General features: G+C 40.0%; 2 protein-coding genes across 2 annotated transcripts; one reads left to right on the top strand and one right to left on the bottom strand.

Moving 5' to 3' along the window:
* Positions 1-1,595: 1,595 nt before the first annotated feature.
* On the bottom strand, positions 1,596-2,670 carry LOC308499905 (S-formylglutathione hydrolase-like). Its single transcript, XM_081053818.1, has one exon. The coding sequence runs from the start codon at positions 2,568-2,570 to the stop codon at positions 1,722-1,724; it is 849 nt and encodes a 282-aa protein (XP_080909944.1). The 5' UTR covers positions 2,571-2,670; the 3' UTR covers positions 1,596-1,721.
* A 28,606-nt stretch (positions 2,671-31,276) lies between these two features.
* Positions 31,277-32,407, top strand: ACTBL2 (actin beta like 2; the record flags this gene model as incomplete). The annotated part of the gene is made up of 1 exon (XM_081053414.1): positions 31,277-32,407. One exon carries the CDS (start codon positions 31,277-31,279, stop codon positions 32,405-32,407), a length of 1,131 nt encoding a protein of 376 aa, XP_080909540.1.
* Between the last annotated feature and the right edge of the window lie 39,682 nt (positions 32,408-72,089).

Below are 72,089 nucleotides of genomic sequence, written 5' to 3' on the forward strand. Positions count from 1 at the left end.
ATATTGAGAAGCCATAGATTCTGATTCTGAGTTTTCCAGAATCAGTTAATTGTTTCAGCTCAGTTTTAAGACGCACCCACAGGACCCCCAGCGCAATACGTGATAGGTGCTATGCGCTGAGAGTAAACTGCTAATTCCTAATACCAGGAATCACCCAGGATCTGTGAAGGACCGTCCTGCTCCTCAAGCCCTGATGTTTTTCTCCTTAAGGAATCTAGGTTTAGCACCCTTGTGGTGAAATCTTTCCTCACACGTAGACCTTATAGTAGAATGCCAACCAATCTATAGAATCAGTATATACTAAAATCTTCTAGGATCCTCATTTTACAGATGTGGGAAGTGACATCCCCAAACATTTATACACTGCTCCCCAACACTCAATAATGTCTCTTAGAGGAGTGATACACTACTCATGCAAACAAGCGAAGTTCCCAACAGAAAGAAACAAAAGGAAAGAGCTTCATTACAAAATACATGCAAGTAATAAGCCATTCTATTGAAAGAAATAAGTCAATAAATTATTCTGCACCATAGAAGCCAAAAGAAAACAAAGTCATTTGGTTAAAATCTATCTACTTTCAATTGTTTTAATTTCACAGTTAAAACTTCATCTTCATCAAAAAGAACAGTCTTCAAACTCTTTTAAAAAAGAGAGGGCGGTGAGAGTATAATCATGATCAATAGGAAATTGGAGAGAAAACAGGTCTAAAAAATAGTTGTGTCAGAAAGCAGCGTCAGATGGAGTCAAATGACATCCTAGCATAACAACAGAGCTAAATTAACTGAGTGTCCACTACAAGGCAGGCACTGTTCTAGGTCCTTTACATGGGGTAGCTTATTTAATCTTTACAACAACTTATTTGATAGTTACTATTATATACCATATTTCACAGATAAAGAATCAGAGTTCAGAAAGGTAAATCAGTGGCTGGAAGTTTCATAGCTAGGATTCCTGCCCAGGCAAGTTAACTGCACTCTCTACCACTACATTATACTGAATTCCAAAGGAATCTGCAGGTATGACAATTAAGATACTGTTCTCAAGGATGGGATGGGGAGGTGAGGGGTAGAGTGCATGAGACCAAGATAAGAGTCAAAAGATTCGAAAAAGTCAAACGTTCTTATTTTCAAAACCAGACAAAAGATTATGCAAATGACATCCCTATGAGTCTGATATCAAACCCCAAGAAGTACATGCCTAAACAGAGAGTTCATGAACTTAGCAAAGAAAGCAGCGAGTACTGAGTACCAGTCCAATCTCATTGAGGACAAGTGACCCTTCTGATGGGGTCACTATCACAGCAGGCCAGGGGAATTCTGGAAACAATGGCCATCTGAGTTCAATAACACATTGGCAACGTCTGTTCAATATTCTTAAAATCATAACGAATACATGTGGTTAGTTGAAAAAATGTTCCCAAAGAGAACTGACTAATAAGTAGAGTTCTCTTAAATAAGAAGGAAGTCTTGAGTGATACAAAGCTCTCAGTTAGATCTGTTTTGTTTCTATCAATGGTTAGGATGAAATATACTTTTAAATACAAAAATATTGCATTTTTTTTCAGGTTTCATATATTTATTCAAAAGGTGATTTAACTACAGAGTGAAGCATTTTTAGCATTACAAAATACAGTAATGAAATCTTTTTTTGAAATCTTTTTTCCCTGCATTTCTGTTTATTACAATTTTTATAATCCTGAAGAGTCTCTTTTCTGAGGTTTTCATGCATTCAGGTATTTTGCATGATGTCTGATGTGATCAGTAATAAAGGTTGCAATGAAGTAGTAGCTATGATTATAACCCTCTTGTAATCTAAAAACAACAGGGGTTTTCTTTTCTGTACAGGCAGCTATGAAGTTATCGGATAGTAACTGTCCATCTGAAAGAAACTGGTCATCTTTTCCTTGATCACTTAGTATGTCCAGTTGAGAACCTGAATAGGACTTCACAAGATGAGTAGCATCATAAGCCTTCCATTTACTTTGATCTGTTCCCAAATATCCACTAAAGGCCTTTTTGCCCCAAGGACAGAGCACTGGATTGCAAACTGGAGCAAATGCTGAGACAGATTTGTATTTTCCAGGATTCTTTAAAGCACAAATCAGAGCTCCATGGCCTCCCATGGAGTGGCCAAAAATAGACATCCTTTGGGGGTCCACTGGAAAATTGGCATTTATGAGTTGGGGAAGCTCCTCTGTTACATAAGAGTACATTCTGTAGTTAGTTTTCCAAGATTCTTCAGTGGCATTCACACAAAACCCAGCACCAGTGCCAAAGTCCCAGCTCTCATCTTCTCCTTTAATGTTGCAGCCACGAGGACTGGTGTCTGGAGCAATAACAACAAGGCCGTGTTCTGAGGCAGCCTGATGATAACCAGATTTTGATATAAAATTCTGTTCTGTGCAAGTTAAACCAGACAGCCAATATAGTGCAGGGCATTTTCCAGTTTCTGCCTTTGGTGGTAAGTAGATAGCAAATTTCATTTTGCATTTCAGTTCAACACTGTCATGTTCAAAAACTTTCTGCAATCCCCCAAAGCACTTGTTGCTGGAAATCTGTTTCAACGCCATTTTTTTCCTATTAGTGAAGATGAATCTCTTTAATTTGTAGAGAATTAGTTCCTGTCCAATTGCTGCTTTTTTGTCTGTACCAAAGGGTAGATAATCCTGGTGTGGCTGCATATTTTGAAGGTATCACAACTAGAAAGACTAAGAGAATCAACATTTGAAAGTAATTTTTGATAAGCTGGAATAATGTTTCTAGGCTCACAAGATAAAATTTAATGGAACAAATGAAAAATATTGTACTACGTTAAAAACAAAAAATCAATCCGAGACTAAAGAATTGCTTTGAACACTTCATGTGAAAAAGACTTCACGGCTTGAGTGGATGACAAGCTCAAAAGAAGTCCACAGCATGAGCCTGCTGCCAAAAGAGCTAATGCAGTCTTAGGCTCCATTAAAAAAAAAAAAAAAAAGTATCCATAATTCTCCTGATCTCTGATCACATCCAAGACAAGGTTTCTTGTGATCCACAACACATTTGAAATGTGCGTTAGAGTGTATCCAAGAGGAAAACAACACGTATCATGAAAGGTCTAAAAACCACATCAGGAAGCATAGTTGATAGGACCTACGATTCCACATGTCCAAAATTTCACTTATGTCATCTGTTTCTCTTCCGTTACCATATTGGTTAATGACATGATCTACCCATCCTTTCTTCCAACCTAGAAACCTAAGTATCACCACCTAACCATCCATCCTACTACTGACAATTCATCCCTGAACCCTGCCAATTTCTGTAATAAATCCACTCTTTTCTCTTCATCCACGCTGATTTATTTGGCTTTCAACATCCATTGCTTGGACTATTGTAGAAGCCTCCCATCTGGTCTCCTTGTTTTACTCTTGTGTCATTTTAATCCATCTTCATCACTATAAGCAAAATAACCTTATAAGTCAAATATAAATTTTCTCCTCTGCTTTAAACCCCATTGTCTGTAAGTTACAGTCCACGCTCCTTAGCATGGCCTCCAAGTTTCTCCACTATCTGAAACTTTTTCTATGGACAACCCCAGTTCTTCTCACTCCTCTCTGTCTACTCTATACACCAAACATACCAAACTCTTTGTACTTCCCATTGATGTGATCGGAACTGTAAATCAATTTGGCCCTACACTCCACACTCAATCTATTAGAAGAGTGAGCCTGGAGTGTAGGGCCAAATGGGTAAGGCCTGAACCATGGCTCACAGGAATACCCTTCATGGTGGCTGTGAAAATGCGCCACTCAGATCTCCTTCTGCAGGGAGCATAATTGACTGACTGTCCTGCTGCTGCTCCTCCAAATTCACTATCTCATTTTTGAAGAGGACACAGTCCCTGAGAGCTGCTCCCAGTCTGAGCAGAACAAGGCCACCAAAGTGGACCCATCCCAAAGTGTCCTCTAACAGGCAACTTTGGCTTGAGGTCTCCCCATCAGCCTGGCCCAAACTTTCTTAGAATTGTGCTGTAGTAAGAGACTCTTCCCACCTAATTGTCCTACCTTCCGTCTCCCCTTCCCAGGTGGAAGAGCTGTGTCCTTGTCTGAATGATTCCCCTGCTTCCTTCTGCCTCTTCTCCCAAGAAATTTCTTGCATATCTAATCACATGTTGACATCTGCTTCTTTGACAGACAAAACAAACACTCCTTCTATACATGTTTCATAATTTTACTTCATCTTTGTGGTCTCTAATGTCATTTTATCAAAGTCTTGCTAATACATTACTATCATGTCAACATATTACCTTAAAAATTATTTAAAAGGTACCTCTTTTTAGACAATATACTCAGTAGGAAAAAATGGTCTCTTCCCTATGTATGGGTTTCGAGAGCATGCTGTGTTACATCTCCATGTACTTCTTTCTACCTAAAATGCCCGTACTGTATTTGTCCTCCTATAGACTCCTATTTATCCTTCAGCATCCAGCACCAGGCATCTCCTCTGTGAAAGTTTCCTTGATCCACCTTTATTGGAACAGTTTATCGTCCCTTTATTGGAACAGTTCCTATGATATCCTCTATTATTATATTGTCTTTCTTAATCAACATTAAGCCTGAATCTATTGCTTGATACACAGTAAAACTGTTAGCGGAGGGCAGCCAATTGGCTCAGTGGTTAGAGCACAGTGCCCATAACACCAATGTCACCGGTTCGATTCCCACATAGGCCAGTGAGCTGCGCCCTCTACAACAAGACTGAAAATGACTTGACTTGGAACTGAGCTGCACCCCTCACAACTAGATTGAAAAATAACGACTTGACATGGAGCTGATGGGTCATGGAAAAATACACTGTTCCCCAATATGCCCTAATTTAAAAAGAAAAAAAACCTGTTAGTTGAAATAAACAATAGTTATTTAATCTGCAAAAGGTAAGACTCAATGAGGGCATAACAATCTTCAAGTATTTGAAGCACTGTCACCAATCACACCAGGTGTTATCTAAGATACTCTCAATGGGCACTTTAGGATGGTATAAAGGAAAAAAATGAGAGAAAAGAACTTTCACACAAACACAAAAAAAGATCATATATAACTGATTACTCTCCTCCTCCAAGATGAAATTACTGTGGTCTGAAAGTGTTTTTCCATAGGTATAGAGCAACAGTATAGACCTGCTCTGCTCTAGCAATCAGGTTTTTTAAAATAGATAAATAATAAGGCCCTTTTTCACTCAATACCTGTAGCAATGGTGCATGAAGGTAGCAATTTCCTTTCTTGAAGCAATCTTAGAAACATGGTTTAAAAGTATCATTTCTTTCCTGATAGAATTAATCTTAAAGCACAAATTTCAATTTCAGCACTCTTTTCTCAAATGAACACCAATCCTTGGCCCAGCATGGATCATTCCTTCAACTTAAACATATAAACTTCATAACATATAAAGAAACTGATCTTAATTCTCTGCTCAAAGTTCCTAAAAAAATGGAATAACTTGATTCATCAAAATACTTTCTCAGGTGAAATATTTTCTTGTTTTGGGGAATGGTGTTCACCTCTTCTTTATTCCTGTTTAGATAGAGCTCTTACCAGAATTTTTTTACTCTAATAACAGCCTTTTTCCTACATATCTACATGAGTTTCCTACTCCTAGGCAAATTTAAGCTCAAATATGAACAATTTCTGCAGCATCTACATCATAATGTCTCCCCAATATTATAATATTCCTATTACATGCAAAACATCGTGTTGAAACTTAAATATAAAGTGCCTGCTCTATGCTCTACGGTTACCTACAGTCCTCCTCATAACTGTGTTTGTGTGGTGGTTTTATTTATGATTTCTCTCACATGGCCCATAAGGTTAGGTGGGCTTTCTGTCTGTTTTGCACAATTCCTAACACCATAATAGGCTCTCCATAAATATTTATACAGTGAATAACAGTCCTTGAGAAGAAAAATATTATAACTCTCCAAACTGAGATAGGAAATGAAACATGAGAGTCTGTGAAATCAGATGTGAACCATATCCCATTCTATTTCTTCTATAGCGATATCCACATCATCATTTGGAGCAGATGAGGAAGTAGAGCAAGGATAAAACTCACACAAAGTCAAACTATGTTGTAGGCTGCATAATGTGCCCCCAAAATATCCAGGTCCTAATCCATGGACCTATAATTGTTACTTCATATGGCAAAATGGACTTCACATATATGATTAAGCTAAGGGTCTTGAGATGGAGAACATTATCCTGGATCACCTAGGTAGGCTCCAAGTGTAATCACTTGAGCCCTCATACAGAGGAGGCAGAGAGAGATTTGACATGGAGACAGAAGACAGAAGGTGATGTGATGGCAAAGCAGAAACAGACTTGAAGAAGCTACAAGGGTGGTTTTGAAGATGGAAAAGAGGACCATTACATTAGCCAAATAATTTGAGGAATGGATCTCTAGAAGCTGGAAAAGGCAAGGAAACAGATTCTCCCCTAGAGTCGCTCAAGGGAAAGTGGCCCAGCCAATCCTTGATTTTTAGTCCAGTGAAACTGATTTTGGACTTCTGATCTCCGTAACTGTAAGAGAATAAATGTGTATTGTTTTAAGCCACCAAGTTTATAGTAAATTGTTATAGCAACCGTAATACAGACTATAAGTACCATCTCTTAACAGTGTCTACAGCATTGATAATAGTGAATGCTTCTCAAGGCTTACTATGTACCAGATTCTGTGATAAGTCCCTTATGTGTAACAGCTCTTTTGACCCTCATATGGTATCTACAAGGGAAATATTATTAAGATCCTCCGTTTATAGGTTATGAAAACTATATCACACAATTAGCAGATTACAAAGCTAAAATTTGAAGCAAAGAGGCCCATAATCCAGAGTTTGTTCAACTGACTTTATCCTTTAATGTCTACAATTCACATGTCTCTTTTGTATTTGGAGATGAGGAGCTGTGATGGGCCACCCAGAAACTACACCGTTACAATTCATTTCGTCTATTACCATTATATCATTCACTTCAAAGGACTGTTTCAAATATTTCCTGCTTAACCGTTGGAAAAACTGAGTCATAAAGGATTAAGAGTGTTCAACAAGCCTGTAACAGAACTGGGAACAGAGCCACTGCTAAATGTCTGGCTCTGTTTAAGCAATTACATCACATTTAACATGCTTTCATCTCTTCAAAGTACCTTCATACCTTTTATCTCTTCTGAGCTCCACAACTCTTCAGGGTGAGTAAAACAAGTATTATGACTTTCATTTTAAAGGTAAAGAAACTGAAATACAGAGGTAGAGCAAAGTTCATACATTCATTCTTCCAGTTTGTATGGCATCAAAAATAGGGCTCAGATCTCCTGTCTTCAGCCCTGAGTTCTGCCCGTTCATCCACATCTGGCCATCTCATAAATAGACCAGCACCATTTACTGGGCTATTCTATGAATGACTTCAGAACTAAGACTCACCACTGATATGGGACTTACCTAGACCTGTGATAACCAGTAGCCACTAGCTACCTGTGATTATTGAACATTTGAAATGTGGCTAGTCCAAATTGAGATGTGTTGTAAGTGTAAAATACACACTAGGTTTTGAAGACTTAGTATACAAAAAAGAATATAAAATACCAATAGTGTTTATTTTTATTATGTGTTGAAATAGTGTTTTGGATATATTGGGTTAAATAGAATATATATTTTAAATTAATTTCATCCATTTCTTTTAACTTCCCTAAATATGGTTGGATTACATTGGATGAAGGTGTAAAATTAAATATATATATATGGCTCCATATTTCACTGCTCTAAATTTTGTCCCAACCAGTGCAGTAAAGAGTCCCTTTCCAGAACCCATGAGACAATCTCAATTTGAACATTCTCAGGGACAGAAAGGTTTTCAAGATGCAGCCAATTCCTTTTTTGAACAGCTCTAACAAAGTTATTTTCCATTACATTACAAAGTATATATTCTCAAGAGAAGGCCTTGAGCGTGATGAAATCTAGCCTTGGTCAAACGTTATTTTGGGTGTATCTGTGAGGGTGTTTTGGATGAGAGTAACATTTGAGTTAGTAGACTGAGTAAAGCATATTGCTCTCCCTAATCTGGGTGGGCTTTATCCAATCAGTTGAAGGTCTGAACAGAACAATGAGGCTAATCCTCCTGCAAATAAGGGAAACTCCTACCTGATTGTTGAGATGGGACATTGGTCTCTTCCAGCCTCTAGAATCAGACTGAAACATCAGCTTTATTGGGTCTTGCTGACTACAGATTTTGGGATTTATGAGCCCTGTAACCATGTGAGACAATTCCTTATACTAAATCACTATAATTACTTATAATATAGTCTATTATTCTGTTTCTCTGGAGAACCTGACTAATACATAGGTCTATAAGAATTACCATACAAGATGTTTTCTTAAATTAAAAACAATTTAAAGTAAAGAAGACTTATCTGTGTTTAAAAAAATAAAGAAAAGAAAGAAAATGAAAACAAGAATAAAAACAAGATCTTTATCCATATAGTACTGTTTAAATGCAGAATACCTCTAGAAAATAAAACAAGAAATAGATAACAGTGATGACCTCAGGAGTGGGAAATTTGGGGTCTGAGTAATGGGTGGCTGGAAGACATGGTTTTCACATTATGTCTTTTGTTAGCCTTTAGTTATTTTTCTTTGAATATATGTTTTCCATTCAAATAAATACGTTTGGAATAAAAATGACAATGTGTTGTCTAAAAATCCCTGTCAAACCTTAAGCAGACATTTTAAGGAAGATTCTTCAGCTTGTGAGCTAGGACAGGGAGTAGCTGGCCAGAGTTTTACAACATGAAGTGATATTTTGGTGCCTTATACAATGGGCTTAAGATTCACTCCATGTGTGAAAGGTCATCAACAAGAACTGACCCTGAGGACTGAAGGAAGAACATCATGCCCACACCTTCTTCCCAGAATCACACTCTAACCGGGTTCAACCCTGCCCTTCTCTATAAGAAGGTGGAGGAGGGAAAGGGGACAAACGCCAGAGCTAAGCTGCAGATGGTCCAGGAGTCCTGCCACTCTCCCCTCGGGCAAATGTGACATGAGTTCCCAGACCCTCTCTTTCCCCACACATACACCAGTGACAGGTAGAGAAGTACTTCCCTGACAGCTGACACAGGATTCACTTAAGAATCCTCTAAGGCCGGTGCCCACTTGGGAGCCCAAACTACTGAAGGGAGAGGGTCCAAGCAGGGCAGCCTGTTTTCACCATCTGAATCGGGCACTAACTACAGTACCAAAAACCTTTCATGTTTATACAAAGTTCTCCAAATGAACTGGTCCTTGGAAAAATCTAGCTCAGGGACAGTTTTACAAACTGTACCCTCACAAACAAGTTTACCTCCTGATGAAATCTCTTTTCTCTATTCCATAGACAGGGAAAGGCAGTGTTGACATCTATGCCCTTCATTGGTGAACATACATTCTAAGTTGTTCGGAGTGATTCACTTCTACCCTGTGGACATTTCTTATCTGCCATGTACTGTGATCAGTAGAGATTCAGGAACTTTAATCACAGGGGTGGAAGTTCGGGATATATGCCAAGCAATCATCCAGACCCTCTACTATTTCAAAAGAAAAATCCCTGTTTTTCTTAAGGGAGTGGGTGAAGCATTGTTTTCAATGTTTTCATCACAGGGGCCATAGTTTAGGAGTCGCTTAGGAGATATTTGCCTGCTGACATGTAACCTAACGGCTCTCCATTTGTTTCTTTGTCTGCAAAGTGAGAATAATTATTCCTTTCTCATGGGATAGTGATAAGGACTAAATGAATTAATATATAGGAAAGCACCTAGCACTCACCCAGTCACTGAATTTAATTTCCTCTCCCCTTCAGAGAAGTGTAGCTACTTGGTACAGCATTCTACATACAGAAAATAGGTGATACCTTCACAGTTCACTAGTAGCCTTACAAGTTTTTCATGTTATCTCTATATTTCAGCTAAACTCTAACTCACACACTTTCTTTTACTGTTACCTGGAAACTAACCGAACAGAGGAAAGCTATGTACAGTGCGTGCCAAATCTCCAATCTTGTTTTCAGGAAACACTGCAGCAAAGAAGAGCCTCAGTAATAAGAGCCGATGCCTAAGTCATGGGTGAGCACCTCCTATGTTTTGACTCTTAATTCTCTCAGCAACCACGACATAGGTACTATTATTTTCTACCATTTTGTCGATGGAAAAGATGAAGTACGGAGGTTCATTTGAGGGACCCAGGATTTACAAAATCCATGTGCATAATTATTAAACTGTCCTCAGAAGACCTAAAGCACTGTCATCCTGAAGGTAAAAAGAGGGGGAGGCCAGTGTTTGAGGTCAGGAAGGAACACAACATCTCTTTATCCCCTTCTCAATACTGCCTTTAAAGTAAGGCTATCCTTTAATTCCTCCTCTGCCCAATTCTCTAATCAGTGGGCTCTGTTCTCCCTAAATCCTTGATTCCTTAATTTAAATTCAGGTTTTGTTTTTAGATGTTTAACCTGGGTCTCTTTTTCCCAGAGTTCCCCTCCACTTCTGCCTTTCCCATCTCACTGCTCTCCACTCACCTTCCAAGCTCCTAACTCTTAATCCTGCTCTAGTTTAATGGGTCTATTCACTCTCTTCGAGTTCACCTCTGGATTCTTGACCCTCATAACTTTCTCTCTGTAGTCCGTCTGCCTGGAATTGCCTTCCTTCTCCTCTCTACCTCTCAAAGCCTATGTGCCTTCAAGATACAGGTGAGTCCCACTCCTGCATGATACCCTCCTCTCCAGATCACTAAAGTGAGAAGGATGTTGGATTTCTGTGAGCTGCATTGCTTGTGACACACCTTCTGCAAGTAACCACTGAGTGTCTTCTGTATTTTGAGATACCCCATCTCACATACGACAATGTGCTGTATACAATAGAAGCCTGACGAGCTATGGCTAATATGGATGTGTTAATCTTAATCAGGCATGCCAACTACATCGACCATATCCACTCTGCCCCCCTTGGGTCAACTAAGGGCCCACTATGAAATATATATTCATTAAACCCATATCTACACATGATGATTCTTATTGCCAGCACACAGTTGTAAAGCGATACAACTCCATTGCTCATACAATTGGGAAAGAGAGCTATTCCTTATGCACAGACAGAAGAGAAGGAAACATCCAGTATTACGAGGAAAGAGAATAGCCATGCTGCAACAGTAAAGGTAAAAGGTGGAGGGCTGAATTTGTTCAGTCTGAAAACAAACAATCCCCACTCCAACACTTATTCAAAAAGAGGAGAGAGGTTAAAAACAAACTCTGAGGATACACAGAAAAAGCAAGTCAATAAATTCAATATTATTAAAATTCCTGCTGTATGTTATAAAAGAGTAATACAATCACACTTATTTTTCATTTGCTTTTATTTACTTTCTGATTCACAAATATGTATTTGTATAGCTCTGTGGGGGGAAAAGGCTGGGGTTTTGTTTGTCTATATTATTTTGGTTTTGCTAATCATATTTAACTAAAAAAAGTTTTCATTTTTGATTAAAAATAAGTCAAAACAATTGAATGTGATGCCAAGTGATGCTTTCCAAATTCACCAGACCATTGCTAACTCACCAAAGTCAGGAAGCAATAATAATTCCTTCTCTTTATAGAATGAACGCCTTTTCTCCCCAGGAAACTTCAAAGCTCTCTGCTGAAGCTGGGCTCTGCAGCTGCCAGGAAAGAAATGTGGCTCCACTTACCTCAAAGGGAATGTCAGAAGCACATGGGGGACAAGCTGACCCACAGCAGGCGTGCCCAACCCACACCGGCCACTGCCTCCACTTTATCAGAGACCACACCCAAAACTCTGGTTTGGGGTCAAGAAAATAGAAGAGACAGCAGTAGTGCAGAGCTACTCATATCCCTCATCTACCCAGATAAGCGTCCTAAGGACAGGGGTAAACAGATGCAATATCATGACTCAGTAAATCATGTCAGTTGTCAGAATAAATAGTAGTAAAAGAGGCAAAGTCATGCAGCTCTTCCCTGATGGAAAAATTGTCTTGGCTACTCCTATCAATATTCCTACAAGAACTCACTTCTTATATAAACAGGAAAAAAAAAAAACTAGGAACTCTGGTATCTCCTGCAAGTCATACCTTCTCATACTGAGTCCTGTTCCTTAGATAAAACAGAGTAACTATTATTGACTTAACACCTACTATGTGTGAGTCATCTCAGTTTTATTTTTGTGAATCCTTACAGCCATCCTCAGAGGGATGTATCCGTATTTTATAAGTGATGACATTAAGGTTGGGAAAGATTTAGTTTTTTAAAACTCAATGCAAGATACCTAAGGAAGAAATGTTTCTAATTTTCCCTGGGAGAAATAACTTCACAGCTGCTCAAAATGGTGAAGCCACAGGGGCCATCTTCACCTTGAAGACCCAGGTCAGCTTAATTTCAACTCAATTATCAGCAACATGCCTTCCTCCAATTTCATGGGTCCTGTGAGTGTCCAGTTCTTTGGGTGCAAATGAATGGATACAGGCAGAAGATGGTCCAGATTCCATTTCTGGTTTTAGTTCCTCCATTTCTGGTTTTGCTCTCAGCTAAAAGTTGAAGAGAATGAGGCAAATTCCGATATAAACCAACCTTCAGCTGATGCGCCAGCTGAATATAGTGTCATGAGTGCACCCAATTAAAACCAACAGAGGCTAGAATCCCAACAATTTAACAGATGAAGAGACTGGGATTCACAGAGATGGGCTCTCTTGCCCAAGAACACATAATTAGTTGCTGAATCAAGAGTCAGGATTTGAACTTGAATCTATCTGTTCCTATTGCACATGCTCTTTGCACAATAACCCACTGCACTATGGCTCTTCTAGGCTTAGTCAAACCGTGGGCACGGGAACTGAGCAAGACTCCACACTCTCCAATGTTGTCTCATAAGTAAGCTTTAATTTAGCGTCTGGGTTTACTGAATACCTGATTTATTGCTTTACATGGGATCAGGATTTTTGTCTGGAGTCACATGGTCTTTCCAGTGGGGAAAGGATAAAATTTTTTATCTGGGGCAATCCATAAATTGAACAGTTATGGACAACAGAACTGTTCTGAAAAGGGAAAGCTCTATATCATGCTGAGATTTCGAGAAAAAAAATGGTGGAACACGGCTAGCTTCTGAGGATGGGTGTATTCCACAGTGCCAAAAAAAATACAAGATGATTTCCAGTGAGTGGGGGGAGGAGGGTAGAGGAGATACAGGCAAAAATGTAGAGATGGGAATGCACAAAAGTGCATGAGTAAAAATTATGTACAAGCAGCCTGCCAAGCTGGAAGACAAGGTAATGATGACAGACAACATGAACTCGATCAGTTCTTGTATCTGTTGAGAAAACATCCTTTTCCCTTTAGGATTAAATGTCGAAAAGCTAGGCCCCTCAGTGCTTTGACAGACTAGTAATTTTGAAGCAAAGTGAATGTTAGACACTGATTCTCACTTGAATTCCCCTTCACTAGTGAGCTGATGCCAGATTTTATGAGAACTTCTTGAAGGACAGGGCAGCTTCTTTCTGATCGTTTTTAGGTTGTTCCCATGTTACAAACAATTCCCATGTGGGGGTCCCCGTGACTATGACTGCAGATCCAAGATGAAGACAGCTGGATGCCTCTTTTCCTTCACCCCCACACATGGCCAATGATGGCTCACAAGAGAAATTCAGTTTTCAAGATATAAGCAAAGTCAGTAACTATTGGGAAAGGAACAGTTTTGGAAATCAAGTCAGGACATCAAGACTCTGGTCTTGGCCCTGATGCTTCAGGAGTAAAACCAACCTGGTGTGAATTCCTAACCGGTATCAGGCATGACTGTGTACTTTATACACGTTATCTTATCTAATCCTCTCCACAATCATGTAAGTAAGGTGAGTGCTATTTATCCCCATTTTATAGATTAGAAAATCTAGACTATACAAACACACAGAAGATCAAACAGAAAATCGCGGAGCTTGGGTTCACATCCAAGTTTTTCTATTATAACTTCAGAACCAATGCTCTTCTTATAACCCAAATTGCTTTTTTGTTTCGAATATTAAGACCTCTCTATGTCTTCAACCCTATTAGCTCTAAAATTCTAATATTCTAATTCTAGATAGAATTATGATAGTTCTTTCCTTAAGTGATTTATTATTTTATTTTATTTTTATTGAGAGAAACTGACATGTAACATTATATTAGTTTCAGGTGTACAATGTAATAATTTGGTATATGTACATGCTGTGAAAATAGCTGAGCTAATATGAAGAAAGAATTGTATCCACATGCCCTGTGAACTGTTATCAAAGGAGATCAAAATAAATGAAAGCACCCTCAAGTCATCAGATATTGCAATAAAATTCTAATAAAAATGTGTACTTTCCCTCTACTGCCTCTGACGTTTCAAAAAATATGAGGTACAAGGTATCCCATGAATATTTGAATTTCTGAATTATTCTGAAACAAGTAACACATTGTCAATCCACAATTTAATAATGTTTTTTAAAAGTCTGCAAAAAGTATGTTTAAAGGGGATACTCAATTTATTACTGAATTTCACACATGTACACATGTGTACACACACACACACACACACACAGACATAGAGAGAGACATCTTTGCATCTGGTCAAATTCAGGAATGCATCTCTACCACCATCTTGCTTTTCCTCTCCACAGCATTTGACAGAGTTAATACCTCCCTCATTCTTGAAACATTGTCTCTACCCGTTTGCTGGAGCTCTGCACTTGAATACTCCCAACTTCTTCTCAGTGTCCTTTGCTCCCTGCTCCTTCTGATTTCTAAACGCTGGAGTGTTCCAAGATCCGGTTCTCTCTCTACATTATCCCCAAATGACATCTGTACACTATGGCCCCAAAATGTGCAGCTCCAGTTCAACTTCTCCTCTAAGCTCCTGGTTTATATATCTAGTTGCCTTCTTGACATCGCCTGTTGGCATCTAGCAGGCATTTCAAACTTAACATATCTAAAACATCATTCTTAACAAATCTAACCCCATTTTACATAATGGTTAAGTCCAAAAACCCAAGAGTCATCCTGAGACTTCTTTTTCCTCTAACCTCTTATCCTCAACAAATCCTGTTGACTCTATCTTCAAAATATGCTTCAAGTCCAGACCTGCTTACCACCTCCATCAATGGCACTGTGGTCCAAAACCCCATCATCTCCCATTTACACAGCTGCTAAAGCTTACCAAATCTCTCGACTTTGGTCCCTTTCCCTCTTCAGTCGACTCTGGGTATAGTCAGAACTTTTTTAAATGAATCAGATTATGCCATCCACCCATGCTCAGATTTTTCATTGTATCTTCTTTGCACACATAATAAAATGCAGTAGCCTACAATGCCCTATATTAGTTAGACCTGGTTTGGGCTGACTCTCCGTCTCTTCCTGCTTACTCTAATCCATCCACCCAGGCCTTCTTGCTACTCTCAGGTATGCTTCAAGCTCGGTCCTGCTTCAGGTCTTTACTCTAGCTCTTTCTCCTCCGGGGTCATTATTCCCCAAGATGCTCATACAGCCCACTCGTTCACATAAGTCCAGTCTCTTCTCAAATGTAACCTCCTCAGAGAGGACTTCCCTGAATAATCTAGCTAAATGTATGCTGTTAACCACAACCACCCCAGCTTTATTCCCTTATCTTGCTTCAACTTATTCAGAGTCCTTTTCATTATCTGGAATTATGTTATGTTAATTAATATATTGGAATAATTATATTATTTGTCCATATACACTTAACCATAAGTGGATTTTTTTCTACCCATTTATTTATTCTCTGCTTCCTCTTTAGAATGTTATCTACCTTGTCTGTCTTGTTCACCACTGTATTCCAGTGCTTACTATAGTGCTAGAAACACAGCAAGCACTCGATAAATATGTGTTAATTGAATAACTGAATCTTTTGGATGTCCTGTGCCATCTTGTGATGCTCTGTTGCTCTTTTGAATATAGCCTTTATCTTTGGTATCTGCCTATAAACTTTCCTGAAGTTCATTTTATTTATAGTTCTGATCTTCTGAATTTTTATCCCTTCAATTCCAGCTATCCATTTCACTAATTATGGCTAGAATCAATTTTCTATTTCATTAAATGCTGCATCTCTGCTATTTTTACCTAAATACTCTCTGAGCAGTCCAAATACAGCATATGTACCAACAATAGCAAGACTGATTTTATTATGTTCCTCTAAAGATGAGTATAATCTTCTGATTAGGCTCTGAAAAACAAGTATTTTCTCTTCTTATCTCTGTCTGCCCCTAGGCCCCACCTCAGCACTGGATATACACAAATACTGGACAACAGTACTGGTATGGTGTCACTTCCTGTATTGTGCTGTGGATCAGCCCATGTCTACTGCTGTGTAAGCTGCATAGTCACAGAAGAAGATGAGAAAACTCCACATGCTTCCTCCCTTTGACTGGAGCTGAGGCAGAAGGTTATGACAGCGTGAATAAGAGTGTGTGTCTATGTTTTGCTGGGGCTACTATACAGAAATAGAACTATAGTCAGATTGGCCCCAGTCTGGAAACAATCAATTCGCAATACTCACAAACTAAAAAAAAAAAAAAAAGACTATCTTACAAATAAATAAATCTTTGAAAGAGGTATATTAGAAGCCATTTCTGAAATCTATTTATAAACTTTTACTTCTACAATACATTAAACATTTGAAAGAACAATACAGTTTAACTAGTCGAGAGTGAGACGATCACTGGAAAGCTTTCAAAAATGATTGACAGTAACATGGCTTTCTTGTACTTTACAGGAATCACATTTGCATAATTGCATAATGTAATTCAGAATTGACCTCATGCATGAAAACAGGCAACAGATGGCATTAAAATGTGATGGGGAAGGAAAATGCATTATGGAAATCACTTGCAAAAGCTAAGAGATCATCCTATTTTTCAGAGTCCATGGAATTTATAATCATTCGTTTGCTGCTACATTTGTTGTTTTTGAGGGATGTGACCCAGACTGTTGTGAAGGCATATATATATGTATATATATATATATATATATATATATATATATATATATATATCCTCTGATTTTTTTTTCTTATCATTGGCAAAGAAGAAAAAAAAGAGCTTGCAAAATCTTTGCAGTCTACACAATCAAATATTTTTCATTTTCTGTATTCCATTTCCATTCTCATCTGTTCTGAATATAAATCCTCAGTTGTCCTCAGACAACCAATTCCAGTAGGGCTCAGAGATTTCCCCTTGTTGATCTGGAATTAATTTGGAGCATCACAAATCTTCAGCTGCTTCATTGAGTGATTGTTGGATACAAATAGTATTTTAACTTCTGTAGGGTCAAGATAGGAGAATTATTGGAGAAAGGATGAGCATCAATGAAAATGGCGTTTTCCTTTGTAAGACAGACAATTAAAGTTGAAATGAAAAACACAGCTGTGTTCTAAATGAACACAGCCTTCTCCTAAAGCAGTCAGTTTCCTAGGTAATACAATGTATGAAAATTGTTCTGAAAACTTCTACATTTCCCTTTAGAGGAATCACATTTGTGATCTTTGACCTTCTCATAGAAAACACAGAGAAAAAATTATCAGCACTGCTTGGTTCCCAGGCAACCCTTCCCACATACCTACTATGTGTCAGGCATGTATCCTGAGCTCTGAAAACAGAATGGCCTTTGCTGCATTAGTAAGGAAAGGATACACTGCAACTTCATGACTCATCAAGCAACCTATCATCTAAAATGTATAGCTTCTATTGGAAGACAATACACACAAAGTAAGATTCCTGTGGTTTGACTCCTCCATGGGACATCCATCACTCATCAGGCAGATAACTTCCACTGATCTTACCTACATACTCTCAGTTGGCATGTGGCCCATATGTGTGGAATGGGTGCTACTCTTTGGCCCATGCCTGTAGTCTGCCCTGCTCCTGACAAAATCCCAGCTACTGCTGCCCCCCACTCCCAGAGAACAGCTCTAAGAAAAGCTGGGTTTTCCATGCAGTACCTTAATGGCTTCTATGGGAATGTCTGTTCTCCCAGTGGTTGCTGACATCAAAACTCCTCCTTCCTCTTCCCACTGAGACTCTCCACCCTCCCCATCTATCATCACGATCAATAGAAGTTCACCCCGGGCAAAGCCCTCCTCATTTGTATACCTGTCTCCCTTGGACAGGTATACAAATGATCCTCTCCCTTGGAAGGCCTATGCTCCTTGCCTATATACCACCTGGCTAGAAGGGGAGAAACTGAAGGGGGTGGGAGGCAGAGATAAAGGAGGTCATGATCCTCTTGGAAACCTGACAAGGGTGAATATGATCTGAACATTCCAATCCAGTGCTTAAAACGATTTTCCCCAACCTAAAGTAAACTATAGTAAAGATTGAGCGCATGTAAAATTGCCAACATTCAACCATTTTTGACATACAAAAATGTCAATTTAATATGGTTCAACCTAACAGTAAAGGGTGACTTGATTCTTTGGCTCTGTTAGTACTAAAATTCAGCCTTTTAAAGATTTGGGAGACTACTATGACCTGCCACTTTCCTTTGTAACTTTGTTACTATGGGAATTGGATTCTACATTCCTAACAGCTGACCACAAGCAAATTTTGGAACACAACCCATTCATAAGCTGAGGACTGCCTACAAAGGATGTTCTTTCCTACGCAAGACAAAACTGATAGAGTGCATTTATTAGAATTATAGGCTAACAAAACCACAAAAGGCTTACTTCAGGCCTCCAGATATCCCTCTCAGCCTTCTGACTCCAAAATATAATCATAATCTAAGGTTGTCTGGTGGTGAACCAGGCCATTCCAGGGAAAGCGGGAACCAGGGATGCAATCCGACTTAGGAGGCTGGGCAAACACCCCAGGCCTGAAGATGGAGGCATGGCAAAGACTGACTAATCTAAGGAGGGACAGATATGAAGATGTGAATGTAAAACAGTGGTGCTAGCCCATGTCTGCCTGTTGGAATAATCTGTGGAGGTTTAAAACTCTTGGTGCCTGTACATCCCCAGAAATTCTGATTTCATTGACTCAGAGTACATCCTGGGCATCCTAATTTTACAAAGTTCCTTAGGCAATTCTAATGAGCCATCTCTTTTGAGAACCATTGTTCTAAATATTAGTTTGACACCAGGAGATAGATTTATGGGGGGAAAGCATAAATAGTATTTGTAGGTCCCAAGTGAGCCCTTGATCTAGCATATCACCCAAACAGGTGATGCCAATGGTCAGAAGTCCATGGAATGTGTGCCTGGAGGTTCACAGGCTGCCAGAAGGTCAGGAAAGCCTGTGGCAACAGAGAAATGTAGCATAGAGTCACAGGTCCCCAGTCCTAGGTTCAGGTAAAACTCCATGAGGAGGAAGGAGTGGCAGTGAGGGGTAAGAGAGAGAAGGCTGGAAACCAGGCACAAAATTCCCTCCCAAGAAAACTCTGAAGATACGGCAGAAATCAAAAAAAAAAAAAAAAAAAAAAAAAAAAAAACAAGTTGCTGTGCTAGGTAGACATGCGATAACGCCCTGAAGCTGAAAGGTGAGGAGGAAATGTGTTCAGGGCTAAGTCTCAGCTCCTTCTTTTCCTTCTACAGTCGCAAGGAGGCTGTATTAACCCAGCTACAGGGGTAAAGTTTTCAGAGGCAAGAAACCAACAAGTCTCTAGAGATTTTCCCTCAGAATACACAACCTACCTCCTCCTGTCTGCCAGGCCCTAAAGAGAGGACTGTCTCCTTTAAATTCTGCTCAAGGCCTAATTCTTGAGGAAATTTTCAAATCTAATGGCATAATTGATGATTTATACTCTCACTTCACTGTACAGGCACGTACAGTTGTACAGTTTGCACACTGCACAAAGGCAACCAACAGAGAGGGTATGGAGACTAAAGTCATTGGACCTGATGCAGGGCTCCTTCTGCCCAGAGGACCTCCCTTTCTCTAATTTGCACAATTCAGTGTAGGTTAGTTAGCTCAGTGTCAGCATCTCTGACAAAGATGACTGATTTTTGATCTATTTAAATAATTGTTGACTGAGTGATTAATCTACTGACTCTAATCCATCTTCCTGCCAAAATAGATGAATACGTGCTATATTTTAGAGACCACAAAGCATTCTGCACTTACTTTGCACACTTACATTTTCTTCCTAAAAGTGCTCATGCTACTAAAAAACAATCTCATCAAATATAGCAAGAGAAAGCTTATACTCTGCCCAGCCAATTTCATCCGCTGACGACAGCAAAGAAAAGCATAAGGGGCCCTTGTTTAGCTCTCTTTGTTTCTCATATTGTGAGCAAAATTGCACAGGAATTAGGAACAGTTAGCAAATGGTGTTTAAGTGACCAAAAAAATCAAATGACAGCTCTATGAACAAAACCAGGCTGGCCCCAGCAAGGCCAGGCTGCTAGAGTTCTGGAACAAGAATTAGGGAATCAAGTTTTATCCCTGGCCCTGTCCCCAGTTCACTGTTGACCTTAGCTTGCTCTCAGCCTCCCAGAGCACCCAGAGTGCTTTGTGACCTGCAGTGCAGTGCAAAGATCATTGAGACATTACTTGAATGAATCTGAACATCTTTGACCGAGGCCACAATCAAGTCACTGCCGGGAGTCCTCCTCAGTGAAATTCATGGGAGGAGAAATGGGTTGTAGAAAATATCTCATTTCCCAACAGGACAGAGGTTTTAGACACAATTTAACCCAATAGTATTGAAAACTTCAATAAAAATGTGACTGCATCTTCAAACAACAGACACATCCTATACATTTAAAATGGCCTTTCTCTCTGTCCTCCCATTCTATCCCTCCCCCAGGTCTCACATAATATTATATCCTTTGACACCACGTGGGGGAAGGGCTAACTTTGTTTTGTGTGTTTTGCTTTGTTTTGCAAATAATCAAATCAATATTTCTCCTCCCCCGCACCTCCTTTCTAAATTGGTTTTTCGCTTGCTCACCTACAAGAGGCCATAGGCCTGAGAAACTATAATGATACTGCCCTTCCTTCCACTCAGTTCACACCGCAACTCCTGTACCCCAGTTTTAAAAGATTCAGAAGTTAGACCAAATGACCCATAAAGTCCTTTCCAACTTGACACTTTTTTTCAACGCTTTGAAACTTTTTCATATACTGAAAAAAGTTCTGCAAGTATAGCCTCTTATGATTTCTCTCCTTTTCATCATGCACATTTAGCTAGGTTGATTAAAAGCAAAAGAAATAAAAAGTAATAGAATCACATTATCTGTGGTAATTATTAATAGGCAACTATAATTTGAAAACCTAAATCTTCTTTGGGGGTGAGATGTATAACATCTATAATTGTACCGTTAATTGTCTTTTCTATTTCATTTTTTCTTCTCCAAAACAAGTATTCTCCAAGAGAACAAAGAAGTAGTACATACTTAAATTATAAGTAAATATGATTTAATTTATCCACCGCAACCTACAAAATTAAATGGGTAGAAATGCAGGGTCCAATCTTTGGAGAAACTTAAAACCAAGTAGTTCAGTGGTTCTCAATCAGGAACAAGTTTGCCCCTCAAGGGACATTTGGCAATGTCTGGGGACATCTTTCGTTGTCACAAATGGGGAGAGTAGCTATTGACATCTAGTGGGTAGAGCCAGAGATGCTGCTAAATATCCTATAATGCACAGGACAGCCCCCCACAACAAACAAACTGTCAATGCCAATGATGAGAAACCCTCGTTGACACTTATGAATTGTCCTAGAAAAACGAAACCATCATTTTTCCATACAACAAGGAAAACCATGTATTCTCATTAATAAATAGTGGCTTCACTAAGTCAGGCAGCCACAGAAAAGGCAGTAAATTTAAAGGTACTACATAAATTTGAGTGTAAAGATTAAAGAGATGAGATTTACCTCTTCTCCCTTTAATAGAGGATTGCTGTGCTGCAGACCAAATTACTAGTTAGCCACTAAAGTATGTTGCTGCCATCTAGGGCATGAAAAGAGGATCCTCAAAAGGGTCCCATCCCTAACTCCAAGGATACAAGCTATAAGATCTGCAGGTACACAATGCACTGATTTCCCAAATTCATAACACTGAAAAGAAAAAAAAATATTGGTTTTATGGCGAGCAATTGTTTACAACATTTTAAAAATATATATATATGGCTCAGAATCTACAGTGCCATCAGTTTATTTGTTTTTCCATTTCACGCGTGGTATGAAATGGAAAGTCTGGGTTTGTGATAAGGGTGAAGGTGTCTGGTGGCTGTTTTATTCTCATTGATTTTGTGTGTGTGTGTGTGTGTGTGTGTGTACACATTTAGTTTTATTGTAACAAAGCAACTTGTACACTTTTAACGTTTAAAACTGAGCATCATCTTTCCTTTCCAGTGAAACAAAAAGAAAATTTAAAAATAAAGAGGAACAAAATTACAATAGACGATGTCAATTCCAAATAATCTCATTGTTAATTGGCGAAAAGGGAAGATCAATCAATGACCCCGGAACTCTCTGGTAGGACCTATCTTTCTGTTCAACCTTTCTTTAGATCATAGCAAGACAATAGTAAGTTCTAGGTAAATTATAAATCAAGGGAATTCCTTTGCTTTAAAAAAATATATATGATTTTTTTTAATTAAAGCTAATTAAATGAAAACTAAGAAGAACCAGAGTATAGACAGAAGTCTTTCTTCAGCCAAACACATTATTACTCCTACAGAGAGAAAGAGAAAGTTTATAAAGGTAACAATGCTCAAAGGACTTCTCTAAGAGCTTTGAGAAGAGTGGAAAGAGGCAATTTGCACCACCTTCCCTGCAGTTTCCAGGAAAGTGGGACCTCAGGCTGGTGGAGTATAGTGCACCCAGAGTTGTAAGCTCCCTTTCCGTTCTTTCTGGTGGTCTTCCTCAAGCTTTATCATGACCGGATGGGTTATATCTAGACGATTTTTCATGTGCCAGAAGTAGAAAGTTTCTAACTTCTTCACCATAAGGATTCCTAAACATCTTAAAACAATGAGAAAACATGTTGTGATCTTCACAACATGCCTTTTGAATAGGTTCCGAACTCTGTTTCTGTGTTTTACACAAAGATATTGTTTGTTTTTAAGATTACATTTTGTCCTGACCCACCAAGGCCTCTAGATCCCAAACCAGCTCATAATTCAAGATAGTTGCATAAAATGAAATGGCTCTTCTACCTCACTCTTTTAATGGAGCAGCCCTACTTCCCTCCTTTAATTTTGCTGGGGTCCTGAAAATACCACAATCCAGAGCTTATTCTATTCAAGGGGAAAAGCCTTGAGGGAAACTATCATTAGAGCAAGAGAAGAGAAACTCATGTTATAATTAAGATACGATTCCATAATTGGCCAAAAGGAAGAATTATCTAATGATCTGCATGGCCTCTTTGACAGACCACATGTGGATGGAAGGATGGAAGGATGGATAAACAGAGATAGGCACTAGAGTTCCGGCATTTCCATGAATTTTTTACAGCTTAATTCTCCTAAGAATCTCATGCAATACATGAGAAAGTCCTTTCTTAGATGAATGAAAAGTATTATTTAGGATAGATACTGTTACTAACATTTTCATTATATGATATATTAATGTGTTTGAGTTGCACCAAAAAAATCATCTATTTACCGAGCACAGAGAGTTATTGTGAAAATCAAGTGAGATAAGGCAAAGAAAGCTCTTTAAAGTTCTTATAAGGATACTATGCATATATAAGATTTCGTTGTTATTGTCAAATACAGTAGAACTGAATTGAAGCAACTCATATGTCACAAAGTCAATTTTCCTGATGGCATGTCTCCATGGACACAGATGCTTATTTCTTCAAAGATCACATATTCTGAACTACTCCCCCCACCAAAAAAAAAGGAAACATGATTTGACAAGTGGACAGCATAATTTAAAACTGGAACTGTCTCCCACCCAATTTCAGGAAGTATAGTTCTGGTATCTAATCCAACTCATTCAATTATTTTAAAGAATAGCTACTAGAATCTTTATCAGTTTACTTATTGTTTGTGTTTTAGATGACATAGGGGAAATGTTTATGATATACTGATATCGAAGGAAAGCAAGATACAAAATTGTATATATACACGGTCTTAACTATGTAGGAAAAAAATATGTGAAAATAATAGTAATTATCTCTGGATAGCGAAATTAGATTTTTTCCTACTTTAATGAGGATCCAATACTTTTTAATCTTTTGATTTTACCAAAGTTTTATGTGCATCATTTAAAAGTTATTTAGTTATAAAAGGCTTATAACACAAAAAAAGATTTACACGCCCTACCTCTTTCTATCACCAATTTCTCTACTCAGAGACAACTAATATCACTTCTTTTAGAGGTTTGGTTTGGTTGTCTCCTTATTTTTCAATAACATATTTATACAGCCATTCCTTGATGTTCCACATTGAGATTTATCTGTGTCTTCCTACAAGGGAATAGGAAGATTTAGCATGCTTGAGGCCTCTGCACACTCATGAATTTCCTGTTCCCCATCCTCCAGGATAATTACATCATTAATTATTATTGAATCATTATTCTGTATTTACAATACTATGACCATCTCTATATCATTCACATTTCTACTTATATACACTTTTTGAGTTAACAAATCTCCCTTTTTTTCCATTAATATTCTATGTATCCGTCCTCAAAATTTCTACCAAAGGAATAAATATTTTGTCAATGCATTCAATCACATTAGAAATTCTATGAGTTTCATCCTTCCCTTTGTAACATCTTTCTGGAGCCTTCTGTGCCCCAGTTCTCACTGGGTTTTTTGTTCTCTAAGCCTGTTTCACAGTTATTGTATCTGAATCTCCCTTCATCATCATATTTCTTTGGCTTATCTTGTGAGTTGAGTTTCTTATTTCCTGGATCCCACATTTTCCTTTTCTTATAATAGCCTCTGGTTTTCCATAAGCACACATGCTCGTATTAACTAAAAAGAGATAAGTGGGAAATAAAATTTTGAGACCTTATATGTCTGAAAAGGCTTTTATTGGTCTCTCATATTAATTGTGAGACTGGCTGAGTATAAAACTCTAGCTTGCATATCATTTTCCCTCAGAACTCCCAATTTTTCTATTGAGAAGGTACTCTGATTCTCACTTCATTGATTGTGATCTGCTGTGGTCCTTTTTTTTCTACTTAAAGTTTTTAGGACTTTTCCTCTATGCCAGTATTCTAAAATCTCACAGACACAAGTAGGTATCTAGTTTCCACTAATATTCATCACTAATTATGCAGAAGATCTTGGTCCAAAAGTTGGAGTTGCTTATGTGAAGCCTTCATGGGCTGCCATAATCCACACTGCCCTCTTCCAGGGATGATGTTTAGCTCTACCACACAGCTCCAGCGGGAATCAAGCCAAAATAGGGTCAAAGGCACAAAGAGAAACTCCCCCCGCCTCCAATCCCAAGTGTAAGAAAACACTGCATCAAGATCAGTGAGTATCACTCATTGCCTTGTTTTTTCTTATACACTGTCTAAATCACTGAATCCTGCAAAACAATTTAGCTTCCATCTCTACTCAGAGGGTAGCCACTCCTGACACAATAGGATGACCAACGCCTGCCTGGTTTATCAAATTCCAACCACTCAGCACTGGCTTCAGGGTCTTTCACCAATTCTCCACCTCCCGTTAGCCATCCCCAGCTTTCCTTTTCTTAATGCTCAACATAGATGTCTGCCCCATTCATAAAATTTTCCCAGTCTCCATTAGGACCCTTCCCAGGGATGTTCTGCTCATGGCTCTTCACTCTGCTACAGAGTAAAAAGGCGCAATTGATGAGAGCTGAGCAGGCATCCCAGGAGTGATGGAAAATGCAAATGTTCTTGCTAATATTTAGTGAACTCTTGTTCTTACTACATGCTCTGCTAAGCACTTTATAGGCATCACCTCTTACCAACCCCAAGACAACTTTATGAGGTAAATACAATTATCTTCAGTTTAGAGAGATGGAAACTGAGACTTTGGGAAGCTCTGAAATGCTTCCATTTACAGATCTAGCAAGTGTGGGGACAAAGTTAGCTCTACCAGTTCCAGAGCTGTGTTTTTAACCACTATGTTCTGTTATTGTAGGACCAGAGCAAAGCAGAGAAGCTTAGATTTCACGTGGGAGTGAATTTGCAGTCTGAGAGATTTTAGTATACTTGATTTAAGAGTTTGCTGACAGTGCCTTCAGAAGGGTTTATGGTTGGAATAGTCATAAAGTGCTCTGCAACTTAGCTACATGTGAAGTGATCAAGGCCTAAACTAAAAGCAAAATAGGGGCAGAAATGAGAAAATGAAAATTATCTCTCGCAATATCCAATATTTCATGTCAATGTCACATTGCTGAAAAAAAAATTGATTGAGTTAAAAATGACCCCCAAATAAGAAAATCGAATAATTTTGAAAATCTTGAGACCACTGATATAAACAGAGCACTTTGGAGAAGCTGATGAATTTTGTATTGGGTATGTTAGGTTAGAACTTACACACATAACACGTTGGAGTGTTAACGTAGACTGATCAATCAAGCATTTGTTTAAAAATAAACATTGGAAGTGCAGTTCAACAGTCCATGATTAGACAACTATAGCTGCAAGACCCCATTATAGGCCTTTGTGGAAATAAAATGTGAACATGATCTAGACGATAGAGCGAGAGAGACAACCCTGTACATAAACAATACAAAACAGAAAGGAATAAGAACTGCAACCGAGATGTGAGCTGAGGGCTCTGAGAATTGAGAAATGCAAGAGATTAATTCCTCCTGGGGAACTGAGAAGATTTTATGGGGCAACTGGTGAACATCTGAGATGGATGAACTGTGAAACGACAGAGGTGAGGAGGACATTCCTAGTAAAGGAAGAGATGTCAGCAGGTCCAAGGAACAAGAAGAGCAATTAGTCCAGGAGACCTGAGCATAAAATTCCTGAATGGGGGAGGAGAGGATGGTAAATATCAGGATAGGGAAGTAGGTCGGAGCCAAATAATAAAAGGCCTTAAGGTCTATACTAAGCAGCTTGAACTTTGTTCTACAGTGAATGGAAGTCATCAAAAGGTTCAGAACAAGGAGTGACAAGTTCATATGTGACTCATATGCTAATCTTTTATTTCCATAAGTGAATGTTTAATCTGTATAAAAGGAATGAAATTCTGCTTTATATCTCTTCTCAGTCATTCTACAATTGACCCTTGAACATGAATTTGAACTGCACAGATCTACTTATACACAGATTTTTTCAGTAACTACTATAAATGCATTTTCTCTTTCTTATGATTTTCTTAATATTTTTTCTCTAGCTTACTTTATTGTAAGAATACAATATTTAACATATTAAATATATAAAATATGTGTTAATCAACTGTTTATGTTATCAGTAAGGGTTCTAGTCAACAGTAGGCTATTAGCTAAGTTTTGGGGAAGTCAAAAATTATACACAGATTTTGAATGCATGGGGGTCAGTATTGTTCAAGGGTCAACTGTACCTTCCTTGCCAAATCGCGCCCTGGCATTAAAATTCTTGAATTCTTTTGCATTTTTTTATGTTCTATATAATGTTTCTAATTAACCTATTATATAACCAGAAGCCCTTCTTTCTTCTTTCCTTTTTGGTTCAAACTAAAACTATTATTGATGTTAACCAGAGATATCAACAAAATAATTCTTTCTTTTTTATTTTAATCCCAAAGTCTATTTCTGATAGTTCACTAGTTTGACCTAGATTTCATTTGTTGCTAGATGGAACAAAAGGAGGACTTGCTCTGAATACTTCTACCAATGCTTTCCTTGGGCAAATTCTTATAGCATCTTTGGATGTCCTTTTTCAAAGAACTCAATTTCAGAAGGAAGGGTTCTGAGTAAGTCAAAAGGCATCCATTTCCTCATAAAGGTAGGCTTGCTGCTTTAAGGAGAGGGTAGGAAATGCCCTAGATTATGTTAAGTCATTTAAAAACGCAGTCCAGTGTCTTTCGACCTGTCCAACCAAAACAGGAGAAAATTCCAGGAGCCAGACCTCCGAATTTTCCCTTCAAAGCAACAACAGCCAGTGCACCAGAAACCAGAATTACAAATCATCATATTCTCTGTAATTTTCTCCTGTTTAAAATCTTTCCTCCTGTAACATAAACCCATTCGACCACATCCCATCCTCAATAAAACAATGAAGAATAGAACCTCCCTCCCAGCCTTACCATCTTTTGAATTGTATTTCTTTTTAAATTCCTAAAGACTGTGTTACATTTGAACATTTATCATGTAATTAAAGAAACTCAGCCACAGAGTATTTTTCCTCTGTTGTAGACACCAAACCATCCCCAATGCAAGAAAGGACCCCATAGAACACAGGCTTCCATTTACCCTTTTTTCCATCCCACCTCTCCAAAATTCATGCTCCTCTTTAGTTTCTCAGAATACCTTAAACTCACTCGCCTGCAAAGAACATGGACAGAGTAGGAACAATGCTATTGGGATGTGAATGGGGATGATAATCCCAGGTACCTCGAAAGGATGTGTAAAACATTCAGCAAAGGGACTGGCACACACTAAGTGATCAATGATCACAAATTTTATTTTTGTTTTCTCCACCTTTCAGGATCAGAAAAAAACTTGGAATGTGTCTCAGTCTTGGATGATATGTGCTTCGCATCAGCAGTAGCTGACCTGCTGTGAATATTGATGTTTCCATTTGCATAACATTCCCTTTTTTCCTCCTCTTAGAGTCAAGACATTTTCAAGGGTTGATCTACTGTACACAGGAATCCATTCTGCCTCTTAACAACTTTGATTTCAAGTCAGTCAAACTAGTCAGAAGCTGATTCATCACATATTTTAAGTTAAGAGTTAGGAAGAACTGGTATGAAATCCCAATCCATAAAACCTTTTTCCTTTTAAACATTAGGGGAGCCTTATCACCCTGTAGAGTGAAAGTTGGTCTTGTTCACAGGAAGTAGGCTAGCACAAGTTGGGGCGGGGAGCTCGTCAGCTGCCCCACTGAAACAATTCGTGCTCTCAGATTATCCTTCCAAGTGCATCCTGGACTGGCCAAGATGAAGATCACCAAAGCCATTTCTTTCTCCCTCTTGTGTCCACCTGCCTGAAGAAACCTTAAGGTGAGTCAGGTTTTATTTGCAGGAAAAGTTGCTGCACTTTAAAATTGTAACATTATTTTACAAAGTTCTATGTATTAAACAGAAAATCACTATAAACTATTATCAGTAATTATTATTGGTGGGTTTATCATAAGAAATTATGAAGGCCATATGTTAGAGACTTCTTCTGAGCAAACAATCACAGTTCTTAATATATGAGTAAGCCAGTTTATCAATATGAAATATAAACATTAGATAGTATTTAACCAAAAAATAAATGGTCAGCTGTACCTATCTATTAATGAATAGATCAGGGTGTGGAATGAAAAATCTCACTACGTACCCATTCGTGTATTCATTTATTAAACATGTACCAAATCTCCAGTAAGAGCAGAATACAGTTGAAGGCTATTCTCAGAGCAATCCACACAGTGGAAGAGATTGAGATTCCCAGAAGCACTGTCCTATAGCAATAAAATATTGTTTTAATCAAAAGCTTGGTAGTGCTACATGAAAAGGAAGTTCACAAAACCTTTCAGTGTGAAGGTTTGAAGGTGAGTTATTTAATTATGGTGAAGGAGGAATTGATTTTGCAGTTAGAGGAAAAAATTAAGGGAAAGGATAGTCCTGGTGTGGGGAAGAAGCAAAACTATGGATTTGTAGTGAAACACACATTCGACCACGACTGATGATCAGCAGGAAAGTTTTAAAGGCAGATTATAGGGGAAAGCACTGGATAAATTCAGAAGAAAATAATTTGATATCAAGCTATAGACAAAGAGGAGGTCTAGACACTCACAGCTTGGTGTTGCCATGACTGTCCAAGAGGTTTGTGGACAAAGACACTGGCTAGTTCTCCTGGCCTTGAACTGGAGGGTGCAGTTCTGTCCTGTACAGGGCTGCTGCTACCTCTTACAGAGTGACCATTATTAAAGGAAGGAAGGAAAGAAAGAAGGGGGTTGGGGGGAGGGAGGAGGAAAGGAAGGAAAGAAGGAAGGAAGGAAGGAAGGAAGGAAGGAAGGAAGGAAGGAAGGAAGGAAGGAAGGAAGGAAGGAAGGAAGGAAGGAAAATAAAGGTGATTTTGGAGAACTCAGATTGGGTCATGAAAAACTGCTTTACTTTAGAAGAACTGAAGGGGGATTATATCTTATTCATCTAATACATATGGAAGCAAAGTAATGAACTTTCTTAATTGTTGTTCCTCTGTAGCATATCACTAATATCCTTCATTGTTGTATAACTCAAGAGTTATTGCAAATAAATAAAACTTTTATAATCTGCATTTTAATTAATAAAGCAAGCAAGATAGTTGGACATTCAGCCTCCATGTAGTCTCAATATGGACCTAGAAAACCTAACTCTGTAAACACTGTCTAGGCATAGTAGTGCTAAATGAAATTTGGTTATTAGAAATTTGTATCAAGAAAAAAATCTGTAGTGGTTTACTTTATTGATCACTTCTGGATTAGAAGTTTATTAAATATCCTTAATTTCTGCACACAAACACATTATAACTACAATTATCATGCCACCCTTGGTAATTTATTATTTTCATTCATTAAAACAGTTTTTCTATCATGATGACATCTTGTGGGATTAGAAACGTAAGGGGAAAGAAAAATCTTGAAAATGTAAAGTTTGCAGAGTGAGACTTCTCATAAGAATAACATCTTGAGAATGAAAAGTTAAAACTAGGATGTAGGAAAGGAAGCCAGAGGGTAAACGGAGGAGGAAGTGGCTTTCTGGCAGTGTTGCTCACACCTAGCTCTAGCTATCTTTCATCTTGCTTTATATCCCCCATCGCGTCATCCTACTTATCTAGAGACCTCACCAAAACAGCCCGACAGCCATGTGTGGGTTGCCTAATTACAGTAACCTGAGATACGGCCAGTTGGTAGCCAATTTTCTCTTTATGAAGGAAGGTCTACTAATGATTTATATAATCATCATCATCATTAATACCTCAAAGGCAACGCCACCCAGAAATGCTGAGAAGTGGTGGGATAGGAATGGGTGGAGCCAGTACGTACCTTTAAATACCTGTCATCACAGCACAGTCTCCCCTATCTGGAGGCAGTTCTGGAGTGTTTTCAGCCTGCTCATTCTCTCTCTTGCACACCATAGTCAGGTATTTACTCTATTTAACTTCTGTCCAGCCGTCTGGAAGGTTCCAGCCAGCATCATGACTGATGATGATCTGTCTGCCTTGGTGGTGGATAATGGGTCAGGGATGTGCAAGGCAGGCTTTGGCGGTGACGATGCCCCCCGGGCTGTGTTCCCCTCCATGGTAGGGCGTCCCCGGCACCAGGGAGTCATGGTTGGCATGGGCCAGAAGGACTGCTACGTGGGGGATGAAGCCCAGAGCAAGAGAGGTATTTTGACCCTGAAGTATCCCATTGAGCACGGAGTGGTCACAAACTGGGATGACATGGAGAAGATCTGGCACCACACTTTCTACAACGAGCTTCGTGTGGCACCAGATGAACATCCCATCCTCCTCACCGAGGCACCCCTCAACCCGAAGCTCAACAGGGAAAAGATGACGCAGATCATGTTTGAGGCCTTCAACACACCTGCCATGTATGTGGCTATCCAGGCCGTGCTGTCCCTCTATGCCTCTGGACGGACCACAGGCATCGTGATGGATTCTGGGGATGGCGTGACTCACACTGTGCCCATCTATGAAGGGTATGCCCTGCCCCATGCCATTTTACGTCTGGATCTGGCTGGCAGAGACTTGACTGATTACCTCATGAAGATCCTGACAGAACGAGGCTACAACTTCACCACCACAGCTGAGCGGGAGATTGTTCGTGACGTCAAAGAGAAGCTGTGCTATGTGGCCCTGGACTTTGAGCAAGAGATGGTCAGTGCTGCTGCATCCTCCTCACTCGAAAGAAGCTATGAGCTTCCTGACGGGCAGGTGATCACTATTGGGAATGAGCGCTTTCGATGCCCTGAAGCCATTTTTCAGCCTTCCTTTCTGGGCATTGAGTCCAGTGGGATCCACGAGACAGCTTTCAACTCTATCATGAAGTGTGATGTGGATATTCGCAAGGATCTATATGCCAACACTGTGTTGTCTGGCGGTAGCACTATGTACCCTGGCATTGCCGACCGGATGCAAAAGGAAATCGCAACCCTGGCCCCCGGCACCATGAAAATCAAAATCATAGCTCCACCAGAGCGGAAGTATTCGGTTTGGATCGGGGGCTCCATTCTGGCCAGCCTGTCCACATTCCAGCAAATGTGGATAAGTAAACAGGAATATGATGAGGCTGGCCCTCCCATTGTTCACAGGAAATGTTTCTGAATGGGCTTCCACACCACTGAGATTAAATTTTCCCCTTTTCTAGGTACTGCCTTTATCCAGCTTCAACTGAGTCAAGGTAATAGTTCACTCTTGCTAGTATCTAAACCAGCAAACTCACCTCCATCCTAGTACTGTGGGCTCCTGCCCAGCTAACCACATCTTGACCTCTATCAACTTAAGGAAAATTTTGATACCATATTCTATTTTCCTCACCTGTAGAGTTCAAAGATGTAGCCCTGTTTAAGTGAAAATAAGTAACAAGGAGTAAAATCAAATTTAATTTCCTGAAAGGAGAAATGTCCTTTCAGAATGAATAACTAGAATTTCCAACCTTTAAAAACTATTTTTGCTTAATATATTTAACAATAGCTGGCTCTACAACCCTGTAAAAAATGTGTCTGTATTTAGCAAATACATTAAAAAAATTAATGTGTCTTATTAATTAGTATTTTTTATTCTTTCCTTCTTTGTATAGAGATATTGAATTATAAGGGTCAATAATCTTTCTACATACATAAGCACCAGGAAAATAAAATATTGTCTTAAAATATACTGATAAATCTGGCTATCTGACTAGCTAATGTGAATTTCTTAACTCCCCAGTAGTCACTGTTTTTGTGGCTCCATATTTTAATTGTTTCCCTTATTAAATAAGCATAATGAGACAGTCAACATTCCATTAATGTTTAAAAATCAACTAAATTTTCAGATCGGAGTGGAGTTCTGCTGGTGAAACATGTATTTTAATGTCTTACTTATTGAACTCTATTCTATTTGTAAAAAAGCAAAACTACAGATAATGCCTATCTTTTAAAATAAAGAGATATTGTAATATCAAATTAATATCATTATACTATAGTTTGACAAGAATAATTTTATTTCAACTTCTTAGCATAAAAGCACATCTTGACTGATTTCTGTAGGCCATGATTTCAGATATTTCTCTTATCAAGAGTTTCACTGTGGGAAAACATAGCTACAGCATCATTGTAAATTATAAATTCTAATTCCAGTATGGTAATTTTAATTTTATTCTTGGAAATATTTTAGAATATCCAGTAGCTAGCAAAACTTATTTATGCAAAGTCTCTCTAAAACACTAACAACTTAAAAAATATCAGTGCATCTTCCCTTAATGTCTAAAATTTTTAATGAATCCAATGATAATTTTCAACCAATTCTAAGTACTAGTGCATTTGTTTCAATATATGCTACGATTTCTGATTATTTGGATACCAGGGTTATTTGTACTTTTCATGGGGTTTTTTCTGAAAATTTAAATATTTGGGAGGTTGTTTATTAAGGCATTATCAGATTCTTAATAAGGAGGAATTTCTTCTTCATTCCTTTTAGTTGAGAAACTTATACTTGTCTTTTAAAGGTCTAAATTTGAGTTTTTAAGCATTTTTTGCTTAAGGTTAAACTTTTTAAAACATTTAATTATTCCTTATTTCCTTTACCTGGCAATACAATTTTTAAAAATGCATTAAACCAAAATTAATCTCCAAGGCACTTTAGTTTATAAGACTTTATAAAGCTTATAAACTTGATGAGTTTCCTTTATTCTTTAATTAATTTTTAGTAAATTAAAATTGCTTCTCTCTTGCATTTCTTATTATTTGTCCTCATCCTTCCCAAAGAATGTAAAATGGTCCAGAGAGGATCTCTTTTTATGTGTTTCCTATTCAGCCGTATGGTATAATTCTGCACTGGTTACATCTGACCGTGTAAACATTAAAAGAAAAGTTGTTCGGATGATGGCTAGTCAGATAAGGTTATAAATTCTTTGCAGTCTCAATTTAAGAATTGGGTTTTAGTGGATGAACTGGTCTTCAGATAATTAGTAGGCAGAGATAATAGCAATAGTAATGATATCCTGAGTTTATATGCTACAACATTTTCCATTTGCGGAGTAGTTTTCACAAACACTCTGACCTACATTCTCAATTACCAGAAAAAACACATCTCCCCACCCACAGGAAATTTATGAGACAGGTAAGGTGAATTTCCCAGAGAGAAAACTATTGAGCCCTGCATCATTAGGTGGAAATATGAATCCCACAGTGCAAACAGAAATTTAAACCCAGGGTCTTTGGATATTCTCCTGTTCATCAACATTAACCAATGACTGAATTTAATGAGGAAACAGTCCATGTCACATTATTATATTTTAGAATCAATGCTCTCAATTTAGGTAATACAAATGGCTTGTTATTCACCAGGGCTTACCAACCTGGCTCATCAATCAAATTACTTGGAGAAGTTTAATATAAATACAGATTCCCTGGCCCTGTGCTCAGAAATTCTGGTTCAGTAGGTCTAGGATCTAAGAATCCAAATGTGCAGCCAACTCAAGGAATCAAAGCTGTAAACAACCAGAACCTAAAACACATTACAGACTCCAAAGTCAGAACAGGACTGTGGACATTTGCCTTATCCATCTTTCTCATAAGATGGGATAGCGATGAAGTAGCCTTCAGATAAATTGTATACCACTGTAAATGATTTCCATTCTCCTTCAATGATCCACTCTGAACAGAAATCTATGGCTAAGGCTGAACCACAATTTCCCCTAAGTATATTTTCTAACCACAGGTAATATTTTTCTGAAATCATACGTGGTCCAAAATGAATACCTACAGTCTTTTTCACTAACATCCAGATGTGCTTATTTTTCAATAATGAGTAAAGTAGTGCTGGGATACAGGTTGAACCTGACACTCACAATTCTGTAATAGAGAAGGACTTAGAAATGAATATCACATTTTCCAGAAAAATCAAAGAATCACCCTTTGAGGTGACAAGAGTCTTATCACATTTATTCACTATCTTGCAACTATAAACTCAATTCCTTATGCCAGAATTTACTAGAGAAGTGTTTCGAGGGCCTTGAGGAATTTATAATCCAGTAGTGGGGGAAATTATGTGCAGTGGAAAGCAGTATGATTTAAGGTGGTTCATAAACTAAAAATGGTCCAAGGTACTGTCATAATTCAAATTAGGACAGTTCAAACCAGGTGATCGAAGAAGGTTGACAAAGTAGATGGAGTCACTAAATTAAGTCTTAAAGCATACACAAGTTGTAATGAATATAAAAACTTTTCTTAGATGGCTCAGGCACCATTATGCTCACTACTTTTGGAGTTGGTAGGATTTTTTTTCACATTTCCACTGTTCCATGTCAGAAAATATAAAGAAGTACATAATCTATAAGGCTCAATTCATGTCACCTCTTCCATGGAACTTTTCTAGCCTTCTCTCCTTATTTCTCAAAGAAAAGTGATAAGTTCCTCCTTTGTGCATCCACTGTAACACTTACGTGGATATGTTTGGTTAGTGCAAAAGTAATTGTGGTTCAAAATGTTAAAAATAATTGCAAAAACCGCGATTATTTTTTGCACCAACCTAATAGCATCGCACCTATAATGTGTCCACACTCCCACACTCACCCATCAATGAGCACCTAGAGGACAGAGACAAGGACAGTATTTATCCACCTCTGACTCTTCCGAGATTCTCCTAGTAGCAAACACATAGTATTAACTCATTAAACATGGTTTGAATGAATCATGTTTAATGAACTAGTGAATTCATGAATTCTGATGTATGTCATGAATGTCACAGTTCTGCATTATTTATTTCTTACCATTCTATTCTCAACTCCCTGTCTACTAGTGTGCCACTTTTGTTGGTATTGTTTTTCCTCTGAAGCATATGTTCTCTTTTCCCTCTGTTCTCTTTTCTTTCCTTTTCCATCCACTTCTCCCATACTTCTCAACATGCACATCTAGATTTTCAAAGTTTTCACTTGTCAATAAAAGTTTCCCATTTTTCTGATTGGTCAAAGATCAAGGATAAATTAACTTCATCTTTGGAGTGTGTGCTAGTTGTGTGGCCATTAAAGCCTGAGAGAGAGAGAGAGAGAGAGAGAGAGAGAGAGAGAGAGAGAGAGAGAGAGAGAGAGAGAGAGAGACTTTCAGTGAGCACACTAGTATATTCAGCTCTTCTAATCTATTTCCATTCTCACTGATATTTTTTTCTAAGCTCCAAATCACTCTAGAGTTGCATTTCATGCATCTGACTCCCTAATAACATTGTAATATATTGAAAAGTATGTTTTTCTGGTAACTATTCATAGCCTCTTTCCATAATTTACAAAAGGTTCCTTTCAAAAAATGTTTGAAGTTAGGAACCAGGCATGTGGTTTTCCTGATACTGCTTCCAGATGTTGATAAATACAGTTGGAATGTCTTTAGGGAAATATATGTATATATCAGTAGAGAGACTGCTCATTAAAATTAATTGATACTTTAAGACTTCCTTTTTAAATATGAAAGGACCGGTCTGAACTATTAATGTCATTTTTTAAGCTAACACCACAAGTAATAGAGACTATGGAGACTCCTTGAGCTGCCTGCCTTGTTTTTCATCCTATTCCAAATCTGCTGTCCTAACCACCTTATAATTTTAGGTTCAGTTAAATCTAGTCAACAGATGTACTAGTGTGATATGATGACAGATATTTTATCTAGACAACACCCTAATACCTCTTAAAAAATGGAAAATCTTATTTAATCGGCTATTTGACAACATATAAGTCAAAAGCCAAGTTGTTCTCTCTGGAATTGGAAATAAGGTATTTGTAACCATACATATACCATATGACACGGTATGTGGTAAAGAAGCGAGAGGATACACAAACACAGCAAGAAGGATTTAAGTTCTCACTCATGCCCCCTTCGTGGCTGTCTTGCAATAAGAGAAGTGTTTCCTAGCTATTTTATAGGTTGGCGGTGAAAAAAGAAAGCCCGACACCAACATGTGTTTTAACTTCATGGTTCCTGCATATTCTTGGTGACTCACTTAAAATATCCCCAAAGATCATCCCTCTTCTTTTAATTGAGAAACTTGTTTATTGTTTCCATACGTGGATAATAAGGGAGCAGCTGGACCCACCAGTGAAGACAAATTCATGTTCACCATGGGGATGCTGGGATATTCTAGGACAATCCACAGTGTTTAATGGTTCATAAATGGAAGGTTTTCACAGAAATATAAGCTTTTTTGAATGATATGGTGATCTGGACTCACGCTTGTTGCCAAAACTCTGCACCAACCACAAGAAACAACATTTCACAGACAAGCTAAATCGGCATTCAAGAGCAAGGCTCCTGACTTCAGGACCAAGGTGGCAGGGTAGGAAGATGCTGAGCTCACTGCCTCTCAGTGACAACAAAGCCACAACTATGTGTAGAACAACGAGCTCTGAGAACGACCTGAAGACTAGCAGAACAGATTTTCTACAGCTAAGGATATAAAAAAAACCACATTGAGATGGGTAGGAGGGGCAGAGACTCAATCTAGTCAGGACCCAAACTGTCCCCCACTCCCTGTGTAATATCCCAAATGGGAGAGATATTACAACTTCAGAAATTCCACCCCCGCCCCCAGAGCGACAGATCCGAGCCCCAGCCTAGGAGACCTGCACTGGGAAGAGGAGCCCCATAACATCCAACTTTGAAAACCAGCAGGGATTCCATCTGGAAGAACCAAAGTGCTGTAGGAAACCAAGGTCATGCTCTTTCCAAGTCCCAGTGTAGAGGCAATGGTTTGAAAAGCACCTGGGTTATACATGAGGTGATTAATACATTGACTAATCTTAGAGTGTGTGCTGGAGGGGCAGGGATCTGTTCAAACTTCCTCCAGGGACAGAAGTATTGTTGGGTGCCATATTTCTTTCCTTTCTTTACTCTCCTTCTACTTATCTCCTCTGACACTAGCAGCCACCATTTCTGAAACTCTTTATTAACCTGCTAACACTCTTCACCCCACAGTGGCATTTCCCATAGGACCCACTGCAGCTTGCACCCTCCAAAGTGGCTCCTACCCTATCACATCCAGTGGAGAGCCTCAGCCGTCACTGATATCCCCTCAAAGCAGCCCCTGCGGTGGGCAGCCGCAGTTAGCACCAGCGCACAGCAGTGTATCTGCAACAGTTGAAGTTGGGCCTTGCAGCCAGGCACACCAGAGGCCCGTCCACACACCAGCACATCAGCAGCAGTTGCAGTCAAACCACCAGCCACCTGCACCGAGCTGAGGCTGCCCTGCACACGAGCACACCCACAACAATTGTGGCCAGGCCTCACAGCCAGGGACTAGCCTCAACTGTCCGTGTGTCCATAGCAGTTGTGGCCCAGCTACAACAGGGTGCCACACTAGTCCACACGGAGAACACCTCTGGAGCACCTGGTTCTGGTGACTGGGGCATTGCACCACTGGGCCTCATAAGACACCTTCTACAGTAGGCCACTTTTTAAAAACCAGGAGATGTAGCTGATCTACCTAATACATAGAAACAAACAGGCAAAATGAGGAGACAAAGAGTATGTTCCAACCAAAAAAAAAAAAAAGAACAAGACAAAACCCCAGAAAAACAACTAAATGAAATGAAGGTAAGCTGTCTACTAGATAGAATTCAAAATAAGTCATTAAAGATGCTCATTAAACTGTGGAACAGTGGTTCAATGCAATGAGAACTTCAACGAAGAGATAAATAACACAAAAAATGGGCTAGCCTGGTGGCTCAGGTGGTTGGAGCGCCCTGTTCCTAACACCGAGGTCTCCAGTTCAATTCCTACATGGGCCAGTGAGCTGTGCCCTCTACAGCTGAGATTGAGCACAACAGCTCTCCCTAGAGGCTGGGCTGCCATGAGCAGCCAGAGAGTGACGTGAGCTGCTGCTGGCTGCTGAGCACTGCCGTGAGCAGCTGGTGGCCAGCGTGAGTGGTCAGCTGCCAGCGTGTGTGGCTGGCAACCATCGTGAGTTGCTGGGTGCTGCCATGAGTGGCTGGTGGCCAGCATAAGTGCCCGGCAGCCAATGAGAGCTGCCGTGAGCTACTGTGAGCAGCCAACCAATGACTGGTGACAGACTGCCTCAGCTGTGGGGAGTGCAAGGCTCATAATACCAGCATGGGACAGGGAGCTGTGTCCTACACAACTAGACTGAGAAACAATGGCTTGAACCGGAGTGGGGGAGGAGGCAGAAGAAAGGGGAAAAAAATAATGTAAAAAAATAATGAATCAGAACTGAAGAGTATAACTCAAGTGAAAAATGCACTAGAAGGAATCAACAGATCAGATGACACCAAAGAATGTATCAGCTATCAGGAAGACAGGATAGTAGAAGTCACCCAACTGAAAGAGCAAAATGAAAAAAGAATTTTAAAGAATGACAATAGCACAAAGGAAATCTGAGGCAACATCAAGTGTACTAACATTCACATCATAGGGATCCCAGAAGGAGAAGAGAGAGAAAGGGACAGAAAACCTATCTGAAGGAATAATGGCTGAAAAGTTCCCTAACTTGGCAAAGGAGAGACATCCAAGTCCAGGAAACGAGCAGAGTCCCAAACAAGATGAGCCCAAAGAGACTCACACCAAGGTACATAATAATTAAAATGTCAAAACTTAAAGAAAGAATGTTAAAAGCAGCAAGAAAAAAAGAAAAACTAATTATGTACAAAAGAACCCCCATAAGACTATCAGCTGATTTTTCAGCAGAAACTTTGCAAGCCAGAAAGGAGTGGCACAATATGTTCAATGTGATAAAAGGAAAAACCTACAAGTAAGAATACTCTACCTGGGAAAGTTATCATTCAGAATTAAAGGAGAGATAAAGAGTTTCCCAGACAAGCAAAAGCTAAAAAAGCCTATCACCACTAAATCAACATTATAAGAAATATTAAAGGGTATTCTTTAAGTGAAAAAGAAAAGGCCATAACTAGAAATAAGAAAATATATGAAGCAAAAAAAAAAAAAATCTCACTAGTAAAGGCAAACATACATAGTAAATGTAGTAAATCAACCATTTGTAAAGCCAGTATGAAAAGAAAATGGCAATAAGTACATATGTATCAATAATTACTTTAAATATAAATGGACTGAGTGTTCCATTCAAAAAACATAGGGTAGCTGAATGGACTGAAAAAAAAAAAGACAAGACCCACACATATGCAGCCTACAAGAGACTCATTTCAGGTCTGAAGACTGAAAGTGAAGAGATGGAGAAAGATAGTCTATGCAAACAGAAATAAAAAGAAAGTTGGGGTAGCAATACTTAGACAAAATAGACTCTAAAACAAAGACTATAACAAGAGACAAGGTTAAGATAAAAATGATAAAGGAATCAATACAAAAAGAGGAGATAACAGTTGTAAACATCTATGCACCCAACATAAGAGCACCTAAATACATATAGCAAATATTAATTCACATAAATGGAGACATTGACAGTAATGCAATAATAGTAGGGGACTTCAATACCCCACTTACATCAATAGATAGATTATCCAGACAAAATTAACAAGGAAACATTGGCCATAAGGACAGATTAGACTAAATGGACTTAATAGATATGTACAGAACATTCCATGCAAAAAAAAAAAAAAACAGTAAAATACATTACTTTCAAATGCACAAGAGCATTCTCCAGAATGCATCACATGTTAGGCCACAAAACAAGCCTCAATAGATTTAAGAAGATTGAAATCCTATCAAGCATCATTTCTGAACGCAATAGTATCAAACTAGAAATCAATTATAAGAGAAACACTGGAAAAAACACATGGAAGGTTAAGCAACATGTGTTGGTTAGTGGGTCAGTGAAGAAATCAAAGGAAATAAGAAAAATGTCTTCAGACAAATGAAAATGGAAACATTACAAAATCTATGGGACACAGCAAAAGCTTTTCTAAGGGTGAAGTTTGTAGCAATAGAGGCTTACCTCAAGAAACAAGAAAAATCTCAAGTAATCTAACCTTATACCTAAAGGAACTAGAAAAAGAAGAAACAAAGCCCAAAGTTAATAGAAGGAAGGAAATAATAAAGACCAGAGCAGAAGTAAATGAAATTGAAGTTGGAGACTCTTCTCTGCCTGACTTCAAACTATACTACAAAGCTATAGTAATCAAAACAATATGGTACTGGTGCAAAAACACATAGATCAATGAAACAGAATAGAATGCTCAGAAATAATCAATTAAATTTACAACAAAAGAGACAAGAATATACAATGGAGGAAAGTCTTCAATAAATGGTGCTGGAAAAACTGGATCACTTTCTTATACCATATATAAAAATAAACTCAAAAAAAATTTAAAAAATAAAATAAAAATAAAAAATAAATTCAAAATGGATTAAAGGCTTAAATGTAAGACCTGAAACCATAAAACTAAAAGAAAACATAGGCAATAAACTTTTTGACATCAGTGTTAGTAATACATTTTTTGATGTGTCTCCTTGGGCAAGGGCAACAAAATAAAAAACAAATGGGACTACATTAGACCAAAAAGTTTTTGCACAGCAAAGGAAACCATCAACAAAACAAAAAGGCCACTGAATGGGGGAAGATATTTGCAAATGATATATCTGATAAGGGATTACTATCCAAAATATATGAAGAACTTATACTACTCAACATCAAAAAAAACAAATAATCTAATTCAAAAATGAGCAAAAGACCTCAACAGACATTTCTCCAAAGAAGATATGCAGATGATGAACAGACACATGAAAAGGTGCTCAACTTCACTAATCATCAGGGAAATTCAGGTAAAAACCACAACGATATCACCTCACACCTGTCAGAACGGCTGTCATCAAAAAGACAAGAAACAACTGTTGGCGAGGAGGTGGAAAAAAAGGAATCCTTGTGCACTGTTGGTGGGATTGTAAATTGGTGCAGTCACTATGAAAACAGTATGGAAGTTCCTCAAAAAATTAAAAATAGAACTACCATATAATTCAGTAATTTCAGTTCTTGGCATTTATCCTAAGAAAATGAAAAACCTAATTCAAAAAGATATATGCACCCTTATGTTTACTGTAGTATTATTTACAATAGCCATGATATGGAAGTAATCTCAGTGTCCATCGACAGATGAATGGATAAAGCATAGATAGATGATAGATAGATAGATAGATAGATAGATAGATAGATAGATAGATAGATAGATAGATGCAATCTCAGTGTCCATCGACGGAAGGATAAAGCATATACATATATAATGGAATATTTCTCATTATTAAAAAAGAATGAAATCTTGCTATTTGAGACAACACGGATGGACCAAGAGAGTATTACGCTATGTGAAATAAGTCAGAGAAAGACAAATACTGTATCATTTCACTTTTATGTGAAATCTAAACTAAACAAATGAACAAAGAAAAGAAAATAAACAGACTCACAGAGAACAAACTGATAGCTGCCAGAGGGCTGGGTAGTGGGTGGAATGAACAAAAAAGGTGAAGGGGATTAAGAGGTGCAAACTTATAACATAAATAAGTCATGAGGGTGTAATGTACACCATAGGGAATACAGTCAATATTGCAATCACTTTGAACAGTGACAGATGATTACTAGATTTCTTGTGGTGATCACTTCATAAGGTATATAAATGCCAAATCACTACTGTACACTTGAAACTAATATAATATTGCATGTCAATTATACTTTAATTAAAAAGAGCTTCATATTTCAGAATAGAAAAAATATACATATAAGCTTTTTATAAATCTTCAACTACCGGAATGATTGAAGAGCTTATTGTATGTGAAATCTATAATTACTAGATCAGTTGGTAAAATTCCGGAAGAAATGAAGAACATGCCCCTAGTTAATACAAAAGTGGCATTAATTCAATGAGAATCAAAACATGACATCCTTGACTAAGTAATCAATTTTATGAAAATGGAAGAAATTATTTGCAACAAAATGCATAATTTTTAAAATTGGGCAATTCAGGGAAATAAAAGTTGAAGCAGAGAAAAGAAAAATACTATCAATGAAAAAGAAAGAGATGATAAAATAACAATTAAAAAGAACATCCTTTCCTTTTACCTGGTCTCAGTATTACTTTATTACTGTTTGACACTAAGAGTGCCACTTAGTGATTTAACTAATCAGCCAAAATTAAAAATAAAAAGTGAAATTATCAAACCTCTGGGGTAGTGGGAAATACGAATCAACAAAGCTCTGTGACCAATTAGGGTATCAAGGAAAAGGAGAAAAGGGAGAGAGGAGTTGAGACTCTAAATGATGCCCATCACAATGTTCAAACCATCACCAGTGTGAGCAGTCATTACTTCCATATTTGAATCACTGTGGCCAAGAACTGCAACATTGGCCCCACAAAGGGGCTGTTACCATTCACAGAATCAGGTAGGAAGGATCAGTATAGTAGACACTGATTTCTTCATTTGATTTTTGTCTTAATTTTTAGCTAATGAGCAACTGAATGCTCCTTTTCTTTAGCAAGAATTTCCTCTTGTGTGAACATTGGTGGGAGGCAAGACAGGCTCATATGCATTCACTAGCAGCTAAGCTGAGGCTCAGTCTATCAGATGCTCCATTCTCGGGTTTTGACACTTGGATCCAGAGAAAGTGACCAATATGCAAAAACTCTTGAGAAATTATTCACCGCCTCAGTGACACAGGAAAGCCATCTATATCCGTGGCATTATCCAACAGTAGAATCCTAACCCAACTATTGCTTTGGCATGACTTTAGCTTTTCTTTTTAGACATTTTCCATTTTTGTCCACTTTCCAAGAATGGAATCTGTGAGCTACTTATCATGCTTCCAAAAATTTCCTTTCTGGCTTAAGCTACCTAAAGGCAATATCTGGTGCCTGAAATCAAGTATGCTGATTGAAACATATTTTGATACCAGGGAATGGAATTGCAAATAGTAAATAGACCCTTAAAGAAATGGACAAACCTAGAATTGGCCATCTGGCTCAATTTAGGCTGAAGGCAGTAAAATCCCACTAGTATTTAGTAAAGGAAATCTTGCAGCTAACAGCAAACAATGGAGAAACAGTTCATTAACATATCTTCTGGGATCATTTAAAATGAAGTGATTTTTGAGGGCAAGGCTGTGGGGAACCGAGATCTCACTGTCGTGGAATACAAAGGATATGAGCAATTTGTGGGGGGGAGGACTAGATGGCTTTTTCTATTGGCTCTGGCCAGTTTAAAAGACAGAATAACAAACTGAAATTGCTAGACATATCTCAAAGCACAAACTGACCTAAAAGAATCTTTTATCTCTTAGAGACATAAGGCTGAAGTACCTGAAAAACAAACTCCACTGACTGAATTCACCAATTCAGCAGGACTTTCATGTTCAATTTAGCACAATGCTGGGAAAGAATGGAACCCCAACAATTGGAGTGGAGTTACTTAGAGGGATTTGAGAACTGGGAGACTCCAAGCCTCCAGCCCCACTTCCTTGTGGCCAAAGCAACTTCTTCCTCATCTAATGAGGCCTTTATCATATGTTTGCACAAATATGAATAAAACAGTCTTACCTGATTGAGGTACCTGAAAGCAAAAGCTAATTTTATCAGTTAGGGTTCTTGTAGGTAGCACGTAGAAGACCCAAAAGGTTTTCCCTGAAGAGAATTTAATTTAAAACTATTTACAGAGTTCTAGCAGAATCAAGGAATCAATAAAGGATTATGAGGCACCCACTGCTAACAACAGCAGAAAGCCATTGTCATCCCTGAAGTCCAAAAAGGCAAGAAAAGGGAGCGGTGTGACCAGAACCCAGTGACCGTTTTCAGGGAAGAGGGCACCCCAATAGGAGTTGTAGTTATAGAGGAAAACAGTCCCATCCAGGACCCTGGCAAACAAAGGAAGAAGGGAAAATAAAAACTCTGAACTCTTCTCCCCTTCACCTGCCAAGATCCTTTGTCTCCCATTGACCTAAACCAGCAAGAAGCCAGAGGTGAAGGGAGGCCAGGTGATGCAGTCCTTAGAGGGCAGCTTGCGAAAGCACAGAGCAAGACAGAGGAGATACAGAATGGAAGGGAAGGAGCAAACACATGATGACCAGCACACCAATTCTTCTCATACCCCCCACCCGAGTCACCTCTGTTATTTCTAACCTAGAGTTGGGTCCCGATATAATTGAGGGTGCTCACTTCTGAAGTCTAAATCTGGAGGGAAAGGCTGACATGCGAGAAAGGAATTGTAGGACTTGGCTAAGTTCGTAAGACAAAAAACATCTTGGAAATTTGTGTACAAAGAGTGTTCTGTTCTTTATAAAGAATGTGACAAAAAAACTGTTCTACCAAAGAGGGAAAAAGCATCATTTTACATCAGGCTGGGGTTGTACTTAGGAATTTTATTTGTGAGGGTACTGGACTGAAAGTGATAGTTAAGAGTTGACAGTAGTTCTACATGTATGCTGCAATAGTTGATGAAAGTCTGACTAAGAGGTGGGCCCTATTAGATGAAGCTGAGATACTAGAAATTCCATACTATTACCTAGAGGAAGGAATCAAAAGATTTTTGCCAGATAGGAACAACAGATTGGATTGATCATAGGCTCCCTTTCCTACACCCCTAAATTAAGTTCCTCTAGGAAACCTAGGGCTTACAGCCTTCACCAAGGCCTTAAGAAATACATTGGAATGGAACCTACAGCATCATTAAGTGATTCCTATTTGGTGTGTCACTTGTGGGACACTTTCCTCAGGTTTTCGGATGAGGACAGGCACCAGGGGAAGGATAACTACGGCAGGTGGGTGATGTGCTGTACATGGAGTCACTAGGCAGATGGAATAGAATTCCAGTTGAAAGTGAACATTTACTTGGAGCTCGTGAAGCATCACCCATTCACATCAGTGAAGTCTGTTCTCTGAAAATACAGTGTGAGAAATTTTTGACATTTCAAGTTTTTATTTCCAGCCCCAGCAATATTAAGGCTTACAGCTTTAGAAAAGAAACACATGCTTTAAAATGTGATGAAATATCAGGCCATTCCAGGGAATATGCTTAAGTAACTTAATATGATTCTAACAAGACTTAAGGGTATAGATAAGCCAATGATTCATCCTCTTCCAAAGGAAAATCTGCAGCATTTCCAATAATTCCTTGCATAAGTATTTTAATATTGACCCATTATACACTGCCAAAACTAATATAATGAGGTATAATGTATTTAGCTATCTCTGATTTATTTCAGAAAATAAAGAAAAATGGTATAAAGAAGCAGTCTTCTACAGAATCTTTCTAGAAAGTCTAATATAACTACCCATTTTTAAAAATCCAAATCTAATAAAACTAAGAAATAATTCAACTCTTCATCACTAGGCTTGAATCTAAATGACAAAATAGATAGATAGAACACTTCAAATTGAAAAGGAAAATTAATTCCAAGGAAATTGTATAAAATAGATTGACTCTATATAAAACTCTTGACTTTTCAATAAAAGTGCTCAAACCAGGTAAACATTATCATTTCAATTCGTTAAGTGCAGACAATTCCAAAAACAATTTAGTCTTTGCTCCAGGATTTATGATGGTACTTCTCACTTCTCACATTTGCTAAGTGACTTGAGTAATCTCATCACAATACTTTCTTAGAAATCTCAGACAGGAACACATTGTGTCTCTCGGTTCTGCATCAATATACGCATCTGTTCAATCGACCAACATATTCCATGTCCTTGGCTGGAATAATAAAACGAGAAAGAGAAAAGAGAATAATGAAATTGACTTCTGGTGGCTTCTCTACTCCCCCGTACAGGGTGCATGCAAATGTGTTCTGACTCCATCTGGCTAGCATGAAACTCTTAAGAGTGTCTTATAATTTCAGTAAATCCACAATAACATAAAACACACACTTTAGAGAAGTAAAGAGACCTGTTTCTGAAGCTTCTGAGTTTGTTCCAAATCACAATGCGAGTTGTAAACAACTGGGCAGCTCTCTTTAATTCTGTGTGCCATGTGTGTTTCCAGCATTTAATGACTTCTTCACAAGTGCTCCTATCCCTTTTAAATGACTGCACATTATATTAAAACATCAAAGTTCAGCTCTTAGTTTTTTGGTTTCAAAACCAGAATGTACTAGGAAAGACAAGGTGAACTCAAGAGTTCACCTACAAACAGGTATAAATCCAAAATCATACTGGATTATTAAAAAAAACAACATATACTTTCAAACATGTATTACTCAGTAACTAGCTTACTGATTTACTTGTGGTTACTTGGCCTGCTGGTGGAAACGTAAATTGGTAGAGCCACTATAGAATATAGTATGGAGAGTCCTCAAAAAATTAAGAATAGAATTACCATATGAACTAGCAATCCCTCTTCTGGGTATCTACCCAAAAAATCTGAAAACATTTATCTGTAAAGATATATGTACCCTTAAGTTCACTGCAGCATTATTCACAGTGACCAAGACATGGAAACAACCAAAGTGTCCGTTAATAGATGATTGGATAAAGAAGATGTGATACATATACACAATGGAATATTACTCGGCCATAAAAAAGATGAAATACTGCCATTTACAGCAACAAGGATGGATCTTGAGATTATCATGCTAAGCAAAATAAGTCAGACAGAAAATGTCGTGAACAATATGACTCAACTTATATTGGGGATATAAAACAGAAATCAACAAACAAATGAAACAAAAACTCATAGACACAGACAATAGTTTCGCAATTACCAGAGAGTTGGGGGTGGGGTAGGAGTGGAGGAAGTGGTAGAAGATGAGGGTCAAACATGATGATGGAAGGAGAACTGACTCTGGATATTGAACACACAATGAAATATATACATGATGTATTATAGAAATGGACACTTGAAACCTCTATAATTTTACTAACTAATGTCACCCTAACAAATTTAATAATTTTTTTTTAAAAGTCACGTTAGAATCAACTCTTCCTCATGCCTTGAGGAAATAAAGAAATGCACTATGGCTGCCTGTCTGGCCATCAATAGTTACTCCCTCCAAGGATCTGGGATAAATCAAACAACAGGACTGATATGTGCTATGACATGAGGAACACACATTGAGCATCTGTGAGGTTATAGACATAACACTGATTGTTCCTTCACAAATTTGATTTGACTACTTGTTTACATAAAACCTACTTCCTGAGTAAAAATATTTTAATTTCTCAATTCTGTTTGAATCGCTTTGTATTTTCTAACCAGCTAACATCGTAACGGGTTATGAAGGGAGGAAAAGGGGAAGGCAAATGGAGAAATAGTGTAGCAGTTACCTCTTTCTTCTAACTATGCTATCCCCAGGATATTAGCACTGCCAAATCACGGGTCTGATGGACTGCTAGGTGGACTGCCCATTTCCTACTTTCCTTTCCCATTTCTGTTCTCTCATCAGACACCCTTCCCACTTGAAATGTCACCGTCAATCTGTCATCACATTTTCACCACCGTCACCAACTTCAAAGCAACCCTTCCTTCTAAAGATGACGTACTACTTGGTAAATAGTTGATAAAGTACAAAGCCCTACCTACCTGACTACCCACACAAACCTATTTGGTTTTAGCACAAATGCTTGAATCCCAAAATATTACTTAAATAACTAAACAATTTCTTAGGCTTAAGCGAATGTTGTAATTATGTTGAAAAACTCATTCGTCTTTGTGTTTATAGATACAGCTGCCGAGATCTGGGTGTGTAGCATACAATCTCCAGATCTAGGCCACTCTCACTACTCATTATTGGTTCTTTTTACCTTAAAGAGGGCAACTGTCACATTCTGAAAGGGGTATTTCCAAAGGACTTTAAGTTCATTAAAAGAACTGCAATTTGTAAAACTGCTCCTGTTTTATAACTGATCAAAAGGGTTATGCATGTTCTTCCACATACAGATATTAAGCAGTTATTGAACACCTAATGATTACAATGGAATATAGCAAAAGACACATGTGCTATATAACAGTTACAGTACCTTGTGCTAAATGTAATTGAGCCCCTGGCTATGTATACTGGGAGCAATGAGCCTCCGGTTAGGAAACTAACTTCACATGGGCTGCCCCAGATTATTCCTGGGGTTGACTGTCCTTAGTTTCACCAAGCTCCTAAGTTCCCACTTCTTTTATTGCATGTTCCAGACCGACGGTTGAAAAGAAGTGATTGGTTCAGTGAGGTGCATTCACATCACAAAGGAATTTCAGTTTGAAACCCTATGGCCAAGGCGTGCTCCTCTCAGAAAATGTATCATGGATTTTTCCCTTCAGGTGAGCATTCCCTGGGAAAGTGGTTAATCACTATTGTCTCCCCAACTCTGGCTTCAAAGGGGCCACTTCCCTTTTTCTACCCTGGCCCAAACATATTCAGTTAACCCCCTCTGAAAGCCTGTAGCACAGCTGCAGCACACATGAAATGCTTTATAGAGACTACTCAAGGCTTAGAAGTGGCAAGAAGTGATTGAACACAGAGAGTTGCATGCAGTTAACTCATCGGGTTTCCCAGTTCAGGCAACTTTCTCAGAAGCCAACAGCCTGGCCTGTCACTTTGGGTCCCTACATAATTTAATTGCTTGGCTATCTGGCTCACTGACACATCCATAGGACAGAGACTTCTTCTCCTAAAACACTGGAGCACATATAGGGATTTCTCAAAGTCCTAGTCCAAAAAAAAAAAAAAAATGAGACAATACGTGTGTTACTGGAGAAATGATTTGAGTTAATCAGGAAATTTAAAAACGTATCCCAAAGCCAGTGGGATTGAGGCTATAATTTGAAGGAGGCAAGAAGTGATTATGATGGATTGAAGGAGGGAGTACATTAGCTTCGTATTGCTGTCATAACAAATTACCACAATTCAGTGACTTAAACCAACACAAATTTCTTATCTTACAGTTCTGGACGTCAGGAATCTAAAATCATTGACAAGGCTAGGTTCCTTCTAGAGCGTTTAAGGGAGAATCCATTCCCTTGCCTTCTCCAGCTTCTAGAGGCTGCCCACATTCCCTTGTCTTAAGGCCTTCTTCTACCATCGAAGCCAGCAATTACATCACTCCAACCTATGCTTCTGTCCTCACAGCTCCGCCTCTGACTCACCTGCTTCCCTCTTCCATTTGTAAAAACCTTAAGATTACATTAGGCCCACATAAATAATCCCAGATAATCCCCATCTAAACATCCTTGACATAATTACATCTGAAAAATCTGAAAAATGATTTTTAATATATATTTAAAATCCCTTTAATATATTCACATCTTTTGGGGATGAGGACGTGGGCATCTTCAGGGAGGAGGCATTATTCTGCCTATCACAGGGTGTTGATTCTCTCATTTGGAATCTCATGGATAAACCCTAGACATGGTGAGAACCACGTACAAATAGAAACACATGCCTGAAGGGCAGGACACATCAGTCGTCCTACCTTTTATCCCTACGTGAATGAGGACAGGTAGCAAATGGACTCCTAGGCCAGATTGCCTACTCACTGTGTGAATTTAGACACGTAAATGAACCTCTAATAATAGAATCTATCTCAGGATAACTGGGCTGATTCAATGAAATCATGTGTCTACAGGTGTGTGGAACTCCACCAGACTCATAGTAAGCATGACATAATAGTATGTATTAATGATGGTCATAAATATGCCATAAACAGAAACAAGAGGGAAAAAATATCAGCAGTATTTTTCTGCACACACTACAGGTACTTTCTGTATATTTTGGGCACATTCATCACCCTTTAAGTGATTGGAAGGAGGTGGAGAGAGAGAAGAAGGGAACTGGGCTGCGGCCCTCACACTGGCTCAGGGATACAACTATAGTGAAGGGACAAAACCAAAGCTGCCAACACATCTCTTAGAACCAGGCAAAGGGACCACTGGTCAGGGCCTTGAGCTTTAAAAGACCCCACCCCTGACCCACGGAAAAAAAACACCAGATTGTTTTTTTTCTTGTTAGTCTGATAAGAAAGTTCTTTGAAAGTTTGTAATTTATTGAGTAAAGGAATATTAAAGGAGAAGTAGTAATGGGCTGAATGAGCGTCTCAGGCCAGATGACATTGGGGACTGAGAGCCCCATGGTATGGTTGTGTCAGATGGTGGGAGAAAAGGAAAGAGGGTCACAGCCTCTTCCTTTTCTTTGTTTAAACCTGAAACAACAAGTTATCTGTTAGGTGTATCTGCACAGACTAATTTCCCCAAAATAACTGCACACCCTTCCTCTCTTCCACTCCAGTGGTATCATTTTGGAGGTGCTTAGAACAACTTGAAACCTCCCCACCTAAATGAGGGAGCATGCCTCCCAGCTTCCTAGGAGCTTGACTTGGTCTGTAGTTCCCATCCTAAGTCTGGAGAGTTCCAGTGACCAGCCAGGAGTCCTGGGCATGGACCTGTCTTCCACCAGCCCCAGCAGAACCGTAGCACTGCTCAGGTTCACGGAAGCAGGGCTGGTCCCCAGTGGAGACTCCTTCTTTAGCTTCTGGAGCACCAGCTTCCAGTCCTGCAGGGCTCCTAAGTCGGAAGCTGGCCAGGCTTTGGACATAATTTGGATGATAGTTTTTAAATATTTAGACATAAGGTATGTGCACCTCTGGTTGTACTCTTGCCCTGCATGTCGTAAATGTTAGGGGCAGACAGAAGGCAGTATTTCCTCCTGTCATCACTAAATCCATCACTAAAGGGATGTTAATGAACCACACAGGTGGAATGTAGCCATCTCCTCCAAGGTCACAGACACAGCGCTAGCCAGGGGGGTATAGAGAACAGGAGAACTGAGCAGAGAGGAGTCAGCCGGAGAAGAGACAACTTCCAAATAAATTAAGGTGCCTTCCATCCTAGACATGTAACATACAGTTTCTCTGCACATCAATTTAATGAATTCTATCTGAAGGCAAGAGAAAACAGGTTCGGAGTTCCCACCACATCCTCTAGGGTAAAGGAAATTGGATTTACATTAGCAGCATGCCCACAGAACCCTTCAAATACAACCTTCTTTCATGACACAGGGTCTTTATCTCAAAAAGGATGTGGTGGTCCGGGTCGTTTTACAAGTGATTTCAGGAGAAACACATCCGATAAAGTTCTGGGAGGCCAGCAGCTGGCTTCCTTGGGAACTCGTTTCTGCTGCTGTCTCAAATCCCTGCCAATTTCTGGGCCTTGAGATCCACCCTTCAACAGGGAGGCTGACCACCCACGATCCATTGTGCCAAGCCATCCTCTGTGATATTTTCACGATAGCGTGTCATTTAAGAAAAACTGCTGCACAGATATAATGAAATGTCTTTTAAGAAAATAACACCGGCCGGCCCAGTGGCTCAGGGGGTTGGAGCGCAGTGCTCCTAACGCCAAGGTCGCTGGTTTGATTCCCACATGGGCCAGAGAGCTGCGCCTTCTACAGCTAAGATTGTGAACAACAGCTCTCCCTGGAGCTGGGCAGCCGTGAGCAGCCGGAGGTGGGCATGGGCCACTGTGTGCTGCTGTGTGTTGCCAGGGGCTGCTGTGAGCTGCCGAGGGCTCCGTGTGGGGCCATGAGCAGCTGGCGGCCAGCATGAGTAACCAGCAGCCAGCGAGAGCTGCTGTGAGAGGCCGACTGACGACGGCAGTGACCAACTGCCTCAGCTGTGGGGAGCGCAAGGTTCATAAAACCAGCATGGGCCAGGGAGCTGTGTCCTACACAACTAGACTGAGAAAACAACGGCTTGAACCGGAGTTGGGGGAGGGGACATAGGTGGAAGAAAGGGGGGGGAAATAAAAAAGAAAATATCCCAAGAAGGGAAACCAAGGTTCAGAAAGAACCATGGTGGCAGGAAAACCCCATCCCTTCAGCCAAGAAAATAAATGAACGTGTGTTGTGGAGAGGAGTGGGGAGGGGAGCAAACAGGACAATCACCCCAAACAGACCTGGGTGCAGATTCAGAAGGCAGCTGCAAGCCAGGGACAGCAGGATCTGAATTCGCTTTGTCAACCATCTGGGAGCCCGGGGAGACTCCTCTCTCTCCCTCCCTTCCTTATCTCCTTTGTCCCTAATGCCCAACTCTACCTCCTCTTGTTTCTCCATCCCCAGCTTCATTCCCAAATGTACCATGCAAACACTTTGACATCTCTGCTATTGCCAACTTTCTACATGATGCGCATGACACATCACAGAAACAAAGAAAGAAAGAGAAAGCTCAAGTCCAGATCTAAAAAAAGAAAATCAATCTCTGCATACAAGAACTAGTTTTAGAACAGTCACTGCACAGCATTCCACACTTCCCCCTCAAAGCCCCAAGGCTCTTCTGAAAGGTCAGGAGAACACAGACAAGGTAGTATAAAGCCTTTCCCTTTTCCCAAACAATGTAATCTTTGTAAACTTAACAGTAGGTTTTCTAAAGAGCTCTGTAAAATCCTGTGTCTCCCAACTCTCGTCTTGGAGAGTTCAATAAAGCTCTTGGGTGCAGGCTACTTTATTCATTCAAGGGCACATTTTTAGAATGTAAAAGGGGGGGGGGGGCATCTCTTCCTTCACTCAGGCTCTTCTTTAGCAGCACAGAAACTGGAGGAAGGCAGGGGCCATTAGTGATCGACCACTTCACTTTAGTAGTGCAGTGACCTTCCCCTCTGTGAGGTCTCTCTGAAGCTGCCGAGTCTTCTCCTCCCTCCCAACTCCTACTTCTACTGCCTTGGATTATAAATGCAAAGTTTCATTATTTTCTCAGAACAATTTCCATTTCCCTGACTAGATTGAAAGCTTGTAAAGAGTAAAAATCATTCATTTCTGCCCCACCCCACCCCTACCCCCATACATCCCCTAGTCCAGAGACTTTTCTGGGTCCAGTAGACTGAGTGTGGTGCCTGATAGAATGGCTAAGAGCTTGCTTTCTCCTGGGAAAGGGGGTGAGGGGTGGTTTTCATGTACGGAGACTGAGCAGAGATGAATGCTACAAGGCAATTCCACATACTAAAAAAGCACAGGCTTCAGAGTCAGACCAACCTGAATTTGTATCGACCCTGCCATCTTGTAATTTAGGAAACTGCTTAACCTTTCTACACGTTTCTGTCTGGAAAATGGGAATAATAATACATACTGCATAGCAGAGAAATTCATATGTAAGGAGGACATTAGATGATATATTTAGCTGGATGACCAAAAAAAATAAAAACTCATTCAACAGGTGTTCTGGAGAGATTTCAGTATTTTTTAAGAAATAATAGCTTAAGAGAATCAAGGATTGGAGTGAGATCCCAAAGAGCATGTTCAAGCCATAAAGAGTATCTGCAAAACTGGCTTCAAAAGAGGGTAACCGGCAATAAATAGAGAGAGATCTTTGGAGGAGACAGGACAGAATTGAACTACTCTGCATAAAAAAAGGAATGAGGAGTTTATATTGGGGGCTAGACAGGGCATTTGGGAGGGAGAAGTACGCATGGGCGGATGCAATGGGGGTAAAGAAAAACCAAAGGACCCCCTAACGGTGCCTATAAAGGAATTTGAGGAATAATAAACATGCCCAAGAACATCCTTAAGCTGTTTGCTGTAGGTGTGTAATAGAAGTCCTCTTAATCTTCTCTCCTGTGACGTCTTCAGTAATGTCTACACTGATGACCTTGCGGGGTTTGAAGAGTTTGGCTTTACTTCTGTATGGACTTGAGAGAAGCCAGAGGATGGGACACCTACGTTTCATAGTACATCCTAGAATTTTTTTTTACCAAATCAAAATGGATCTTACAGTTGATACAGTTATTTGTGTAACATACAGTAGTTGTTAATTTTTTCCAAAAAAAATTGTTCCAAAATCAATACCATCTTATAATCAAGAAAAGTCCAATAATTAGAAGTTTTTGGCTCATAATAGGTTTGTTTTTTGTTTTTTGAGAGAGAGAGAGAGAGAGAGAGAGAGAGAAAGAGAGCAGTAGGTTCTTAATAAAAGTGATATTTTGTTTTCCTTCTCCCCCATTTTCCCTGTGTATACAGGAAGAGAATGAGCAATATTATCCCCTTAGGCTTAGAAGGGCTACAGGACAGATGGAAAGGGAGATTTGAGGCCCAAAATAGCCTCAGATTTTTGAAGTCATAGCTAGAGCCAATATATGCTCCTTCTCGGGCAAGAACTATTGGCTCAGTCTCTGCTGTTCACATGGCCTCCTTATCCCAATTACTCAACCCACTGTTTCTTCTATTCAGTTCTTCAAACACTGTTTCCATGGGAACCCCCAAAATGAATAAAGTACTCTTTTGGCCTGAAGGAGATTACTAGTTGAAGATACATGGCATGTAAAAAAATTAACAGGGAAATCAGGCTGAATGTGCTAAGTCCCTGAAGAAAGGGTGAGAGGGGCGATGGGTGTCCAGAGAAATGAGATAAGACACAAGTTTGGTGGAATCAAGAAAGGCTCTGTGGAGGAGATAATATTCAAGACAGACGCTGAGGCTGGGTACAGTTTCGATAAGGAGATTTGGGAGTAGAGAGGACACTCTAACACATCGTGATATGATATTACCAACCGCCCTCACATCCACCAGCACCCTTTCTGCCAGCTGGGGCCAGGCAGGTCTCTCGTGTTTTATTGGATTCTAATGTACCTCCCAACTCACAGCCTTCAGCTCTGGCTCTCTTTTCTTATCACCAACAGATCAGAAGCTAGAATATACACGACACATCTCAAAATACCCAAGACATCCCCCAACTATAGCACGTCTTTGGGATCACTCAGCTTTCCTGATTGTGTCTTTTCCTTCATTCCTTCCAACATGTCCCATTCTTGTCTTTAAACTTATCCTCTCAAAGCAGAATGGTACATAGCATAGTAAAAACATGAACTTTGGAGTCAGACACTCCCAAGTTAGAACCAAGATCTGCTATTTACCAGCTATGGAATATTTAAAACAATATGTACCCTCCCCGAGTTTCCAGTTCCTCATTCATAAAATCGGTTTAATATAGGGCTGGTGCCCTATAGGATTAGGATTAAATAAAATCGCACAGGTGAGTGCCAAGAATATGCCTATTTCATTGAAGATAACATGTTACCAGATCTTTCCTTCTTCATATCTAGGATGCTTGTCCATCTGCTCCTCACCCACCAATAACCTTTATTCAAACACGCACATGAACTCCAAGAAATTTTACCGCCTCCCAGAAGAGAATGGGTGGCTTTCCCCATTGGGACACACTATAACTAAAGCATCCTCTTTCCCTTTCAAGATTTTGCAGGACAATTTTACTCCTCTCACTGTGAGAACATTTTGTTTCTGACCAGTTTGTTTATGCTCTGTATCTGTTTGTATTTGTATAATCACTGATGTGTTTCTTTTTCCTATTTCCCATAAAATGAATCTAACTTAAGTGGCCAGCACATGTGCCTAGAAGGCTGAGATCAGACCTGTTTCACTTGCTTTGCACAGCACCTGAGACAGGGAAATGAAAACAAAAAGCACTCAATCAATACTGTCTAATGTTGGTGGACTTAAACAATAATTTAATATTTTCTAAAGCTTTCATTCTTCACAAAAAACTCTTGCCCTGGAAATTCTTCATGATGTGGGTCAGAATTATCACCCCCATATTTTAACCCAGAAATCAAGCACGAAGAAGTAGGCAGACTCATCCAGAGCAGAACATGCAGTGGTAAGAGCCCCTGGTAGCTGGAGTGGCCCAGAGAGCAAAGTGATAGGGGCAGCACAGTTGCATAGACAGACTCCAAACCTGGATTCTAATCTGAGCTCTTATGGGTCCCCCTCTCCAAGCCTTAGTTTTATCATCTTTAAAATTATATAGTGGTCACTACACTTGGTAGGGACATGCCTAGGATTAAAGGAGATAATGAAAGCATCTAGAAGAATTCTTGCTAAAGAGCATGCTCTCAGCAAATACCTGTTCTCTTTCTTCTTTCCTCTTTGACCTTGTGAGAAATTGTAGAGACCAAAAGACATGCCATTTAGGAGAAAAGAGATCAAAATTGGAAGATGGTCCCAAGTGGGAGCCCCTGGTAGCCCAGGAGCAGAACAGAAGCTGTGGCATGATCACTTACAGGAAACCTGGAGCTGTGAGCTAGAACCAGAATAGTTGTCCCTTGTCTTGGGCTTTGACCACTGCTCATAATTTACCCCTAAGAAGCCCTTTCTTTTCTCTCTCCTAGACCCTTGATCAATGATAGATCTGAGAGACAATGGACATCAGCAGTAAACTAGAAGAACAATGCTTTCTAAATAGAAAAAGTCTCCTAAAGATTGGTCCTCTCTCTGTGCAGCCCACCCTCATCAGCTACTCCCATGATCTACACGCTATGAAATTTGTAAGCTTCAGACCAGCATTGGCCAGCCTGGGCAGAGCTTTCTCAAATCAGCTCTTGTCATTCAGCCTAATAATCGATGGTTCCATCTCTGCCATAAAGAACAAAGATAGTGAATGAAGATAGCAATGTTTTAAAGCACAGCATACCAATTAGTATGGTTGGCAAGTCTTCAGGCTCTGCAATTTAATTTGACAGGAAACTTCCAAATGCAAAGTTATCGTGGCTGACCCATGCCTGAGAACAGAAGCCAGCAACACACCACACCCTGGCTTCTTCAATGGAAGCATATCATTTCCTGTCTTTCTCCACCAGTGACTTGATAATAAATGACAAGGAGGCTTCAGCAGTAACACATTACATGAAAAGCATCGAAGCCCAAACTAGATGCTTCCAAGCCCCGTGTTCTCAGCGTATGCCCTGACGCAGTTTCCCCTGGTAAAGCTAGTGAAATGAACAAACATAGAGGGATTTCCCAGGCTCTAAAAATGGATATTAGAAACATATATGTTGCCTTTTGGACTGTGTTAAAGTCCTTGTGAATCAGGCTCACCTTCTCTGAAAACACAGCAAAAGGAGTGTTCAGCTAGTCACAAGAAAAACAGTGGAATTCAGATCACAGAATGAGAAGTCCTTTGCTAATGTATTTTGGAGAACTCCCAACACTAATTCAAAGTTTTGCTTATTTTGACCAGAGTTGAGGATTAGCAATTGTCACTTCATCCATTGTAACCTGCATGGATTCCAAATAAAATAAAGCAAAAATTCAGCACAATGCAAATTTTTTTTTCATGTGGTCTTCCGCGAAAAATAAATAACATGGTATCACAATAGGAATGAGTGTTTCTAGAGATTTTGATTATTTTGGATCCATAATCTGAAGTCTTTACATTCCACAGGAAGGTTCTCTTAGACCGTGAAATCTTCCAATTCAGTGTGGCAGAACCATATACAGGGAAACCTATCAAAGAACATAATCTGGCTTCTTGGCTTACTTCAGACATGTAGATCATTCATTCCTTTCCCCAGTTCTCCTTCCTTGAGTTGATCTCTCTTGGCTGCCTCAAAGTCCATCCAGCAATTTACCAGAATCTCTCCCAATGACGTGTTCAGGAAAAATTTGTCTTAGCTGGAATGCCTCAGATATCTAACGGTGCTGGGTATTCTAACCACCCCCTCTGGTGATGTTCACTGAATAAAACTCAGATCCCTTCCCCTTAGCGGCAAACCTTGCCCTAGGAAAAAATGATGCCCTCTAACAGTCCCTCTCCTAAGCCAGCCTACTGCCATTACCCAAGTTCAAGGCCTATTCATCTCTCACCTAGTCTCTTAATGAGCCTCCTTTTTGGAAACCCTAGATTTCAATTTCTCCCTATTCTAGTCTGACCTCCCTCACTTTTTGATTAAACTTTTAAAACTCAGCTCTGATTGTATCATTGAACTGCATAGAACCCTTCCTGGACCCACTCCCTACTGCGCTGAAGTATGGATTCCTTAACAGCCATTCAGGGCCCCACATGATCTGACCCCAATCCACCTTTATGTCCCTGTTTCCCTCTGCCTTCTAAGAGCTACCTCCAGCCAACATAGACTGCCCACAGTTTTCTTAACACACACAGTAAGTTCTTTTTCCATGTTTTTGTGACTACTTATTTGTTTAGAGTCCGATCTCAAATCACGTCAATCAATAAAACCTAGGTGGGACCCTCAGAAATACTATATTCCTTTGTTTCTTCACTCTGGCCCTTCATTGGTTCTTCATTCTTTCCTTTAAAATTGTCCTGACAATCCATTCTTCCTACATGGTGGCTGTTCATCCATTTGTCTTTGACAATTATGCTTCTCAATCTAATCTTTGAGCTGCCATTTTGGATCTAATAGGCTGTTATGCATTGCACTGTGTCTCCCCTAAAAAGATATATTAAAGTCCAGTACCTCAGAATGCAATCTTATTTGGAAATAGGGAATTTACAGAGGTAATCATGTTAAAATGAGATCATCATGTTAAAATGGGTCCTAATCCAATATGATTCATAACCTTATAAAGGATGAAATTCAGACACAAGACAGAAAGAGGGAAGACCATGTGAAGAAACACAGGGAAAGGATGGCCATGTGATTGAGTGGATCCATCTTTAAGCCAAAGAACACCAAGTCTCGCCAGAAAACACCAGAAGCTAAAAGAAGCTAGCAAGGATTCTGCCCTAGATTCATCAAAGAGATCATGGCCCTGCCAACACCTTGATTTCAGACTTCTAGCCTCCAAAATGTAAGAGAATTCCATTGTTGTAAGCCACCCAATTTTTCTGTAGTTTTTTACAGCAGCTGTAGGAGACTGACACACAGGTTGCCTCTATTCTTAGGCCTTCTGACAACTCACTTCCTCTTCTCCTCTATTTCTCTTACAGTTCTCCTTTCCTTTATTTTTCCTATAGTTACTCTTTTCATACCAGAGACTAGCTCCCTCCAGGCTTCATATTCCACACATTAGTTTTACAAAATATATTTGTATTTTAAAAGCAACTCCAATAGATTTCCCCGATGTTTTTAAAAGAAACATGTAAGTTATCACCTTTACATCCTAACTCAGACAACTCTGACCTTCCCTAGCAGGTATGTCACCTCTACATCCTAAGTCACCTTTGAAAGAGAGAGGACAGTCCATCATACTCCATCACCTGCACCAGCATCTTTAATGTGACACATCAGAAGGATTTTCTGGAAGATCAGTAATTCCGAGACCCCTCTGGAGAACCAGCTCAGTGAGTCCTCGTTTTGTCTAAGGCATCACGCTTAGGATCCTCTGCCTTTTTCAGGGTCCCCTCCTCCACAAACTAGTAGTGACTCAGGATTACTCAAACATAAACCAAGTGATTTCTTTATCTGTTTGACAAACATATGCACTGAGTGCCAACTATGGACAAAACACAGTGCTAGGCACTAAGAGGAAAAGGATAAGAAGTTGATTAACAAGACATAATCACTACATGTAAAGTTGCTTACAATGAGTGGGAGAGACATGCACACAAATACCAGGAGAGTAGCGGAGGAAGTGCTACGACAGAAGCAGTCGTTCCCCAGGTTCAAAACTGGACCCCAGAGTAGAGAGTTGCTTTCAAGTCTCACTGTAGAGGGATGTGTAGTAGAGAGAATAATGCCCCCAAAGAAGTCTACACCCTAATCTCCAAACCCGTGAATGTATTACATTCCGTGGTAAAAGGGACCTTGAAGGTGTGATTAAGTTAAAAGTCTTGAGCTGGAAAGATTATCCTGGATTATGTGGGTGGGCCCAGAGGAATCACAAGGGACCTTGAAAGGCAAAGAAGGTGCAGAAGAGTCAGAATCAGAAGTTGTGATGACAGAAACAGAGTCACAGAGAAAGAGATTAGAAGATGCTATGCTGTTGGCTTTGCAAATGAAGGAAGAGGCCACAAGCCATGGGATGCAGATGGCCTCTAGAAGTTGAAAAACTCAAGGAAACAAGTTCTTCCTTAGAGCCTCCAAAGAAACACAGGACTACCAACCCATTTTCAACTTCTGACCTCCAAAACTATAAAAGATAAATTCGTGTTGCTTTAAGCCACTAAGTTTATCGTAGTTTGTTACAGCAGCAGTAGGAATCTGATAAAAGTGGTTTTCCTCGGGACAAAAGGGTGGGATGAATGACAGATACACTCTTTCACGTTGACCAACTGCAGACCTGCTGTGGTACCTTGAGACTAAATATCAGGGAATGTCTAAAAACTCTCCAACTGAGGAGTGGGACAGGGTCCCCCTACACCCAGTTCATGCCAGTCAGCATTTTTTCTAGTCCCTGCAGTACCAGCATTGGAATACATGGCCTGGTCTGCAGGATGTTATTAATAAAGACAGCTCTAATTTATTGACTGTCACACGGTAGGCATTCTGCTATGCCCACCATCCATACTATCTCTAATTTTCCCAGTTACTCTACAGGGTGAGTGGTAGTATTCCCATTTTAAAGATTAAAAAAAATGGGCATTAAAGACAATTTGAGTTGCCCAAAGTTGCACAGATTTGAGCCCTAGTTTATCTAACTCTAAAATCTGTTCTTTTCTGCCTCTACCCTAATATCTTGGAGGTGCCTAAAATGATGATCCCCTATGTTTGTGTCATCCCAGTTCCTTAGGTTTCACTCTCCTGTGTAACAGATGAGTATGACCCAATTTCACTAACTTCTACTCCCACTTGAAGGGCACAAGCCCCCGCCCCAACCTCCTGTCAGTCTCTCTAGTTATTTCTGATGAAAAACCCAGAAGGTGTTTCCTGAAAGCTTACAAATACAGTTGTACCTTGGTTTTCAAATGTCTCCATTGATGAACATTTCGGTTTACGAACGAGGTAAACTCAGAAGTAAATGCTTCAGTTTTCGAACATGCCTCGGAAGTCGAACATGTCACATGGCTTCCGCTGAGTGCAAGATCCTGAGGCCTACCTGTCGGTTGTTTTCGAATGTTTCAGAACTCGAACGGTCTTCTGGAACGGATTACATTCGAAAACCGAGGTACCACTGTAGCCCTCACCCTCTTCCTCTTAAAGCCCCATCATATCCATTCCTGGAAAGCCTCGGGAAGACAGTAACTGGAAGCTGATGCTTCTGCTAGGTAGTGCCTACACCCTCTGACAGCATGATGCCTGAGGGAGGGCTACCTGCAGACCCCCCAGAAGAGCACAGCCTTCCCAGCAGCCCTCACCAAGCAGAAGCCAGGGCGTAAAGAGCGTTCTCCCTGCTCTGTGTGTTGAGCCCCAAAGCAACACCACTTGAAACTCTGTGTCTCACAAAGTCCCTCCCCAAAACAAGCACCATCATCTGCCTGCAGCCCTCTATAAAATTCCTTTTCATTTGCTTATCATACTCCTCACCACTCTCCCTCGGCTCTCCTCTTCACAGACCCCTACCCTCCAGTATCCATCAACTGGCCCAATCACTGCCAATGGGTGGCCAAAGCCATCTGTCATAAGAAACACTGAGACACGTGGATTATCTGAGTCCTGGATCAGAGCAAACTGAAATGAGCCCCAACATTTACACAGAGTGTGCAATTTACATGCCTTTCACATCCGTAGTCACGCTTGGTCTTCACAGAAATTATCTGAGGACATCATTTCTTTGTTACAGAAGAAAAATGTGAGACCTGAAAAGTTAAGCACCTCATTCAATGATGCTAATAAATGGAGGAGCCAGGACTGAATGCAGGGCTTTTATTTTAGTCAGTGCTAGCTCTACCCAACCATCCACCGAGAGGGTAAGGGCCTAGGGAGGAAAGTGTTGTGGAAAGCCTGGACAACTGAAACTGCCCTTGGGCTTGAGCAGTCGCTGTAGGCTTCAGAAATAGCATGACTGTTCTGAGAGGAAAGATGTAACTTAAGACTTTCCTCTTCCGAGAACAATAAGTGTGCCTGTCTCTCCAGGACAAGCAGTCATTCAAGGAGAGAGATAGGAGAAGTTTAGCCAAGGAAAACCTGCCATGCATGAGGAAGAAATATGAGACGTTTTTCCCTCTTTATAGGAGATCTGCCTCAGGGGTCATCAATCTCTTCCAAAGTGTAAACTAGACAAGTCAGAGGGCCTGAACCCCAACCGAGGAAAGAAACTTGAAAGAGAGAAAGAGAGAAGGTGAAAGAGAGGGAGGGAAGGAGTGGGGAAGAAAGAGAAAGACTGAGGACTGGGGCTTTTATATGTAAAAAAAAAAAAAAAAAAAAAAAAAATTGGCTCCCCATTCCGGCTAAAGGCTTGTTTTCCATGTTCACTAAAATAGAACATGGCAAAGATAATAAATGTATAAAGAATAAGATGCTTTATCTGGAATCTGCAAGCTTCCTCCAATATAAACTCAGTGTGCTGAGGTATAAAGAGCCCTTTATATAAACTCTTGTGGTTTAAGTTTCTCTAAGAAAATCATTTCCCAAGTCTGATTAATACTCTGCTCTTGTAGTCACAGAGACAAGACTCAGGTCCCAGAAGTGTCGGATGGCAGAGGGAAAGGAAAGGGGCCTCTCAAGCCTGGGATGCAAGGGTCCAGGATCAACTCAGTCTCTGGTATCACAATTCCCTTCTGGAAAGGCCAAGTGTCGCATGAACACCCATCTGAAACAGAGGCTATGTGACTACATTTGACATTCAGGCCAAAATGCGCAGTTCAGGAGAAAAGCAGGCATTTTCTTCAGCATGGCCTCTACCACGTCTGGGGAATTATCTCTGAATGTACGAGGTCGGACGATTAAGTTTGTGAACTTGTTGCAACGATGTTGTTAACGTTTTTTTTTATATCAGAGGGATTATTCATTATGAATTTGTACCATCTGGACAAACAGTTAACCAAGTTAACTGTTTGGAAGTGCTGGAAAAGCTGTGTGAATAAGTTAGATGACCTGAACTTTTCATCAACAATTCATGGCTCTTGCATCACGCCAATGCACCAGCTCACACGGCACTGTCTGTGAGGGAGTTTCTAGCCAGTAAACAAGTAACTGTATTGGAACACCCTCCCTACTCACCTTACCTGGCCCCCAATGACTTCCTTCTCTACCCAAAGATAGAGGAAATATTGAAAGGATGACATTTTGATGACATTCAGGACATCAAGGGCAGTACGACGACAGCTCTGATGGCCATTCCAGAAAAAGAGTTCCAAAATTGCTTTGAAGGGTGGACGAGGCGCTGGCTTCAGTGCATAGCTTCCCAAGGGGAGGACCTCGAAGGTGACTGTAGTGATATTCAGCAACGAGGTTTGTAGCACTTTTTCTAGGATGAGTTCGCGAACTTAATTGTCTGACCACATACACTTAATTGTATGCTCACACCTAGAATACCCCACACTGTAATCTTCTTGGCCTAATCAGCTGAGGGAGTGGGTTCTAGATTGGATGTTCCATGAGTGTTTTGTTCACTACTGTGTACCCAGGACTCAGAAGAGCACATAGCAGACTCTAGGTGCTCAATAAATAAATATTGAATAAATGAGTGAATAAGGATATCAGTAAAATCACCTCATGCCTCCATGCCCCCATTCTCCCCATTTCCCAATAATCCAAGTACTAGAGTTAAAGCCATTTAGGATCTGGTGTAAATAATGGTTGAGAGCAACTTCAAAATGATTTGACGGATAAAACACATCTCCCTGACATGCTTTGTGACTACCAACTCACCCTGGAAAAACCAAATGTTCAACCACTATAGAAACACATTTTGTGGCCAATAAGTGCCTCCATGTTTCTAAGGGTATTATTTGATTTTTGATATAGTAAAGCTGACAGAATCTGCTTCCATCAAAGTATTCCAAGTAGTGTTGATTATTGGCACTCCTAGAGCAGCCCAGTAATTAAATTGAGGTTCTAAAATAAAAACAATACCCTCTTTGAATTTACCTGTTTCTATCCTTCATCATTTTCCCCAGTCACTGGTGCTTAAAATCTTGATGCCTACATTAATGCCCACCCTTTATTCTTTGGCTAAATGCAGTCAACCCACACTAGCTGTTCTTCCCTTTGTATCACCTCTCATTCATGCCTCGACATTTGTGTTACTTGCCAACCTGATCTGGCTGCTTCCAGACTCACCTCTTCCACCCATTCAATGCATCCCTGATAGATTTATGTTCAAAAAAAGAAAATCTGAGCCCTACCACCTCTCAACTTTATCTCTTTACTATTCTTGCACAGAAAGACTGTTGTGGTCATCATAGATTTTGGATTGTTCCCTACACATACCAGGGACATTCTGCACATATCAGGTACATTTCAGCTTATGCTACTCTCCCTACCATGACTGTCTCCTCACTTCCTCTTTATTTGTTGATGTCACATTTATGTGGTGAGAATGGAAGAAGGTTAGAACTTGAAATCATAAATTAGCTGCACGGTCCTGGGAAGGTTATTGAGCTGTGCTAAGCATCTGTTCCCTTGGTTATAAAATTAGAATAGTAAAAATCATGATGATAATAATAATGTAGTCACAGGATTATTGCAAGAATTAAACAAAACCTTGTTGTAAATTCTGATTACAGTGCCTGGCACTTAGTAAGATACACAAGTTGTTCACCTCATTCTCTTTGAGCCTCCTCTTATTTATCCATATAATGAGGATACCAATTACATCCTCCTTAAAAGATTTCACAGTGATCAGAGGACATGTTGTTACCATCTTTCTACCCAGCCTAACTTACAGGAGCCTTCACCCCAGACAACTTCCCTAAGCACTTACTGCCTCGGCCACACCCCAGGAATTTAGCATAGACTGTCTTGAGATTTTTGGTTGTTGTTTTACTGGGGTTTGTGTTAACTTTCTCAACTATTCTTGCTTTTCTTACCTGATTGCAAGCCCCTGAGGGCAGGAATTACATCTCTCAGCAGCTTTCTGTTCCATGGAGCTGTGCCCACAGTAGGAAGACAATCATCTTTGCCTACGACTGGGAATGGGAATGGGTGCCAGCTCTAGCTAAGTATCCTTCTATCTCAGAGGTTCAACAACCCCATTTTAGGCTGCTTCTCCTCCTCACCCCTCAAGTGGGAACCATTTTGCCAGATTCTGCTGAAAAAGATCAGCAGAAATAAGGGAAGAATCCATTCATTTCTCTGTTCCTCCTTCAGTGTATTCCAAATGCGTATGTAAGGTAGCTTCTTCCCTGGAGAAGGAACGTTCAAGAGGAGATGCAGATCCTGACACCACAGAGAGGCTTCTTGTTCCTGGGGAGTGTATCTCCCTGAGGGCTGCTCCTGGTCCCAAAGCTAAATGAGTTCTTTAATGATGCCCTTAGCACTCAAAGACTCAGGGGATAACTATGCAGTTCCCAAAGATCTATCATTTCAGCGGTCAAACAGAGTTGAGCTATCTCCCTTGTCCTATTTTTATGTCTACCCCATACAATTTTTTGCTCAACAGGCTGGCCAGGATTTTCTTGTCTGGGAGCTGTGGCTTCTCTCTCAAACACTCTGCATTTAAATTAAGCAGCACTCCCCCTACCTCCTGTTTCTTCAAAATCAGCTCTTCCCTGACATTGATGAGAGCCAGTTGAGAGTCAGCAAAGTAATGTCCACGTCCATCTCTCCCCATCACTCATCTTCACTCCCTCCCACAGAGCAGAATGAACAAGAAACTGATAGCTTTCAGATGACATAAGCTCCAACGGCAAAACCACCCACGTGTGTACATTATAAGTCAATTAAGTCCTTCTCAGCATTTTCTCCTTTCTCAAATAAAGATTAGAGAAGTTCTGCCAACTAAGGTTCCTGTGTGAACAGATTTTATCTACTAATGAGCTGAGACTAAGAAGCATATAGGGAAAGCTCCAGAAGACAAGAAACCGAGTCTTCCTCTCATAAATGAATGTGGACAGACAACCTTGGGCAAGTCTCAATTGCTCCTTCCTCATGTTCATCATCTTATATTATTTACTGAATGCAAAGAGCAATGTCTTCTTTGCCTGAGAGAACGGGGCTGAATAAAGTGATCTCTTAAGCTGCCTTTCCGCTCTGGAGTCCATACTATAGCTTGAGAATAGCAGAAATAAGGCCTACTCCAGAAGCTCTACAGTGATGTTTCCCTGCTAGGGACAAGGGGTAGGTGGTGATTTTTGGTTGCCATAACAGGGGTGGCTTGGGCAAGGTGTTACTGATATCTAGTAGGTAGAGGATTGTGCTAAACAGCTGATAATGCACAGAACGTCCCCCTCCCCACAGAATTATCTGGCCCAGAATGCCAATCGTGCTGAGGTTGAGAAGCCTGAATTAATCAAAGTAGGATTTGGGGGAAAGATGGTAAAGTGAGTGCAGGAGTCCCAACACCCATTGACCTTAAAATGAGCTGAACTTATTATAAAAGAATATAAACCTGGAGGTGGAGGGAAGGAAAAAATCTTGTCCTTAAAATGAAGAGAAGCACATCATTTATATACATAAAAGTCAAGGGGTTTCTGCTGAAAGACAGGTGGATCCAGACTGAAGGAAATCACTGACTGCTAAAATCCCAACTTTCCTTCCCTAGAAAGTGATGCCACTCACCTCATCTAAGCAAAGGAAAACCTGTCAGAATGCTCTAAAGTCCTTTCTGTGGAGGGCCGAGAGCTCAAGGCAGGACAGGATGAGGGGCAACTGGGAAGGTCTACCTCCACTCAGTGTCCATTTGCCCCAGCTGATGAGCAGCATTCCAATTAACTAAGCCACGAGGCCCAAGAGCAAACAGACAGACCAAACTGAGAGCCTGCAAGTGAGAACAGGAGGGAGTTCTGTGCATGAGGACACTCCTTGATCCAGTGGGACTCAGTCTCTACCTTCTCCCTTCATCAGGACCTCCTCTGACACACTGGCCAGTTGACCACAGAGAATAAACTTCAAAGAGATAAATTTTCTTCACTGTGATTCTTCAGGATGCCAGGTCCTTCTCAGTATCTCCCCAGCCTACAAGATCTCTACAAGCATCATGGAAAAGAACCAGCCCCCGAGCTTAACATATGGGAGATAAGTCTTACTGCAACCAGATGGACATGAGAGGACCCAAACAAATATAACCATACTTTTTAGAATCATTACCACACTGGAATAGTTGTCTTCTCGTTCAATGATGAGTAAACAGAAAACAAAGCAAGAACACTTAAGGACCATGAAAGTATTCTGCAGCATTAAAAAAAGAGGTAGACATAGTACAAAGAATTAGAAGAAAACAATTTGGGAGAATGCTTTACTATTTAAAAGAAAAAGAAAAAAAAGAGAAGAAAAACATAGGCAGCCACTGATTTTTTTCTTAACAAAATTAATTTAAAAATCTTAATTTTTAAGAAATGAAAGATGACAGGATTAAACAAAAGAATAAGTAATAAAAGAAGCCTGTAGAGGTAAAGAAATGATAGAATAAAAATACCATAATGGAATTTAAATCAACATTTGAAAGAGCAGAATTGAAAACGCAGAAAATCAAATCATACGTAGAAAATAAACACACAAGAATTTTACCCAAAAGCAGAGGAAAATGACAAAGAGAGGAAAAATATGGAAAGAAGGAATTATCAGTATGGATGACAAAAGCAATGTATTCATGAATGATTAGTGTTCTTTCAGAAGAGACCAAAACAAGTGAATTAGAAGTATTATAAAAAAAGAATGTGATAGAAGAAATTTTCTAGGAATTGACTTAGAATTACTTTGACCAAAAGAGTACGGTGGTAAGTGACATCCAAGGCCAGGTCATAAAAGCACCATGTGTTTTCTGCCTTGTTCTGTTGAGATGTTCTTTCTTGGAACCTATCCACCATGCTGTGAGAAGAGCAAGCAGACACATGAAGAGGCCACGTGTAAGTGATCGCCTGATGGCTCCAACTAATGTCCAAGCCACAGGCAGCATCAAATGCCATACACGTGAGCCTTCAGATAACTCTAGCCTCCAGCCAGCAAGTCACCTCCAGCTTTCAAATGTCCCCAAGTGACTGTGTGGAGCAAGAGGAGCTGTCTTTGCAAGCCCTGGCCAAATGCAAGTTCATGAGCAAACTAAATGATGGTTATTGTTGTAAGCTGCTCTGTTTGGGGACTTTACTATGCAACGATAACTTAAACCAATCAGAAGTGTCCCAACTGAAAGGAGATAACACAGATGGCTCCTACATGGTGACTTGGTGTGGCTGCCTCAGAACTAAGATATGAACAACGTGAAGGGAGAAGAGGATTCCATATTCATATTCATGTCCTTCCCCCACTGTATGAGGAGGTTGCCACTGTGCTTGCTCTGGGCCCTATGAACATAAAACCTCCAGAGCATCTTTCCAAAATGCTCGTTGTGGTTATCTAAGAGACTCTCTGGCAATAGCCTAGGGGTTGAAATATCTTTTGGACATGCTTTCTACACACATACACCCACAACACTGCAAAGTTATTTATGTGACTGACAAAGACATATTTCACTGTTTACAGCTCAACTTGACGAGTTCTTTTCAACAGATCCAGGAGCCACTTAGATGGGATAAACAGGAGGGTTGTCCTATAGTATTTTTAAACCAGCCTTGAACTGTGGCAAACTACAACAACCCAAGCTGTTGGGGGAGCAAACATGCAATGCCTACCACTTGGGAATCTGAATTATCTTAGCAACTAATGCCCTAGACCTTGTGATTCATAAAATCCCCTTTCACTCTTTCCTGTGGACACATAATTCCCCACCTGCCTTGGGCCATGTCCATCAGTGGGACCTGGGACAGCCTCTCAGGAGCTGGTAAGAAACAGTTCTGAGCAGCAACATCCCGTCTCATAGGGACTGATTCATCCCACTGAGAGAACCAGAACAGCTGTTTAAGACACATAATACAGCCCTGTGACTGGATGGGGCAGGTGGGGGTGGGGGAAAACATTGAACTTTTTAAAAACAAAAACAAAGGGCTTAATATGCAGTAATCAAGTGTACTAAATTTATTCCTGCCCAGGGTAGAGATCCAAAATGGCAGAGTAAATAAACGCTGCCTGCATCCTTCCATGAACACATTAAAATTACAACTAATGTATGCAACAATCGACCTACAGAACCGTCTGAAGTCTAGCTGAACAGAAGTCCTAAACTAAAAATATAAAGTAGAAGCCACCTTGAGACTGGTAAGAAGGGCGGAGACATAGAACGGGCCACAAACTTCCCTGTGGCAGTTGAGAATCAGGAGGGATATCTCAGCCACGGAGGTTCCCACCAAGGAGTGAGGAACCCCAGCCCCCCAGACAGAGCTCCCCAGTCCAGAGCACTGGTGATGGGAAGAGGAGTCCCCACAACACCTGGCTGTGAAAAACAGTGGGAATTCCAACCCTTTGGGTGGGACAGGAGGCTGCAGGAAACCCAGACATCCTCTTAAAGTGCCCGCACACAGACTCACAGGCACTCACCTTGGGCTCCAGAGAAGGGACAGTGACTCAGGGGGCCTCAGAGACATGTGGAGGGCAGACAGAGGTGTGCGGCTTTGGGGAAAGGACTGGAGGGCAAGTGGCATTTTCCCGGTGGGGGAAGTCCTCCTCCTGTGCAGCCGGGAAGTGGAGGCCATCTTTAATATGTTGAGCCCGTCCCCACAGGCCAAATCTGAATCTTATTGGCCTGGTGAGCTCTGCTGCTCCGCCCTTCTGACTCAGCTGGGATGCCCCTCCCACCCAACTCGCACACAGCCGGAGGCAATTTCCCAGCCCCGCCTGCATTGTACTCTTTCTTGGAAAACTATCAGTCCACAGGTCCCAGGTGGGAAACAACTGTCCTCAGGTGAGCTCTGAGATTTTTGCTGAGATGCTCCAGGCTCAGCACTGCCACCAAACCAGAGTATATATTAACCTGGTGACCACAACTCTGCCCACTTTAGTGACTCCCTGAACTTGTGTACCAAATGTGGTTTTATCCGTGGCTGAACCTTAAGGAAGCTAGCAGGTGGCCTCAGGCCTCTGGGTGTCCTGGCTTTCTGAGATGTTACCCAGGCCTGGTACTGGTGACAGCCAACCTTGGTGCACAGTGTTGCCTCTCCCACATGCCTCCAGGGTTAGCATAGGCAGTGAACAACTGCGGATCACTTTGTAGCCTACCAGGTAGCCCCCAGCCAGTCACAGGCAGTGGCTGACCAGGGCCTGCACTGGAACCCCTCCCAAGAAGCCCCAGAACCAACATTCTTCAGACCATAGCAGAGCATTGCTTAATTAGCCCCACAATCAGCACAGCCAAAGGATAGTCTCAACAGGCACCAGTGCCTACTGGGGCAAATCTCACTCAGTGAGGTAAGCCTCCCACACTGCAGCCCACAAGCTATAGAAGTGGCAAACCCCACAGCCAATCAGCCTGAGGGTCAGCCCGACCCACTGATGAGCCAAAAGCAATCACAGCTCAACTATAACAGGTGAGCACACACAATACACACAAGGCACACTCCTGGAACACCCGGCTCAGGTGACCAGGGAGACTGTGCCACACAAGGTCATCCGGCCAAGACTGAGAGACATAGTAGATCTACCAAACATATAGAAACAAACACAGAGAGGCAGCCAAAATGAGGAAACAAAGAAATGCATCTCAAATTAAAGAACAGGAGAAATACAGAAAAATAACTGACAATGAAGGCAAGCAACCTATCAGAGACAGTTCAAAGCAATGGTTATAAGGATGCTCAAGGAACTTAGTGAGAACTTCAACAAAGAGACAGCAAGTATTAAAAAGGACATAAAAAAGAACCAGTCAGAAGCGAAGAATACAATAAATGAAATGCAGAATGCACTAGAAGGATTCACCAGCAGACTAGATGAAGCAGAGGATCAAATCAGCAATTTGGAAAATAAGGAAGCAGAAAACACCCAATCAGAACAGCAGGAGAAAAAAGAATCAAAAAAAAAAAAAATGAGGATAGTTTAAGAGACCTCTGGGACAACATCAACTGTAACAACATTCACATCATGGGAGTACTAGAAGGAGAAGAAAGAGAGCAAGGGATTGAGAACCTATGTGAAGAAATAAGGACTGAAAACTTCCCTAACCTGGTGAAGGAAATAGACATACAAGTCCAGGAAGCCTAGAGAGTCCCAAACAAGATGAACCAAAACAGGCCCACACCAAGACACATTATATTTCGAACAGCAAAGGTTAAAGACAAAGAAATACTTCTAAA

The sequence above is a fragment of the Rhinolophus hipposideros genome (assembly GCF_964194185.1).
Source record: "Rhinolophus hipposideros genome assembly, chromosome: 7".
Lineage (NCBI taxonomy): Eukaryota > Metazoa > Chordata > Mammalia > Chiroptera > Rhinolophidae > Rhinolophus > Rhinolophus hipposideros.

Coding starts and splice junctions, on each gene's coding strand:
- LOC308499905 (XM_081053818.1), bottom strand. CDS start 2,570: ATGGCGTTGAAACAGATTTCCAGCAACAAGTGCTTTGGGGGATTGCAG.